This window comes from Physcomitrium patens, chromosome 22 (genome assembly GCF_059467195.1).
Source record: "Physcomitrium patens ecotype Gransden chromosome 22, ASM5946719v1, whole genome shotgun sequence".
NCBI lineage: Eukaryota > Viridiplantae > Streptophyta > Bryopsida > Funariales > Funariaceae > Physcomitrium > Physcomitrium patens.
This window is the reverse complement of record NC_143431.1, coordinates 8,691,311-8,763,399: the sequence shown is the minus strand read 5'-3', so window position 1 is coordinate 8,763,399 and position 72,089 is coordinate 8,691,311. Positions and strand designations below refer to the sequence as shown.

The 72,089-nt window shown below is 31.0% G+C and overlaps 1 protein-coding gene, 1 long non-coding RNA gene and 3 other non-coding genes across 9 annotated transcripts; 1 reads left to right on the top strand and 4 right to left on the bottom strand.

Annotated features, from left to right (window-relative positions):
• Positions 1-32,290: 32,290 nt before the first annotated feature.
• Positions 32,291-39,680, top strand: LOC112275162 (poly [ADP-ribose] polymerase 2). 3 transcript variants are annotated; one of them, XM_024505269.3, is made up of 19 exons: positions 32,291-32,906; positions 33,572-33,667; positions 33,989-34,610; positions 34,885-34,988; positions 35,190-35,271; positions 35,416-35,654; positions 35,775-35,940; positions 36,220-36,275; positions 36,462-36,544; positions 36,721-36,767; positions 36,885-36,934; positions 37,125-37,190; positions 37,346-37,423; positions 37,590-37,700; positions 37,979-38,054; positions 38,331-38,473; positions 38,718-38,791; positions 38,928-39,033; positions 39,264-39,680. In XM_024505269.3, exons 2-19 carry the CDS (start codon positions 33,584-33,586, stop codon positions 39,360-39,362), a joined length of 2,286 nt encoding a protein of 761 aa, XP_024361037.1. In that variant the 5' UTR covers positions 32,291-32,906; positions 33,572-33,583; the 3' UTR covers positions 39,363-39,680. The 3 variants fall into 3 exon arrangements, with proteins under 3 accessions (XP_024361037.1, XP_024361036.1, XP_024361038.1); XM_024505268.3 differs by having other exon boundaries at positions 32,409-32,909; XM_024505270.3 differs by lacking the exon at positions 32,291-32,906 and having other exon boundaries at positions 33,553-33,667.
• A 366-nt stretch (positions 39,681-40,046) lies between these two features.
• LOC149986639 (uncharacterized) lies at positions 40,047-42,896 on the bottom strand. Of its 3 annotated transcripts, XR_016500089.1 has the most exons (3): positions 41,178-42,870; positions 40,736-40,906; positions 40,047-40,565 (listed from the first exon to the last, which is right to left on the bottom strand). It is a non-coding gene; the product is annotated as an uncharacterized LOC149986639 (long non-coding RNA). The 3 variants fall into 3 exon arrangements; XR_016500090.1 differs by lacking the exon at positions 40,047-40,565 and having other exon boundaries at positions 40,583-40,906; positions 41,152-42,896; XR_016500088.1 differs by lacking the exon at positions 40,047-40,565 and having other exon boundaries at positions 40,583-40,906.
• On the bottom strand, positions 40,911-40,993 carry LOC112275420 (small nucleolar RNA U31b). Its single transcript, XR_002967733.1, has one exon. It is a non-coding gene; the product is annotated as a small nucleolar RNA U31b (small nucleolar RNA).
• On the bottom strand, positions 41,973-42,055 carry LOC112275419 (small nucleolar RNA U31b). Its single transcript, XR_002967732.1, has one exon. It is a non-coding gene; the product is annotated as a small nucleolar RNA U31b (small nucleolar RNA).
• LOC112275412 (small nucleolar RNA Z122) lies at positions 42,176-42,276 on the bottom strand. Its single transcript, XR_002967725.1, has one exon. It is a non-coding gene; the product is annotated as a small nucleolar RNA Z122 (small nucleolar RNA).
• Positions 42,897-72,089: the final 29,193 nt, after the last annotated feature.

The following is a 72,089-nucleotide window of genomic DNA, read 5'->3' as shown; positions in this document are numbered from 1 at the left end:
TTCTTCACTCTTGTCAACTCCTTTCTTGCTTCTAGTCCAGGTTCAAGAGTCTTTAGTTTCTTGTCTTGTGGCAATAGCCATTCCAGTTTCCTTTTAATATACCTACTTGTTTATATTTTGACTTATTATATCGAGATAGCCTTTTGGTGTATATTTTTCCTCATCGAGTCTTTGTCCTTGACAGTAATCATGTAAAAAAAACATCTATAACTTGCATTGATTCTAATATTATTTCTGTGGAAATTCCTACTAAACCTACAAGACCATCAATTAATGATGATATGTCCATGCAAATTATATCTTCACCTCATGCAATAGAAAATCTTGATATTAGGAGGAATAAAATTAAGTTGAGTAGAAAATTATCTATTCTATATTATGCTATAAATGTCATTTGGGATAGACCATCTATTATAATAAATGAATAATTTGCATGCATGATTATAGAAGCTTTTTCTTAAAAGAAAGAGGATTGTGAACCTCAAACTATTGTAGAAGCAATATGTTGCTTTGACTTGTTAAAATAGAAAAATACCATTGAGAAGAAGTATATCTCTTTGTGTAAGAAGAAAGTCTTTGGTCTAATTGTGGACACTCTTACATATCACCTTGTAGGATATAAGATGATATTAATATACAAGTAAGATACTAAATGTTAAATAATCCATTATAAAGCTTGTCTTATTGCCCAAAGATTTATTCAATGATTTGGCATTAATTCTGAATCCACATATTTTCTAGTCATCAATTCAATTACATTTTAATATATTATTAAAATAACTGTCTATGCTATTCTTGAAATACATCTCATAGATGTGATAGTTACATATTTATATGGTTTTCTTCATACAGATATTTATATGAAAGTTCCACTTGGTTTGGAAACATAAACTCTAAATGCACTTACTCTATGACGATATTGTGGTATTAAATTACACAAGGTCTTGTATGATCTAAATCAATTTAGATTCATGTGGTATTGATGTCTTTGAGATTATTTAATTACAAATAAGTTTATAAGTGATCTACTAATCCTTTCTTTGTTTATGAAACAAGAAAAAATTAGTTTTGTGATCATTACTATATATATTGATGATCTTAATCTAATGGGTGCTAGATCTTTATGTGTTGCAACTATTAACCTACTTATTCATGAATTTGAGATAAAATTACTAGGAAAAACATCTTTTTACATTGGTCTTCAAATTAAGCATCTCACATATAGTAGCATTTTTTTTCTACCAACTAATATATATTAGATAAATCTTACAAAAATTTAATATGATTGATGCTTATCTATTGTGAATACCAATAGTTAGCCATGGTTATGATGGTGATGGTCTATATCGTCCATGTAAGGAGGAGAAGAAAATATTTGGAGATTAGTATCTATACTTAACAATGGTTGGTGTACTTTTATATTTAGCTACATCTACAAGAGCAGATATTACATTTGTAATTAGTATTCTTACAAAATATAATACATGTCCAACACTATAACATTGGAATGGCATGTAGAATGTATAAATAACTTTTCTGGTTCGTTATCGGTTAAATAGTAGTAATGTTGGGATTTAGATGAATGGTTAGTTCGATTAGTTGTTAATAGTAGGAAGTTAGGAACATATGCGGTTAAGAAGCCAAAGTTTCATAACCTGTGGAATCTGCTGAATGACGATTCATATTTTGGTAGGATAAAGAGGTTGAGGAAGAAGGAATGGGGGCCAGACTGTGATAGTCGTGAGCCAGGGTAAAGCTTGGAGCTACCATTTTGTTTTCTTTGCTTTTATGTTTTTCTTTAGTATTGGATTTAAGAAAAGGATTGCTGAAACTGTGATTGAGATATTAAAAATTATGAATTCGAATTAATTAATTTAGAGAAAGAAAGTGTGATTGTGATAATAGAGATTATTGCATTGTGATAGTAGCACTTGAAGATTGAGTAAAAGTAAAGGAATTGAGAATTGAAGTACTGTGGAAAGAGATTAAGCATCTTGTAGATGTCAGGAATGTCAGTGATATTGAGTAGTTGCAGGGCAGTGAATGATTGTAGAGATTGTGAAGGGATTGAATTGAGATGAGGAAGAGAACTTTAGAAGTTTTAGATAATTAATACATAATCAATTGTGACATAACATATCCAATTCATACAACGAGTCTTTCCCCGAGATCGAACCCACCTATACTGATCAAATATCTTGGTGTTTTGAGTCCGAGTCAAACGACGATTATATGGCATCAAATATTTATTACATTATTTAAAAGGCATTGATGACTTTGGAATATATTACACATGATTTATAGATCAAAAATTGATTGAATATTGTGATGCAAGATATAAATCTAATATTCCAACAATTAAATCTCAAACATACTATATATACTTAAGACATAAAGCTACAATATCATAGAAATCAGTGAAATAAATCATAATTGCAACTTCATCCAACCATGCAAAAATTATTAACTTACATGAAGTATCTCAAGAATGTATTTGGTTGCAATCAATTGATAAATTCATTTAGACATCCTATGGACTTTCATATGATGATTTTCTAACTATTTTGCATAAAGACAACAGTGCTTATACTGCACAAATGTAAGTTGGTTTCATTAAAGATGATAGGACAAGCATATTAATCCAAAATATTTTAGTTATACCTATGACTTGATTATTAATTAAGTACTTAAAATTTTAAAAATTGAATCTACAAGTAACCTTGTTGATCTTGTCACCAAAGCTCTCCTTTTATGTAACCATCGCTCACTTACTTATGGCACTGGCATGAGGCAACTTGCTTTTCTTGAGCAAGAAAGTTAATAAATTCTTTAAATAAAAAAGAAAAATGATGTATTCTTTTTCTTTCATCTATGGTTTTTGTCCTTGAATACAATAAGGTTTTCTCAGATAAGATTTTAATGAGGCTATTGATCATACAAGATTACAAAAAAGTATAGATTATAATTCTATGCAAATTTTATGTTATATAAATATTATGAGGAGGAGTGTTGAGAGCATTAAATGTAGCTAATGCTCTCTATAACATTAATTATAGTTACAATAAATATTGTAGCCATAATATTTAGAATGTAGTGGACAGAAACTACTTATCTTCTCCTCCTCTTTATATATGAGTGAGACTACCACTTTTGTTGTACTATATGTGATTGTTGCCCATGTCTTTACTGCAAGTTATGTAATCTAATTTTGAAACTAATCTAATTTTGAAACTACTCATTGAAACATATTATTGCTGCCGAGTGTTTTTCATTGGAGCTATCAAGTCCTCCAGTATCAGACGATATTATACAAATCTTCCTCCAATAGAAAAATAAGTTTAATACAGAAGATCCAATAATCTCCAACAGATGCAAGGTGTTAGGAGCACCCCCAATATATCCAATATATCGACTTCTTGCAAATCAGAAAATGCAATTATGAAACCTTTAAAGAAAGACAAAGGTTGCAGGAGCATAATCTTGCCGACAGGATGAGTCGCGAGAGGCTCCAGATTAGGAAAATCAAGCTTAGGTTGTGTGTCATGTCCATCGGCGTTGTTGTGTTGGAATATCTTGGAATTTTTGTGCGCAAGAAAGGGGTATCTTGAGCTTGATGGTTTGAGATTGTAGGTTTTGTATCTTTTTGAAAGGTTACCACTTTGGTCTTTTGTGGGAAGTTTCGTAGATTGGTTTTGCTTTCGATGCGTGCAAGTATTGGTTGTGCACAGGGTTGTTGTATTTTGGCCGGGTATGAATTGTGCAGTTGTGAGGAGTATGTCATGCTTAACTGTGCAGTTCATGAAAAGCGGGTTTTGGAATTGCTACAATTGTGACTTCAAGGCGAGGAGTGCCTATAATCGATTGTACAAACTTTCATTACCTTGTACAACAGCCGGTCACTTCAAAACCAAAACCTCACAGCAAAAACAGATACTTGAGGTGCTACTTAAGAACATATTTATACAAAAAACAGCAAGAGGATGGACCACCAAATACTTAGAAGCGCACAACTGACTTTGAAGTTTAGTGTCCTGCAAGTAGACCACAAATATTGAAGGACAAGGAGTGTCGCAAGAGGGGACGAAGTTCAAAGAAAGAATTGTTCGTATTGGCACATCTTCACCTCTTTGGAATCCTCTACTACACGACTAAACTCTCTCATTGTTTTCCTTGAAGAACTGACTCAGATACACTTCCCAAAAGGAAAGTCTTGTGGTGTCGCATGTGAGTGGCGCTGACGCACTCACAAGTAGTATCATGCGATCAAGACACGGCTCTTGAGCACTTACTCTACCAATGCCGACGTAGAAGAATGATAGAGATCAATTGAGAGGTTAGAGCAGTGACATGGCATCACCATGAGCGACGTGCAAGGAGACTGAGGAAAAGGGTACGACTGTCGTCTGTAAAGATCTATACATGCGAACCTAGTTTATGTCCCTACAAATTTAGCAACATTCGTAATCTTTCACTTGTCCCAAAATTCTTTGCCGCACATAGGAAGTCTCAGCACACTGCCCTGCTAAATTTAATAAACCCATGATTTGCAACGTAACATTAAAAAATACCAACATTCAGAGGTAGCATGGGTTGAAACACAAACAAGAGGGGAAAAAAAACAATCAAATCTTACCTTCGCTTTAATTTACGTTCTCACCACTACAAAGCATCTGCAGTTGATTTCGTTGATCAGTAACTGTTGATATGTAGGACTCTGTAGTAAATATAATTCAAGTCATCTGCTGTGATTTTACCTTCCGCCACGATGGTCAATCGCAGTGAATTCACCTGCAAGCTGTAGTCATGAAAAGCATTGAATTGAATAATTTGCCATGAGCTCTGATCTGTTGGACTTGGAGAGAACCATAACCCTGTTAACCAGCGTTCCACTTTGCAAAAATCCAATTTTAGACATGGGGGAAAAGAAAAAGAAAAAGAATAAAAAGAGACTACAATCTTGTAGTCATACCTGAAAGAATCTTTGACGCCTGGGCCCGAATGCTACATTTGTCACTGACTGATATTTGGAAGTTTTGGTATCCATGGAATTGTTGGTGTTTCGGCCATGGTTACATGTTTTCAGTATTTTGGATTGCTCGCTTCTGAAGGAGGCAAAGCTGACTACTCATCACAAGGTGTCTGAAGACGCGGCTAAGAACTCATAATCCAGGATTTTATGGACTGATGCGAGATGCTAGCGGTCCCGCACAGTGAAATTGAGACATCATGGATCTCTTAGCTCGGCAGCTCCACGTGATGCTTGTTGACACGACACAGTATCCAAGAGTTGGAGGTATTGGATTGAAATTTTTTTCATTTTGGAAGTTACGGTGAAGCAAGAGGAGTAACCCCCTCAGAGCAATCTCACCTGACCAAAAGTTTCACAAAAGATAGACAATTGGGTTCAATCGTTGTCGAAGCTGTGCACACTACATGTCATCAACGTGAACGGAAAGAAATTCTACAACTCTGACGTTGTTTGTTCTTATGCGGATCAGTGAATACTTCACACAACTTCATTCTGAAATCATGTTTAGCCATGCTTGTACATGAATCCATTGGTTGTTCGGCAATTGTATGATGTCACCATCATTGTCGACTGCTCAAAATGATTGGACTGCTCAATAGGTCTAAAGCCGCTCTTGTTTTAAATGCCAGATGCTTCCAGATAGAACTGTCTCCCGATTGTGAGTTTCAGGTTGTGTGTGTGTGAGTTAAATGTTGGTACATTCCTGGACGTCTCAGGAACATATATTATAGGCCGTGGAGAGATTTTCACCTGATTTCTGCTCCGATTGGTGAAGGAGAAAGCAAGATGTAATGTGCTGTTCATGGAGAAATGTGCTGTTGGCTAGAAGCAAAGGATTCCACACATCTTGTTTGCACAGTTCATGAGCTGGTTTCCTACAAACCATGTAAGGGCGTAGATTTGTGCAGCCCCACATGCTGCTAACTACGTTTATCAAGTGCCAGCAATACTCTTGCTGCATTTTCAGCAGTTCCAAATATTCAGATTGAAGCATCACCGCCGGTTGTATGAGTTTGTGTCCTCTATCTGTACCGGATCTGGCACGCTCAATCAAGTACAATTGATTACAACCCACATGTCATACGTATTTGAAAAAAGTTCCAAGGATTACAAGTATCGACACAAGTCACTTTAACTTGTCTACAGACAAGAGAAATTCTATTGCAGCAAATGTGTTCACCTGGAATTTTTAGCCAAGATAAGACCTCGATCTAACTTCCCCATAGCCACAACATGCACATCGTCTATGAATTAGTCCTTGAAGCTTCAAATAACCTGCTTGTGGAATGCTGAAATAGAAGCTAACTAGAGCCAACCATGCGTAGGCCCCAAGTCAATAGAAGAGTTCAATCTTCCACCAGTTTCTTACTGATATTTGGTATTTTCATCTATTATCTTTTGAGACTCTTGGGACGAAACACTGTTGTTGTTGTGCATTCGACCCACAGGCCAATGAAGGTAGAACTTTGCAGCTTCACTCTTCTGTGTTGACAACTTTACAGGTTTCTAGCAATGATATGCTATTGCAACTCTGATGTGGACAATGAATGCATTGCACACAGAAATCCAAATGCTTTGCAAAGTTGAGTGGTTGCTGTACAGCTTGGAACATCAATCAATGCCTGATTCTGGTGTGTCGGTGTCTTTTTATTTGAGAGCGGTGGTGGTGCTCTCTTCTGTACTTCTCTATTGCCACCCACTTGCATTAGTTTAGACCACATATTCAGCAGCATTTTAGAATGAAAATAATACATGCATCCGTACATACATGCATACACACATATATATAATCATTATTGTTTTAAAATTTAGTTATAATTGATAATAATAATGTTTTTGTTCGATTTTCGAAATAAACTAATTTTTGTGTTATAAATATTGCATTACAAATACAATGTTATTCATTTTTATCTTTCTTTTATTTTTCTTTTTTAAAAAATTCCAAATCTTTGATTAAAATGAGTACTAATTGTCATTATTTCAAATCATTAATAAGTAAAATAGGAGAATATAATTTTTATTATTCTTAAAATTTATTAGCAACTTCAAAAAAATATAAATTTTATGTTTAAATAGTATATTTTGAGTTAAAAATTTAATGATTATCTCTATATATATAAGAAAAGATGAAATTTAAAGTTGAAGCAAGTAGGAATAAATAAAAATATGTTGAGTAGATAACATCTTCAAGAAATATTCTAAAAACTTCTTAGAAACAAATTGAATCTTATTGTGTGGCCATTCAAAAAAATTCTTAAAAACTTAATAAACCAAAGTAGTCTTTGTAGAAATATTTGTTAACTTAGATAATTGTCTTATGAGTCTTGTGGTCCTCATGGAGTTTTTACATGACCTTTATGTTAACTAGCATATCTATATAATAAAACAACTAAGGTATAAAATAAAACTATAAACAATCTTTTCACTAGCCAAACATAGATGAATATGGATGAATAAGGAAATGGATATATAGCAAAGCCAAAGATTGTGGTGCCCAATAATGTGGGTTTCTACTAGTAGTATATATAGCAAAAAAACCAAGGTCATTTTAATCTTGTCAATGCCATACAAATATTCCAATCTTAATTTAAGACTGTTTAATTTCTTTGCACTTGATGATTGAAATTTGAGTCAATTTTTATATTCTTCTATAATTCTATATATATATATATATATATAAAAGCACATTTAATACTAATATATATTTTAATTATTTAATTATATTTTTGAATACAAAAAATATGTATATATATATATATATATATATAATTTAAAAAATTAGATTACATGCTTAATTAAAAAAGGATATACTACACCGGCTCTAAATAATAAAGATTAGTTACATTTTTTAAAGAATAGTATTAATGGAGGATTTAAAACAAAACTTAAATTATTTTAATTCTTGCTTTATAATAGATTTTTAATAAATAAGTATGTATATACATTTGTTTTAGTCTATGTCAAAAATACTCACTGAATAATTTTTATAATATTCTAATGCATTTGAAAACTCTTAAGAATATTCTAAAATCTTCAATTAATTTTTGTAGATATTGTCTGACTTGTTGTAAATGACATCAGAAGAAGAAGATATTGCATCTTAATTTTTAAGTTTTTGATAGGTTTTAGTGTTACTCAGAGGCTTTGAGGTGTAGCTTTGTTTCACAAAATGAATGATATTATTCCAACGGATATTGATATGTTACACAGCTTATTAATATTTTTAATATTCGAATGGCTTAGAATGTATCTTTCTAAAAGATTTTTTTTATTTTTTATTTTTTCCTTACTGAGATATGAAAATGTTGTTTACAAAATGTTTTTTTTAGATGAAATCATAAGCACTTTCCATGTTTTTTTTTTTTTTTTTTTTTTTTTTGTATTATATTTTTAACTTTATATGCTTTTCAAAATAAATTTAATCACTTAGCTCATACTTTTACTTATTTTCTATTTAGAAATCACAAATATTCCTGAAAAATTGATATCTTTGTTTTGCTTTATGATTCATCCTGAGAGATATTATTGATAAAATTTTTTACAAATAACTCGGTAATGGAAATACTTCAAGTCCTCTAAATAGTGGAAGTTTAAGAATTAAAAAAATCACATTACTCAATATTATTGCTGCAAAATTCCCTTTTTCAAAATCAAGAAAGATAAATAACTAAAATAAAAATATTATCATGATTATAATAATGTGATTGAAGTTATCCATGCTGTGACCTATTTGGTGTTGCAAGACTTGGACCTTAAATAGGTGTTAAATTGAGTTGCTCAAATCTAAAAATAAATAAATATATTCAAGACCAATACAAAGCTTGATTTTTACATAAGTCTACAAAGATAAAAAGAATAAATTAATAAAATAAAATTTTAAAAATAACATATTTAAGTAACTTAAGAAGTTATAAGACATAATGTATGGCTTATCAATATATACATGTATAAAGAGATATATATGTATATATATATATATATATATATATATAGATATAGATATAAAAATGAAAACACAAAATAATATATACACAAAATTATATAATCTATAAAAATATTTATTGCTCTCACTTAAATTTTTCTAGTAAGACTCCAATTGGAATAAAGTATTGAAGACGTAAGGACTAAGAAAAGGCATATTTTTTGAAAATACACTTTATAAACACATCTTTTAAAAAAAAAAAAAAAAAAAAAAAATAGTCAAAATTAAGAAATTTCATTAAATATCAAGTAAAAATCAAGTTATTTACAAATCTCAATAGTAATTATAATATTTTTACTAAAATATACTTTATTTTGTTATCTTTATTTTTTAATAGCTAAATTAATATTTAGTATATTATTATTTATGTAGATAAAAAAATAGTCATTGAATATATATATATATATATATATATATATAAAGAAATGATAAAATGATCCAAATTTTTACTAAAGCAACCTACTCTATCTTAAGCATCATTGCACCCTTGGAGCCTCCATCTCTATTTTCAACCATTCCTTGTTTCTAACCATTGCTAGGAATGAAAGTAGAGGTGGAGGTTGGAAATATTGAGATTAGGAATGATAGTGGAAACAAGAGAATGGCTGGAAACAAGGCATGTGTGAAGGACGTGAATCTCAAAGAATTAAAATGGCAATACATCCTTGTGTCACTTGAAAAGACTAAGAAATTATTCAAATATGGTAATATATTGAACTAGAATAGTTATTATTAAAGTTAAGAAGACTAGAAAGTCTTGAAACAAGAGTAAGGAGTAAGAAGATGTTGACAAGAATAAAGAAAGCTTCTCTCTTTCTTCTACATATTTTCTTAACTAATAACTATGTGACAATATCCTATGAATCTTCCAAAACATGTTGACTTGTAAAATACATATTTTAACTTACAAGACAAGTTTTTTATGTATATTCCACAAAATTAGCTTGTTTTGTAAGCTATCAACATGTGGTTAATTTGTCGACTAATTTTCTATCTTAGCAATCAACTACAAATACATGTAAAGTCAACACAACATCTATAAAGCTTTTTGGAAGCTTCTTTAGAAAATATTATGAAATAAATCTATTTTTACTTAATTCTATTTAATCATATAGAAAAATATTAGAATAAATATATATATCCATGATATTATCTCCTCTTTTAAGAATGAGTTCCACAAGGAGCAATCATCATGTATTGAGAAAATTTAAGATGCAGTGAATTTTGTTTACCACATACTCTGAACTTTGTTCTCTTTGAAGATAGTTGGTAGGTCCTCTCAGCCATTGATAGTATTCTATACCAAGGCAAGAAGAATATCTTGTTATTTGATTTTTATTGGACCTTCAAAACTTCCTTCAAATATAATATTTGAAACACCATAAAGAGTTGTTCTTACCTCTAATAAAATTATCAAACATCAAAAGTTTCTTCCAATGTTGTAATACCAAACATGTTGTATCTTGCCATATATTTGAAGAAGGACATATCATTCTTGAAGATCTTCATCTTGATTATGTTGTCTTGAAAGTTATGATAATTACAATGTCTTATTTGGTAAGCTAATAAGTAAAAGCTTTTGAATTAAATGTGTTGATTTTTGGTTTTTCATCTCTTTAGCATCAAAAATATACATAAGTACTACACAAAGATAGAAGGTAGAATGCTATCTTCTTTGGATCATGTTTCTTTTATAGTGAAGATTTACTTTTCTTTATCTTGATTTTGATGGATGTCATTAATGAAAAGCCTCAACTCTCTTTATTGTATTTGCAAGATTCTTTAGTGGCTCCTATATTCATTCATTAATATCTTATTTGTGCTAATGAACAAAATATTCTAACTTATTTTGGTGTCGCCTTGATCTAAGACTTCTTCTACTTTAAATTCTGATCATATTCCACTTCTATAAGAAGAGGTGGCATTTGTCTTCTTTTCAACATATTCATTGTCTTCTATGGCTCAAAAAGAAATACATCGAATATAAGATGAATCTTCATAGACTCTGATAGATATAATTAATAAGCAACAGAATTGATTTATTTACTAGTAGAAAAAAGTCCAAGCTTATGATAGTCCAACTTGTCATAAGGATGAGTAGTCTTGATATTACGACACAGTAATCATATCTTGTCATCTATGCTGAATTATGATTATTCTTTCTAATAAGCATCTACATTAATCTTTTATTGTTATTGAGTTCCTTTTAATTATGCCTTCATTGTTGCATGTAGCTTTGATAAATGATTTGTGAAATCTTTTGCCATAAGATTGTAACCTTTTAAAAAGTCAAAAATATCAAATTATAGATGATAATCATAATTAGCAAAGAAAGATATTTTTTAAGTAAAAGAATATATTAAATTATTATATGCCAATGGCAAAAAAATTGTCTAATCATCTTGATGATAATTGATGTTACACCTCAAATATTAATCCAAAATTTGATTCATCTGTTCTATTTATCCATCAATTTGAAAATGAAAAGCCAAAAAAAGTTTTATATCTACTTTTAATATCTTGAAAAAGGTTCTCCAAAATTTTAATATTAAATAAATCCTACTATCTAATATAATATCCTTGAATAATCTATGATAGCGATAGATGTTGTCAAGAAAAAACTTAGTCATTTCTGTATATGTGATAGATTTTATACATAGTACAAAAAATGCCATCTTGATAAAAAAAAATCTACTATCAAAAATATAGAATCATACAAATACGAGATTAAAAAATCTATAATAAAATCCATAGAAACAAAAGACTATGGTTTTTTTAAAAATAGATAATGGTTGAAGAAGTCCATAAGGTCGATGATGAGGAATTTTGGATCTTCAATATATATTACATGATTGTACAAGTCTTTAACTGCCTTCCATATTTGAAGCTATCAAAAATCTTTAGATATTAACTTCAAAGTCTTATTGTATCCAAAATGTCTGGCTGCTTAAAAATCATGACAAGCTTAAAGAACACATAATCATGCTTTGCCTTCTAGAATTAATAATTATTTTTTAAAAAATAGTAGTTTATTCTTAAATTCAAACTTAGAAGTATCAATAGATTTGGAAGAATTATTCTTAATATCATAAATAAGAGAATTAAAAGACATACTTGATTGAATTTTCTTGACAAAGATTGAATCAACAATCAATGTTGATTTTATTTCTCGAAGATGAAAATGCTTCAACTTCAAGAGAATCATTCTTTATTGATCAAAAGCTACATCTTCTTCTTTTGGTGTAAGATAAAAATATTTAAAAAGGACATTTGATAAACCTAGTTATTTTTCAAATCTATTAGTGATCTTAAAATCAAATCTTGATAAAGACATATTCCAAAAATGTTGTGATGTAACACAACTAATGAATAAAAGAGAGAGAAAAAATATTATATTATAAAAAATATTATTTTAAAATATTATAGAAAATATCTTAAAAAATAGATTACAGTCAAAAAGATAGTAAAACTAAAGCATACTAGTGTTGCTTTTTTTATGAAATACACTTCTACTTACTTTGTAAATAAATAGATTAGACAATAAAGTAATATAAGCATGTTTAGGAAAGACTTAAAAGTAGATTTAGCAAAATTTATCTAAAGAAGCTAATAATTCATACCTAAAGGGAATCAATTGTAAACGTAGGTCAAAATTAGAAATTAAGGTACAAAATTGTGTACTTATAGTGATTTTAGGATTCTTTGGTAGATTAAAGAGTGAGATTTGAAAGCAAAATTGATAAGGTTTCTATGAGAATTGGTTTTTTAAAATTTGGATTTGTAATGACTTTGTAAGAGTTTTGCAAAGTCAAGATTGTTTTGGATGACTTGAATTTTTATAAAATAAAATAGGATTGATGTTATAAACAATTTCGGAAGTTTTATAGTAGATCCATAGATGTAATTTTGTAGATTGGTGGATATAGATGTGTTTGATGTGTGTTTTGAATTTAAGATCAATTGAATAATTAGATCAAAGTGTGTAAAAGTTTTTGTAGGTTGAAGTCTCAAAAATTGGAATTTAAATATTAGTGAGTATTTTTTAAGATTTTTAGTAATTGATTAATTAAATTGAAGTGAAATCTTTTTATAAAGAGATTGGATTTAATTTTTAATAATTTAAGCTAATTTTGGAAGAAAATCAATAGTTCAAAAAGGAGATATTGATGCTAGAAGTTCAATATTTTGATTGAAGTAGGAAGGAGGCCAACACTTGAGAAAATTTTAGGATTTTTTTTCTATCTCGTAAGTGTAATTATCTTTAAATTTTTTATACTTTTTTTTAACTATGAGGTTGAGAGGTGTATAAATTTTTAAGCAAGATCAATGGTTTAATCAATAAATATTAGAATTATAATTTTCCTTAAGATTGATTTGAATTTGTTTAAGGTTTAGGATTTGTCTAGGATTTGATTTAGTATTTAGGATTTGTCTAAGATTTGATTTAGGATTTAGGATTTATCTAGGGTTTGATTTAAGATTTAGGATTTATCTAGAGTTTGGTTTAAGATTTAGAATTAAGATTTGTTTAAGATTTGGTTTAGGATTTCGGATTTTTTTAGGGCTTAGGATTAGAATTTTTGTAGAATTTGTGTAGGATTTTGGATTTATTTAAGATTTGATTTAGAATTTAGAATTTAATTAGGATTTGACTTAAGATTTAATTAAGATCTATTGGGATTTTAATTGAGATTAAAGTAGGATTTGATTAAGATTTATTTAAGATTTCTTTAATATTTCTTTTTTATATTCCATCATCTATGACTTCTATATGTACGGATTTACTTTTCTTGAATAAAGATATTTTTTATTTCTTCATAAAGTCTTTATCTATAAAAAAAAAAAAAAAAAAAAAAAAAAAAACTAAGGCTCTTGAATCTAATAATACAAAGAATTTGTGATTTTTAGGTTTTAAATATATATCTATTGTAAAACAAGATGAAAGATCTAAAGAAAGTATAAGACCTTTATTAGGTATTGTATATGATTCCAACTGCATGGTCTCTATTGTAGCTAGAGAAATTCATTTTTTGACACATTGTCTTCTTTAGCAATCATACCCTTCATTTTGTCATTGTGTTGCTTCTTTGGATAATGTTGAATAGTGTACTTAGCTTCTCCATAATATAAATATAAATCTTCTTGATGACATGGAATCTTTTCTTGCTCAATGATGGATTTAAAATCTTTTGTATCAATTTGCACTGATTTTAGTTTTGATATATAAGTTTTTGAAAACTTAGGTGCTGCCATCATTACTTTACTTATTCTTCTCTAGCCAAGTCTTTCTTCTTCATGCCTTTTAAATAATCAATTTTTGCATGCAATGGCTTGATCAATAAATTATTCCAAAAAATTTGCTTTTGGCATTGTTAATAATAAATCTTTGATGTTATCCTTCAATCCATATCAAAATTGATTGATGAAGGCTTTGTAATTCCAATCCATATTGCAACCAAGGTTTTGGAATTGAGCAACTTATATGGCAACTCATTGTAATCCTTATTGTACAGATAAGAGCTTGATTTTTGCTACTCTTTTTTTATCACTATATCCAAATGTGACCATTAACACTTCTAAGAATGAATTCAAATCATAAAAGAGTTGTGAATCTTTTTTTATTAATCGTGCAAACCAAAAAAGAGTACTTCCAAATAAAAGTTCACCTATGAACCCTACTTGAATAAATCCATAAGGGTATTAGAAGAGATGCTGTCTTAGATAGAGCTTGACTTGTGGCAAAAATCCTTGAAATTTTGATCTTGTTCCACCAAACTTATTGAGCATACGAATCTATATCCTTATTATATTTAAAGAAGCAAAACTTCCTAGATTTGATTGTGAGGTCGATTTACTTGCTTCTTTCAATTACACAACTTCTTGCCATAGATTTTGAACTTCTTTCATAGGTGTAGGATTAGTGTTCCTATAGTTGGAGTTAGTGATGCATAAAATTTTTTGTCAAAGATATGAACTAAAAAAAGATGCATAAACTTATAAAATCTGTATCAAAAGAAAGGTGATAAAATAAAAATAAAGAAGTATGTATATTAAAAAGAAACTAGAATGGCTATTATTAAAAAATAAAGAAATTAAAGAGTCTTCAATCTAGACTATAAGCAAAAAAAGAATTGATAAAAGTGAAAAAGGCTTCACTCTTTCTTCTATATATACTATATATCTAGGATCTATGTGACAATGTTCTATAGGACCTCTAAAAAAGTGTTGACTTTGTATGACACATATCTTGACTTACAAGATAAGTTTTCTATATGGACAATACATAATTAGCTTGTTCTCTAAGCTACCAACATATGTGGCACATGATTAACTTGTTGACCAAGTTTCTAACTTACCAACACATGTGACATGTAATTAACTTGTTGACCAAGTTTTTAACCTACTAATCAACTATAAATACATATAGAGTCAAAACAGCATCTAAAAAGCCTCCAAGAAGCTTTTCTAGAAGATATTATAAAATTAATTTATTTTTATCTAGTTCTACCTATTCATATTATTTAGGTAATAATTATAGTAGATATATATTCATGACATTATCTTCCTTTCTAAAGACAAGTTCAATGACAAGCGGTAATCATATATTGAAGAAGTCTAAGATGCCGTAAATTATATTTGGCATGTATTCTGATTTTTTTTCCCTTTGAAGGTAGTTGATAGGTCTTCTAAGACATGAATAATGTCATATTCTAAGGAAAAAATACCACCTTATGATTTGATCATTGTTAAAACGTTCATAACTTCCTTCAAACAAAATATTCATAACACCATCAAGAGTCCTGCTTATCTCCAATAAAATCACCAAACATTAAGAGTCTTTTTTCAAGTCGTGATATCAAATATATTGTATCTTGTCATCTATTCAAGAAAGAATATGTCATTCTTTGAAGGTCTTCATGCCTATTATATTATCTTAAAGGTTGTGATAATTATAATATCTCATCCGATAAGTCAACAAATAATGATTCTTAAGTTAAATCTACTAATTATTGGTTTCCTATCTCTTTAATACCATAATTATATAAAAATTGAAAATAAGGATAAAAGATAGAATATAATCTTTTTTGAATTGTGTTTCTTTTATAGGAAAGGTTTTTTATGCTTCATCTTAGTTTTGATAGATGTTGTTGATGAAAAGCCTCCACCATCTTTATTACATTTGTAAGATTTTTTGTTGGCTCCCATGTGCATTTATTAATATTATATCTCTGCCAATAGACAAGATATTCTAACTTATTTTGGCTTTGCTTTGAGTCTAGAACTTCTTCTACTTCAAACTCTTCATTATTATCTATTTCTATAGAAAGAGGTAGGACTTGTCTTCTCCTTGGTATGTTCATGGTCTTGTATGGTTCAAGAAGAGACATATGAAATATAAGATAGATCTTCATTGACTCTGATAGATTTAATTAATAAGCAACTAGATTGATTTGTTCACAAATAAAAAAAGGTTCAAGCTTGTAGTAGTCCAATTAATTACAAGGACAAATAGTCTTGATATTACAACAAAGTAATTATATCTTGTCATCTATATTGAATTGTGGTTGTTTCTTTTGATAAGCATCCACATTGAACTTTTCTTCTTCTTGATTTTGTTTTTTTATTGTGCCTTCATTATTGCATATAACTTTAATAAATAATTTGTCAAATATTTTACCATAAGATTTTCAACTTTTGAAAAGTCAAAAATATCAAGTCATAGATGATAACCCTAATTAGCAAAAAAAAAGGTCTTTATTATATAGAAGAATGCATCATATTATTATAAGCAAATTTTGTCAATGGCAAGAAAATTATTCAATTGTCTTGTTGATAATTGATGATATACCTTAAGTATTGTTCCAAAACTTGATTTACACACTTTATCTATCTATCAGTTTAAAGATGAAAGGCCAAAAAAAGCTTTATTTTCACCTTTAAAATCTTAAAAAAGCTTCTCCAAAATCTTAATATAAATTGAGTCCTCCTATCTCATATAATATCTTTCTTCAATCCATGATACCAATAAATATTGTCAATAAAAAGCTTGGTAATTTTTTTACCTGTGATTGATTTTGTACACAATATAAAATGTGTTATTTTGGTAAAACGATCTACTATCACAAATATAAAATTACAAAAATTTGAGATTAGAAGATCCATAATAAAATCCATAGAAACAGAAGTCCATAGTTGTTCTAAAATATTTAATGGCTGAAGAAGTCCATAAGGTCAATAATAAGGAGTTTTTGCACTTGAATAAATGTCACATTATTTGTAGCCATCAAAAATCATTAGATATTAGCTCCAAAGTCTTGTTGTATCCAAAATATCTTACAGTTGGAAAGTTGTGATGTGCTTAAAGTACACATAAATATACTTCTCCTTCTAGAACATATAGGCATCCTTTGAAATAAAGTAGGTTGTTCTTGAATTCAAACTTGAAAGTATCACAAGACTTAGAAGAAGTATTCTTAATATCATAAAGAAGAAGATTATAAGACATACTTAATTGAATTTCCTTGAAAAAAGTTGAATCAATAGTTAATGTTGATTTCCTTGCTTGAAAATGAAATTATTCTTGTTTTAGTGAAATTATCCTTTATTAATAAAAAATTGTGTCTCTTTCTTTTGGTGCAAAATAAGAATATCTAAAAAGGACATTGAACAAACTTTGTTGTTTTCTTCGTTGATAAGTAATATTGAACTTGAATCTTGACAAAAGCATATTCCAATAAGCCTAACAACAATTCAAAACATGTATTGATATGAAATACTTCAGGTTCTTGTAATTTCTATATATAGTGAATAGACTGAAAGTATCTTCTAGATAATAATGCCATTCTTGAAAAGAATCTATAATTGCAAGAAGTTCTTTATCATGGATCTCATAATTAAACTTAACTATTAAAAACTTCTTGGAATAGAAAGCTATTGGGTGATACTTATCATCTTCTCCTATTTATCACAAAATAATACATATAGCAAAATTTTATGTGATTGTTTCTATAAAAAATACCTTAGAAAATTGGTTTCTACATATGATCATTGATAACATATCCATGCCAATGGACCAAATATTCAAGCCTTTCATGTCTTATCCTTGAATTCTAATACCTCTTCTACCTCAAATTCAATATGAGTATTGATTTCAACCATAGTAGGTGGAGGTTGTCTTCGACTTCGTATGTTTGATTCTTTAAACCTTTTCAAAAGTAAAACATGAAAGATTGGATGAATTTTTATGGATGAAGGTAACTCCAATCGATAAGTTATATTATTAATTTCTTTCTAAATCACAAATGGTTCCAACCTTTGATAGTCTAACTTATCACATGGCTTGTTGGTTTTTATATTCTATCAAAGAAGCCACACTTTGTTACCAACTTGGAATGGATGATGTTCCTTCCTCAATTCATCTACCAGTAACTTATAATGTTGTTGAGTCCTTTCTAAGTGAGTCTTCATAGTTGTTTGAAGTTCAACCATCTTTAAAGTAAACTCCTCTATTGCTTGATTTCCTAATTTTGAAGGCTCTATCATATCCAACTTTAGATGATGATCGTAATTTGAGTAGAATGGTGTTTGCTATGTAGACGCTGTCAAGGACATGAATCTTGAAAAAAGAGAATCCACAATACACTCTTCTATCATTCAAGAGAATTAGAAAGTCACTCAAAAGGTGATGTAAGATTAACTAGAATGGCTATTGCCAAAAACAAGAAGACTAAGAAGTCTTGAAACAAGACATAGACTAGAAAGGCATTGACAAGCATGAAGAAGGCTTCACCCTTGCCTCTATATATACTATCTAATTAAGAACTACGTGGAGATGTCCTATAGGACCTCCAACATGTATTGACTTTATTAGCCACATGTCTTATTTTACAAGGCAAGTTATCTATGTATGCACTACATAATTGGCTTATTCTACAAGTTATACACAAAGATAACTTGTTCTATAAGCTATCAATATATGGTTAGCTTTTTGGCAAAGTTTCTAACCTACAAACACATCTAAAGACAAAACCACATCTATGAAGCTTCTAAAAAGCTACTCTAAAAGACTTTATGAAATTATTATATATTTACCTATTTCTATTTAATTATAAAAGTAACTATTGAGGTAAATATATATGTCCATGACATAATTCCCCCTTTTAGGAACGAGATCCATGAGAAGCGGTCTTCATATGTTGAAGAAGTTCAAGATGCGACAAATTATATTTGCTACATACTCTAAACTTTGCTCTCTTCGAAGTTGGTTCATAGGTCCTTTCAACCATCCATAGTATCCTATACTAGGGTAAGAAGACCACTCTCTTATTTGGTCATTGTTGAGGCCTTCATAACTTCCTTCAAATAAAACATTTGGAATAGCGTCAGGAGATGTTCTTACCTCTAAGAAAATCACTAAACATTGGGAGTCTCTTCTAAGGTCTTGATACCAAATACATTGTATCTCTCCATCTATTCAAGGAAGAACATGTTCTTGAGGATCTTCATCTCGATTCCAACATTTTGAAGGTTGTGACAATTATAATGTCTCATCCAATAAGTCCGCAAATGAAAGCTCTTGAGTTGAATCTACTAGTTGTTGGTGCTCCATCTCATCACAAATACACAGAAGCTACAATGAAAGATAGAAGGTAGAATGTTATTTTTCTTTGATCTTATTTCTTTTATAGTAAAGGTTTGCTATTCTTCATCTTGGTTTAGATGGATGTCATTGATGAAAGACTTCAACTTTTTTTGCTACATTTGCAAGATTCTTTGATGACTCCCATATGCGTTCACTAATATCATATCCACGCTAATGAATAAGATATTCTAACCTATTTCGGCGCCACCTTAAGTCTAAGACTTCTTCCACCTCAAACTCTTGGTTGCTATCTACTTCTATAGGAGGAGGTGGCATTTGTCTTCTTCCCAAGATATTCACTGTCTTATACGGCTCTAGAAGAGACACGTGAAATATAGGGTGGATCTTCATAGACTCTGGTAGATGTAAGCGATAGGCAACACAATTGATTTGTTCACAAATAGGAAAAGGTCTCAGCCTATGATAATCTAATTTATCACAAGGACGAGTAGTTTTGAGATTATGACAAAGTAACTATATCTTGTCACCCATATTATATTGTGGTTGCTCCTTGCAATAGTCACCTGCATTGATCTTTTGTCATTCTTGAGCTTCTTTTAATTGTATCTTCATTATTGTATGTAGCTCTGACAAGCGATTTGCTAAATCTTCTGCCACAGGATTATCAACTTTTGAAAAGTCAAAAGTATCAAGATGTAGATGATAACCATAATTAGCAAAGAAAGGTGTTTGTTGAATGGAAGAATGTACGAAATTATTATATGCAAAATTTGCCAATGGTAAAAGAGTTGTCTAATCATCTTAATGATAATTGATAATATGTCTCAAATACTGCTTCAAAACTTAATTTACTTGTTTTGTTTGTCCATTAGTTTAAGGATGAAAAGCTAAAGAAAGCTTTATATCTACCTTTAGAATCTTAAATAGGGTTCTCCAAAATCTTGATAAAAATTGAGTTCTCCTATCTGACATAATATCTTTTGGTAATCCATGATAGCAATAGATATTGTTAATGAAAAGCTTAGTTGTTTCTTCACATGTGATAGATTTTGTATCATTTTGGTTAAACAATCTAATATCATGAATATAGATTCATAAGAATGTGAGATTGAAAGATCCGTGATGAAATCCATAGAAACATATTGTACAAAATCTTTGACTGTCTTCCACATTTGCGGCCACCAAAAATCCCTAGATAATAGTACTAAATTTTTATTGTATCCAAAATGTCGTATTGCTGGAAAGTCATGATGAGCTTGAAGAATATGTAATTCAGTGTAACCTTCTGGATCATATTGATATCCTTCAAAATATAATAGATTATTCTTGAATTCAAACTTGGAAGTATCATGAGGCTTAGAGGAAGTATCCTTGATATCTTGAATAAGAGGATAAGAGGACATGCTTGATTGAATTTGCTTCACAAATGTTGAATCAATAGTCAATGTTGATTTTATAGCTCGAAGATGAAAATACTCAGGCTTCAAGATAATTGATCTTTGTTAATCAAAAGATGCATCTCCTTCTTTTGGTGCAAGATAAGAACGTCTAGAAAGAGCATTCAATAGACTTTGTTGTTTTCATGGTCAATAAGTAATCTTGAAATTGAATCTAGATAAAGATATGCTCCAATGGGCTTGACGACAATTCAAGATACGTGCTAACATGAAATACTTGAAGTTCTTATGGTCTGCATATATAGAAACTAGACTTGAGGTGCCTTCTAGATAATGGCGCCATTCTTGAAATGAATCCACGATTGCAAGGAGCTCTTTGTCATGGATCTCATAATTAATCTCATCTCTTGAAAATTTCCTCAAATGGAAAGCTATTGGATGTAATTTGTCATCTGTTTCCATTTGTGACAACACAGCATCTATAGCACAATCAAACGCGTCTGTTTCCATAAAAAATGCCTTGGAGAAGTAAGTGCAATATAAGATTGGTGCAGAAATGAACTCCTTCTTAAAAGTATCAAATAATGCTTTTGCTTCTTTATTTCACTCAAGTTAGTCTTTAAAAGTCAAATGTGTAAGTAGAGTTGCAACTTGAAAAAAAATTCTTGATGAAGATTCAATAATAATTAGCAAAACACAAAAAAATATTGTACATCTCGTATTGTTCGTGGAATCTTTTAATCTATGATAGTTTGAACCTTCTTGGGATCCATCATAAGGCCTTCGTTGGAAATGATGTACTCTAAAAAGTCAACTTGAGTAGTATGGAATATATACTTTTCCAACTTAGCATATAATCCTGCATCTCTAAGTTTCTATAATTTGTGATGAACATGAAGCTCATGTTCTTCTATATTCTTAGAGTAGATTAGAATGTCGTCTAAATAACAAACAATGAAATCATCTAAAAATTCACAAAAAACATCATTCATAAGATGTTAAAAAGCTGTAGGTACATTCGTGAGTCCAAAAGGCATGACATTATATTCAAAATGTCCGTACTTAGTTTGAAAAGTAGTCTTCTATTCATCTCCTTCTTTGATATGAACTAAGCTATATGCTCCTCATAGATTTGTTGTGGTAGAGATCTTTGCTTAATTGAGTTGGTCAAGAAGTCTTGAAATTAAAGGCAAAGGATACCTATTTTTGATGGTGAACTTGTTGAGTCCTTGATAATCTATAAACATTTACAGAGATCTGTCTTTTTTCTTCACAAATAAGATAGGAGTCTCGGTTGGAGATTTAGAATAGCGTATGAAGTTCTTTGCAAAATTTTCATCAATATACTTCTTTAAGGCAACCAACTCATTCTACAATAAGCTATAGATTGGTCCAAAAAGTGGTTGAGCTCCTTCTTGCAGATCAATTGAGCAATCATAAGGTCGATGTTTAAGAAAAATATCTGCATTCTCTTTTTCACAAACGTCTTAGAATTCTTGATATTGATTAGGAATACTACTCAAAATTATTTCACCATTAGAAATGGGCATAGCATATATAGCAAAAGACGATCCTTTTTTTGCAGCATGCATGAAAGCTTTTCCACCTATTAATAAAGGTTTGGACATACTAGACTTATGTACTTCTACTTTGCTAAGACGATCTTGAATTATACTATCAGAAAAGTCAAGGTTACAAGAAATCTAATCTATTTGAGGATTATATTTTTTTAACCATGATAATCCTAAAATAATCGGATTAGAGGGAGATTTTATTACATTAAATATTATTACGTTGTTATGATCTTTAATTGCTATATCTTAAGGAATATTTTCATGGATAATATTTTCACAAGACAATAAACGACCATGTATGACTTCTACATGTACGGATTTAACTTTCTTCACTAAAGGTATTTTTTTATTTTTGGCAAAATCTTCGTCTGTATAACATGCTAAGGCTCTTGAATCTAACAATGCAAAGACTTTGTGATTATTAGGTCCTAAATACACTTCTATTATAAAATAAGGTGAGGGATCTGAAGAGAGGATAGGACCTTTACTAGGTGTTGCATATGATTCTAGCCGCACAGTTCCTATTGTAGTTGGAGAAACTTGTTTTCCAACACATTATCTTCTTTGGTAATTATACTCATCATTTTATAATTGTGCTGCTTCTTTGGATAATATTGAGTAGTGTGCTTAGCTTCTCCACAATATAAATATAACCTCTCTTGGCGACGTTGAGTCTTTTCTTACTTCGTGAGAGGTTTAAAACATATCATATCAATTTGCATTGGTTTTGGCTTTGACAAATACGTTTCAAAAAACTTGAGAGCTGCCACTATTACTTGATTTGTTTCTCTCCAATCAAATCTTTATTCTTGATGTCTTTCAAATAAACAATTATTACATTGCAATGGTTTGAGTAATAAATTATTCCAAAGATTTTATTTTCGGCATTATTTATAAGAAATCTTTGACGCTATCCTTCAATCCATATTGAAATTGGTTGATAAGTGCTTTATCATTCCAATCCTTATCACAAGCAAGATTTTGGAATTTGGTAGCATATGTAGTGGCTGATCGTGATCCTTTTTGTAAGGATAAAAACTTGGTCTGTACTACTTGTTTTCGATCACTTTCTCCAAATATGACCATAAACATTTCTAGGAATGAATTCAAATCATAAAGGAGTCGTGAATCTTTTTTCATTAAAAGTGCAAACCAAAAGAAAGCACTTCCTAATAGTAGTGTATCTATGAATCCGACTTGAGTAAATCCATCAGGATATTGGAAAAGGTGCAACCTTAGATAGAGCTTGACTTGTTGCAAAAATCCTCGAAATTTTGATCTCGTTCCATTAAACTTCTCAAGCATATTAATCCTTGTCCTTGTCATACTTGTAGAAGCAAAACTCTCTAGATTTGGTTGTGACGTTGATCTACTTACTTCTTTCAACTACACAACTTCTTGCTGTAGACTCTGAACTTCTTTCGTAGGCGTAGGCATAGTACTTCCATGATTCATGTTAGAAATACGTGAGATTTCTACTCTTAGGGTGATGACAAGCTCATGAAGATGTACCATAGTTGTAAATCTATTTTCACTTTCATTGAGAGTAGCATCCATAGTCTTTTCTTCCATAGACAACTCAAACGAATTCAAAAGTTAAATTAGAAGAGGATAATCCGCAACCTCTAAAAATAAATCCCATAAAGAAAGATAATCCACTCACTTTAAGGAAAAGATCAGTGTTAAAAAATAAGATTTTTTATTTAAAGGTAAGTAGTCGACAACCTTCAAAATACAACAATACAAGTGGATTAATCCACTCACTTCTAAAACAAGACTGAAACAATATGTTAGCACTCTTGTCAAACTATCAAGGACATGAATCTTGAAGCAAGAGAATTGTTAATATACTCTTTTATCACTGAAGAGAACTAATAAGTCACTCAAAAGGTGATGTAATATTAACTAGAATGGCTATTGCCAAAAACAAGAAGACTAAAAAGTCTTGAAACAAGACTAAGACTAGAAAGGCGTTGACAAGAGTGAAAAAGGCTTCACTCTTGCCTCCATATATACTATCTAACTAAGAACTACGTGGCAATATCCTATAGGATCTCCAACATGTATTGACTTTGTTAGCCACATGTCTTATCTTGCAAAGCAAATTATCAATGTATGTGCCATGTAGTTGGCTTATTCCACAAGCTACTACATGAAGACAACTTGTTCCACAAGCTACCAATATATGATTAGCTTTTTGGCAAAGTTTCTAACCTACAAATACATCTAAAATCAAAACCACGTCTATGAAGCTTCTAGGAAGCTACTCTAAAAGACTTTATGAAATTATTCTATATTTACCTTCTTCCACTTAATCATATAAGTAACTATTGAGATAAATATGTATGTCTCTGATAGATGCATGGATTGTATTATTATACGCAAACTTTGCCAATGATAAGTAAAAAGTCTAATTGTCTTATTGATAGTTGATGGTACATCTCAAATATTACTCAAGAATTTGATTGATCTGCTCCGTTTGGCCATCAGTTTGAGGGTGGAAAGAAAGGCATAAGAAAGGTTGATATCAACTTTAAGAATTTTGAAGAATGCCTTCCGAACTCTTGATATAAATTGTGGCCCACAATCTAATTTCATATCATTTGACAACTTGTGGTAACAATAAACATTGTCAATAGAGAGTCTTCTCGTCTCTTCACAAGTAATTGACTTCTTGCAAGGTATAAAATGTGCCATCTTGGTCAATCAATCAACTACTATAAAAATAGTATCAAATGAGTTTGATGGTGGAAGATCTATAATGAAATCCATAGAAATAGATGACCATGGTTATCTTAGAATAGGAAGGGATTGAATAAGTCCATATGACTAATGTTGAGGGTTCTTTGACCTTGAATAAGTATCACATAATAGTACAAATTTCTTAACGTCCTTCCATATTTTAAGCCACCAAAAATCTCCACACAAAAGTTTGAAGGTCTTATTGAATCCAAAATATCCTGCTATAAGGAAGTCATGGTATATTTGAAGAATACGCATGCAAGTTGGCCCTTGAGGAATGAACAAACGTTCTTCAAAGAACAAGAGGTTTTCTTCATACTTGAATTTAGAAGACTCTTCAGGAAGGTTGTTGGCAAGACTCTTGATATTAAGAATAAGAGGGTCTGTATTTGAAGCTTTATGAACTTGATCAAGAAATGATAAATCCATAGGCATTGATACATTGGTTGCTCAAAGATGGAATTGCTTAGGTTTTAACAAGGTTTTCCATTATTGATTATATGTTGCCTCATCTTTTTTTGGTTTAAAGTAGGAACATCTTGATAATACATTTGATAATCTTTATTGGCTCTTGGATCGATATATGATGCAAAAGTCAAATTGTGATAAAGATATACTCCAACGTGTTTGATGATGGTTCAAGACTCGAGCTGACATGAAGTATTCAAGATTCTTGTGATCTATATATATATAGTCATCTAGTGAGAGGGGCCTTCAAGAAAGTGGTGCCATTCTTAGAAAGAAGCTACGATAGCAAGCAATTCTTTATCATGGATTTTGTAGTTAATTTTTGTTGCTGAGAATTTTTTAGAATGGAATGCAATGGAATGAAGTTTATCATCTTCTCTGTATTACAACAAGACTACTCCCAATGCAAAGTCTAAGGCATTGGTCTCCATAAAATAGGGCTTGTTGAAATTTTGATGTATTAAAATTGGAGCTATTGTGAAAGCATCTTTTAAGCTTTGAAAAGCTTTCTCTACTTTGGGATCTTAGTCAAGCTTGTCCTTGCATGTCAATTGCATAAGTGGAGTAGCAATCTTAAAGTAATTCTTAACAAAAAATCCTGTAGAAGTTTACAAATCTATGAAAACATTGGACATCATGTACAAGTTTTGGCCTTATTTAATTGATGGAATTCATTAAGTGTTGGAATATGGTTGGTGCATTGGTAAGTTTAAATGGCATGACATTATATTCAAAATATCTATACCTAATGTGAAATGTTGTCCTACATTCATCTCCCTCTTTAATACGTACTAAGTTATAAGCAAGTTATAAAGTTATAACCTCATAGATCAATCTTTGTAAAGATCTTTGTTTGGCTAAGTTGATTAAGAAGTTGGGATATCAATAGCAATGGATATTGATTTTTTATAGTGATTTTATTAAGACTGTAATAATTGACACACATTTGTAAAGATCCATCTTTTTTCTTCACAAATAATATCGAAGCACCAGTTGGCGACTTGGAATGTTGAATAAAATTTTTAGCCAGATTTTTGTCAATATACTCCTTTAAAGTCATAAGCTTATTCTATGATAAATTATAGATGGATCCAAATGGTGGTTGAGTACCTTCTTAAAGGTCAATTGCACAATCATAAGGGCGATGCTTTGGTAGGATGTCCACATTTTTTTTTTTTCAAATACATCTGTAAAATCCTTATACATCTTTGGAATTGTTGTTGTAGCAACCACGAGTTCCGATTGTGGATTTGCATAGACATCAAACATTGTATCTTGTTTGGCTGCCCTCATAAATACTCTAGCTCCAATAAATAAATGTTATTTAAGTTTTGGTTTATTCGGTGTTAGAAGCTTTTTCATAGATGTAGAGATTCTATGATCTATTAGAAAAAATTCTAACTTTTGGGATATTCAATCTATCCATGGATTGTATTTTTCAAGCCATGAGAGTCCTAAAATGACTAGACTTAATAATGATCTAATGACGTTGAATACTACTTGGTTGCTATGGTTATCAAAGATTATTTCTAATGGGATCATTTCATGAGTGACATCTTTAGAAGATAAAGGTCGACCATCTATTACTTCTATATATACAACTTTGGATTTTTTGACCTTAAAAATTTTGTATGATCTAAAAAATTCTTTGTCAATAAAACATGCATATGCTCCCGAGTCAAGTAATATATGACACTCTAGTTTTGTGACTCCTAATCCTATAGACATACTAAAACAATGGGAAGGGCTAGCAAAGAGTACATGATCTTTTTTGATTTGTAATAGTGAAGAATCCAGTTGCACAGTCCCTATTGTGGCTGGATGACCTCGTTTTCTTGCAATGCTTTTAATGATGTGGCTGCACTCCTCATTTGATATGTATGCCAACATTTCTCTAAACAATTATTAACCTTATGGCCAAATTTTTTGCAATATAAGCATAGGGCAAGTTCCTTTCAACGTTTTTTTATCTTGCTTAGAAAGAAGTTTGAAGTGAACTGTATCAATCTGCATGTCTTTTGCTTCTAAATGCTCATTAAAATTGGATGGTGAAGAAGCTGTAGAATAATTGGTGTATACATGTGGCATAGTTGAAGAACATTTAACTTGTCATCGTTGAAATAAAAGGTTATTATACTTTATAGCTTGATTAATGGCTTCATTGAGTATTAGAGGATCTAGCATAGACAACAATAAGTCCTTGACATCATCTCTTAATCTCCAATGAAATTGGCTCATCAATGCATCTTTGCTCTAATTTATATCACATGCTAATTATCAAAAATCTGAGGCATACGTTGATAAATAATATATTGCTTGTCGAAGGCTTTGAACTTTATTTGTTGAAGAATGAATCTTATCATATTTACCAAATGCTATCAAAAATACTTAAAAATTGTGCAATATAAGAGAATTATTTTCAAATAATAGAGCAAATCAAGATAAAACTTGACCTAATAGGAAGGTTCCAACCAAACCAATAGAAGATGCTTCAGTGGAATATCGTTGAGATTGAAGCAAGGTGATTAGTCGTACTTAATTTATAAATCCATGAAATTTTGAACGGGTGCCATCAAACTTTTCTAAAAGGCTGATCTTTGGTTCTTTTACTATTATTATTATCTGATCATTGTCTTGAGTAGATACACCTTCCATATTTGAAGTAGACATAGTTGTTTGAGAATTTGGAACCTCTATTGTGATTTGATGTGGTAGTTGAGACGCTTTGGCTCTTTGACCATTATGTATGGTCATATATAATTCTTCATTCTACTTTCACAAAGTCTTTGTCCTGATCCTCAATGCTTCAAAAATATTAATAATAGAATCTAACTTAATCTCTTTAGAGTATGTCATATTGACTTTTCTACCTTCTATCATAGAAAATTAGAGAAACACACGCCTTCAAAGAAAAAAAATCTGATCTATAGTGTAAAAAAAAGAAACCAAAAGAATATTAAAAAAAAGAACAATATTAGTATAAGGGAGGGTAATCTGCAACCTCTAGAATACTATAGTACTTTCAATAAGAGAGGTAATCCACTCTTTATCAAGAAAGACAAAGCTTCTAATATTGTCTTATGGTAGTCTTGACATACTGTTAGTGACCATATATAAGACAAGGATTCAATATCAAGAATTGGAGTTAGCTTGAGATTAGAACAACAATTGGATACAATGCAAGAAGGTCTTGACTAAACCACAAAAAGTGAGTTGTCGAGAATGAGGATCTCCTCAACTTCTATATCTATATATACTAGATCCTAGGAAGCTTCTTGAGAACTTTCTATGAAGCTTAGAAATAAAATAAGCCTAAGATCCTTCTTTGGCAATTTCCTAAATCATCCAAAGCCTCTTAAAATCTTCTAGGATTTCCTATGACCTTCTAGAACTTTCTTAGAATCTACTAGAACCTTTTGGAACCTTTTAGAACCTTCTAGAACCTTCTAGAACCTTCTAGAACCTTCTAGAGCTTTCTTAGATCTTATTAGAATCTTTTAGAATCTTCTAGAACCTTCTTTAGTTGTATGTCTATAACACTTATGAAGAAAAAGGGATAATCTATTCTTAATCAAGAGAAGCCAAAGCTCTAATATTATAAGTGTACTATTATCAATTTGTTAAGAATAAGAATTGAAAGAAAATACATAAACTTATGAAATTTGTGTAAAAAAAAAAAAAAGTGATAAAATAAAATTAAAGAAGTATGTATATTACAAAGAAATTGGAATGGCTATTGCCAAAAGACAAAAAAATAGAAATTCTTTAATTTAGACTAGAAACAAAAAAGAAATTGATAAGAGTGAAGAAGGCTTCACTCTTGCCTATATATATTATATATCTTGGATCTATGTAGCAATGTTCTATAAGACCTCCAAAAACATGTTGACTTTATATGACATGTATCTTGACTTGCAAAGCAATTTTTCCATATTGATGCCACATAGTTAGCTTATTTCCTAAGCTACCAACACATATAACAAGTGGTTAACTTATTGACCAAGTTTGTAACCTATCAATCAACTACAAATACATATATAGTCAAAACAGCATCTATGAAGCTTCTAAGAAGTTTTTCTAAAAAATGTTATGAAATAAATTTACTTTTATTTACTTCTATTTAATCATATAGATAAATATTAGAATAAATATGTATATCCATAACAACATGTTAGTCAATTAAGTAAAAAAATTGATTATTTTATTATATATATATATATATATATTAATCCTATAAAAAAAGATATGAAAATAAGTATAAGGTAGAAAAAAGTTCCATTAAATTGACTCACTTAAAAACTAAGCTTTCTATTAAGATATTATATTATTGGTAGTAATTTGATGAATTAAAAGATATTTATAGGGCTTAATATTGAACCACATATATTCTTGAGAATTCAACTCTAAAGAATTAAATGCCATTATTACATATTTAATTCAATCTAAATAAATTTATCACTTATAGTATAAGTTGTAATTTTGATAAGATTACTAAAGTAGTGTGTGATTTGGCAATTGAAATATTAATGTCAATTTTAGTATATTAGTCATTTCAATATTAATCCATTTTTTATGCAATATTTGTCTTATTATTATTTTTTATTTTTTAAAATAAATTACATCTAAATTATTGAACTATCACTATAATTTCCTATTTGAACTTTTTTATCTTTAAAATAATACAGAACTTGCATAATTTTAAAAACTCTTTCTGTATGACATATCAAAAATTTAATACAAACATCTATAAATCATAAAATCAAGGTTAAAAATATTATAAGTAATATATTTAATTTAAATAAGACTATCATCAACTTCAAAATTTAACTTTAAATTACATTGAAACTTGATTTTGTTACAAAATTTACAACTTACACTATTATTATGCTTCATACCTTTTGCTTTCAATTTTTACAAAGAAAAGGTTTATAAATGAAATTCTAAAACCTCCTTTTAAGTTGAAAAGTTATAGATTATAATTACAAAATTCATTTTGAATTCCTAAAAATGATATCACTTCACATGAATTTTTTAGAAAAAAATCATTAACTACATATTAAATAACAAATAGGTATGCAACATGTTTTCATAAATTAAGTTTCAAAGAATTTCTCTCTCCATAGCAACAAAAGTTCTAAGCTCCAAGTTCCAACATATTTCACAAATAATTTTGGTAGCAATCAAAGACATAATATTTTTAAAATATATTATTAAATCCAAAAAAAATAAAATAAAATAAAACTTATTGAATAAGTTAAAAAAAATTCAAAAAAACTTAAAACAATCAACAATAATAATTTATATATATATATATATATATATATATATATATATTCTAAATAAAAAAATAAGAAGATTGTGAAATATTTTTATTACACCAAAATAATATAAATATTTATAATATTCTCAATACCAAAGCCATTATGTACTAATAAAACAAAAGAAAAATTTAAGTTACAAAGAAACAAGAATAGTCACCACAAGGGTCAAGTGACCTAAACTTGTGTGTTGTTGATATAGAGGGTCCCATTGATGGCAAGCAAAATTAAACACAAAGGAGAAGAGAGATAACATAGAGTAGAATATAGAATATAGTATAGAATACAGTAGAGTAGAGAATAGAAAGTGCAACAATAGATCCACAATGACATTGTGCTAGATGAGAGGATTGTAATTCCTCCTTGCGTAGAGTTAGAATTGAACAAAGGCAAGAAAGTGTACACTATGCAAATAAATAAATAACTAGTGGAAATCCACATCATTGGTACGTACCTAGAATAAAGCAAAGGTAGCATGGATCATGAATTCAATACCCAACTATGTGTTGATGGAGCCTCTCTACACACTTAGTTACACAATCTTGATTAATACATGTCCTAGAGGGTCTTTCTTGGATAAAGATGACATCTAAGGTTACAAATCACACAAAGACAAACTCTTAAGAGAACAAATCTATTGTGAGGAAAATGATGACTTTCTCAATGAACAAAGAACAAAGTTAGCACAAAGAACAAAGCTAGCATTCAAAAATTTGGTAAAGTTGTGATTAGGTGTTAGGCATATACCATTGTTCCAAGTAATGAGAGGTGGAACAATTGTTCTGTCAAGGCCACATAACTCAACTTTTGCTTCACTTTTGATGATGAAAACAATGAGATATGCAACTATTCACAGATCAAATTTGTCTCATCTTGTTTATCCTCTGACATGTTTTACATAAGAGATGTGGAGAAAAAGAAGGGTTACATATGAAGGAGGAAGGGAGGAGGGCTGTGTGTCTTGATTGATTGATTCCAGGCCCTCCTTCGGGACTCCCACTCCCAGCTCCCAGCTCCCGCTCCTGTTGCTTGCTTGCATGCTTCAGGGAGCACGCGGCGGTGTGTGTGTGCGCGCGCAATTTTAGACCCCACCTCCAGGAGTGAGTATTTCGGGAGACAGATGGGATTTAATATCACCATATACTGCGGCACATATCTATCTCAACATCTATCAATCCAGGAAAATGCGTTGTCTCGAAACAACCTCGCCGCGTCCGCTGGGGTCGACTGCGACAACGCCAAAGTCAAAGCCATAATAGGGCGACACCGCGTGTTTATTTTGGATGCATCATCTCCCTGGCTTGGCCTTGGGATTGTTTTTACCTTGATCGGGCAGCAGCTTCAGCGTCAAGCTTCATGCTGCAAATTGTCTGACGGACGCTTTAGCATAGCCTGGAACTTGAGTGCTGCTTTCCTCAATCAATCTTCATGGTGACGGTTTGAGCCAAGTGTGACCCACATTCAGGTGCTTGGCTTTTAATGCGAGCAGTCATGGCATAAGCTTTGAGGTGTTCGGGAGAGAGAGAGCAAGAGAGAGGTGTGAGAGAGGAGGGTAGTACACAGCGACCCACTTGACTGTCTCTTCAAGTATTCTTTTCCACCTTACCCTCGAAAATCCGGTTTGTGGGGTTTTTTATTTTTTATTTTATTTTAATGTTAATATACGACTTGAATACTCTGAATTTGCTTGTTTGAAAGCAAGTGAAATTCTGAAGAGTGTGCAAGCGTGAGAAGTGAAGGATACTGGCAGTACAGATCGATACCCAGCGATATTTGCCCATCTCCGGTTCCAGGTGGTATGGTTTTTTTGCCCCTTGTGCTGATGCATGATCGATGCGCATGAAAATTCATGTACTGGTTGGTTTCTTTCTTTTTTCGCAAGCCTGTATTGGAAAGATTTGTGAATGTAGCTGAAAGTGTCAAGATTGGTGCATTCTCCTTTCTTTATGTTGGTTCGGTAACTTGGGTTGGCGCGTTTTGTCCGCCGTAGGTTACGATCGAGTTTAGACTCATTAGAATGAACCTATGATGGTGAACGGTGAACACTCTGTTTCTTTGTTCTGGAGAGAAACTCGTGGGTTTCTGGTCTCAATCTACACGCATTTGCATCTTTTAAAGAGTAATAATGAGGGGATGATAAATGAAGGAGCACCAACCCAATTGGCTTAAATAGAAAATGCAAGTAACGTCTGTTTTCAAGTCGTTTATCGATCATTTGCATTCTGCCGATGCTTAAACGTTCTTACACTAGCGGATGTAGATTTCCTCTGAAAATCCCGAAAGATGGATAGAATGTTTGTAGCACCATCAAAGATTCAGAAGCTCATCCTGAACGTCGTGAATCCGACAACAGGTACCTTGAAAAAGAGGTTTGTTGGAAAATAATCCAGCGTCGTTTTGAATGTCAGATGCTTTCCAGTAAACTCCATATTTCTTATGGCTTGAATCTTTGAAACAGATTCAAACAGTCATGTCTGGAAAATTGACTGTGAGTAAGCTTCGTGATGAGCTCGAGAAGCGAGGCTTGGACTCGACCGGGTTGAAGCCCGCTCTGGTAAACTATGTTTTCGAAGTTCATTCTCAGCTTTTACATGAAGCTCAACACAAGGAGTAATACCTTTTGTTTTTTATAATTAGAATTAACTTAAATTAATAAACACTATTATCTTTATATTTACAGCAAACGTTCCAACATTATATTTCAGAAACTACATTGTAATTTTTTTTTAAATCGTACACATTATCGTAGCGATTCTTCTTAGAGATTGTACACATTTGTCTAGCTAGTAGACAGTATGCAGTACAAAAAATCGAGAATCGGTGTTAAGAGGGAAACAGACATTTCAAGGTCTTAGTCAGATGTATGTATTGGTAGGTTTCTCGATTGGATGATGCAATTGCGGAGGAAGCAGCTGAAGCATCTAAAAAAGGGAATAATCTGAAGGATGACGAGAAACAAGATGGTAAGAAGCGACCTTCACGTGCTCTTCCTGATAAGGAAGAAACCAAGGATGCTAAACGTGTTAAGGTGGAAGATGTAAGTGAATTGACTGTAACAGAACTGAAAGAGGCTCTTTCCAGCAGAGGCTTGTCCATTTCTGGTAAGAAGCATGAGTTAGCTGAGCGGTTGACTGAGACTGTCGAAGCCGAGGCTAAAGTTGCTTCTGAGGATGGCAAAATGGTGGTTGACAAGAATTCTGGAGGGGACCAAGTCAAAGTGGAAGACGTAAGTAACATGAGTGTCAAAGAAATCAAAGAAGAGCTCTCCGCCAGACTCTTATCTGTAAAAGGTGCTAAGGCTGAGCTTGTTCAACGGCTGACCGATGCTTTAGAAGCGGATAAAAATGCTATCAAGGAGGAAGATATCAGTGGTATGAGTTTAAAAGAACTCAGAGAAGCTCTCACCACCAGATGCTTGTCTGCAATTGGGAAAAAAAGTGAGCTGGTCGAGCGGCTTACCGAAGCTGTGAAAGCTAAGGATGCTCCAGCTAACAAGGGTGAGAGGTTCTTGCTGAATAGCTGTTGCTCTTTAGAGTTGGAATTTATGTGTCTTATGATGGGAATTTAATAACTCCATCTTTTTTCGGCTTCCGGTTGAACTCATAAGACCAGTTCCCATCTCTACATGTACGAAGTCGATACCCTCAATATCTGATTTTTAGAGTTTTATTTTGGATGACAAGATATCCACTAACCATTGACATCTGTGCAAGGGATCTGACCGCCTTAAACTCATTGTATTTATCTTCTGATGCATCCACATGTTTGCAGATGCAACAGTTGTGGTTGTGAAGAAAGGGCGTGCTGTACTTGATCAGTATATTGATGATAAAATCAAAGCGAATCATCATGTTTATGAGGGCAAGATGAACGGGGTAAGCTGTTTCTCTTTATTGCCTCTTTATGTGCAGTATTGTGTTGAAGGAAGAGAAACGGGTAGATACATTGGACCAGATATGTTACAGGATTATGCAGTTTGTTTGAGAGGATTTGGCTTTAGGACACTCTATTAGCCTTTTTCTAGTTTATGATTCAAACAATTATAGTAGCGATGACCAATCATTATGTGAGTGCAGAAAATGGAAGTTTTTGATGCTATGCTTAATCAAACCAATCTGGGGGATAACAACAACAAATTCTATGTGCTTCAGCTTCTTGGTAAGCACTGGGCGTTTCTGTCCTGAATTATTTGTAGTATGTAATCTATGTACTGATAATTAACTATGGAGGCAATTGTGCCGACCAACTGTTTGAAATATTGCTTGTGAATGCTGTGTTGTATTTACGAATACTGTGTTACAGAGGCGGATTCTGGAAAGAACTACTACGTCTTTAACCGGTGGGGGAGAGTTGGCGTGAAAGGACAGCAAAAACTCTTTGGCCCGTGGCCAGATGCTCTTCCAGCTATTGGTGAGTTCAAACTTAAATTTTATGATAAGACCAGGAATCATTGGGAGGAACGCCACAATTTCCAAACCCATGCAAATAAGTATACTTGGATTGAGATGGACTACGAGGATGACTCTGACAAAAAGTCTGCGGTATGTAATCAAACATTGACTAATACTATTGATTCAGTGGTGAATTTTAGTTAATTTTATTTCTGAACTGAGCACTTTTTCGACTTCATAAAGTATTCTCATGTTTTCATTCCTGAACAGGAGGATGACAAACAAGGGAAATCTGCTTCTAAGAAATCTGAGACTGATAAATCTGAGACGAAAAAGCCAGATCCAAACAAACCAAGCAAGCTCAATCCTCGATTGAAAGAGTTTATTGAACTCATTTGCAATGTGAACATGATGAAGCAGATGATGATGGAAATCGGTGAGTGTTTCCACTTCGTTAGTTACCAATGTAATCCTGCGAATCGTCTTGGAAGGAAAGCACATTTTCCTTTTTATGTCCTGCTCGAACGTTAGAATACCGTACTTTTCCATCTAACTAGTGGACTTTGCTCTTTTGAAGTTGCTTCTATTAATGAACATATTCCTGAAAAATGTAAGAAATATATACATTCCGAGTTCGCATGATAATGATGAATTCATGTTTTAGCGAATAGAGGATAGGGTACTGAATCCTAATGAGGTCTGTCTTCTTGCTCAGGTTATGATGCACGGAAGATGCCACTTGGAAAGTTAAGCAAGTCTACAATTTTGAAGGTGAGCTATTCGTTCAGCTCATTGTACAAACTAGAGTGTCATGAAGATCAGTAATAGCGCTAAGTTGTCGCGTTGAATCTGGTGTCACAAAACATTTTTGGTTACCATCTTTTCTAAGAGAAGATGTGTTAGTTCGTTTTAAATTCTCAATTTTGAGACGACATTCATTACTGTGTTGTTGATCAGGGATATGAAGTTCTGAAGAGATTAGCTGCTGCTTTGGATGATAAATCATCCTCTGCAAGGCGGAGTATTCAAGAATTAACCAGGTTCTCATTCACTTGTCTTGTGATACAAAGCACCATGTCCTCTTGTGTGTTACATGACATTGGTTAGATCTTACGAGTATTTTTCACAAGTTTTCGTTGTCATGAATCCACACTTTCAGCAATTGTGTTGCAGAGCGTATATGCTGTTCCTGATTACATTCTCTATGATGTGGCAGTGAGTTTTATACAGTGATTCCTCATGACTTCGGCTTTAAGCATATGCGTAAGTACTCAACCTACACTTCAACACAGATATACAAGCTAAAAGCAATTGCTCATTCTTGCTTTCACAGAAGGTCTTTTGACAAAAAAATTCACCTGGTTGTTATGTGGTCACCAGAAAATTTTATTATCGACACTCCGCAGAAGCTTAAACACAAGCTTGAGATGGTACCATTGTCCTATACGCTCTCATCCATTGCAGATGGTTGCATGATATTCTCCAGCCTGAAATATAGCTTAATTCAATATTTTACAAGTATTGGTTCTAGGTGTGGTTGCACTTTCGGCTATGGATATTATGGATGATCGTCACGGCTTTAAGAAGTGCGTTGCACCCGATCCGTGCATTGGATTGTAGGTGGAAGCATTGGGTGAAATTGAGGTGGCCACAAAGCTTTTGAGTAACGACAATGACGAGGACGACGTGTGTACACAACTCATGTTTTTTCTTGAATAATCCTTCGTACATGGTGTTATATTAATTTCTAAGATCTTTAATCTTGTCTGCCGGAAATATCTCAATGAAGTTGTGCTTCTTTTACGTGAAGTCTAACCTTGGTGTGATTATGTCGAAATCAGGACCCGGCGTACACTCATTACAAGCGCCTAAATTGTGAGATGGAGCCCTTGGACACGACGTCTGACGAATATGCATTGGTAACTTGATAGAAACTTTTGCGCTCTTGTTCTGGTTTTGTGGTTAGAACTTGGGTGTTGCAAGAACTCTTGGAGAGCTTTAATGGCTTTGAGGATTACTTCGAGTCTGTGCTCAATCACAGTTTGGAGTGTTCGCTTTGATTCTGATATGCGCTTCTTCGTGCAGGTTAAGCAGTACATGGAGAAGACGCATGGGCAAACGCATTATGGTTACAAGCTGGAGCTCTTGAACGTTTTTAAATTGCAGAGAGAGGGCGAGAATGACCGCTTCCAGAATGTACGTTATCTTATTTATGGATAGCTTCAGGTTTTCTTTCTGTTTAGTCTCTAACCTATGAACTTCCTTGGCGTTATGATTGTGAAAATTTTCATTACAATTTTTACCGATAAGGTTCTGTTCTCACCAAATTTAATTTCCAGAAAGTATATTCAATTTAACGTTGTTCTGGATGGAGATTTCAACCATTATGGTTGTTGTTCAAAATCATTACTCTTTTTCAGCACGTTAATGTAAGGTTTTCTTGTCTCACTGTGCTTTCTATTTATTTCGACCAGTTCGAGAAGGATCCAAATCGCATGTTGCTATGGCATGGGTCACGACTGAGTAACTGGACGGGCATTCTGTCACAAGGTTTGTTCTCGTTATTTATTTGCACTTTTCACTCGCAAGGGCCTTAGTTCAGATCCTCTTTAACACGGGTGCCATGTATCCATATTGAATGTCTGAACCATGCAAGTTTTTGAAGCTTTTGGTTTGCATTCGGAGTGATTCAATGGGTAAATCACTTCACTTCTTAGATAGGTCAGTCATTCTCTGATGGAACTTCAAAAACAAGGCAAGTGTGAATCGTTTAGAGATGTTGTGATTGTGTGGTATGTTCACAATTTCTTTATACTTCATCTGCAGGACTGCGGATAGCGCCTCCAGAAGCCCCTGTCACTGGGTACATGTTCGGCAAAGGAGTTTATTTTGCTGACATGGTCTCTAAAAGTGCTAACTATTGTTGCACTCATGCGAATGATCCAATTGGTGTGCTCCTCCTGTCGGAGGTACGAAGTCTAAATCATCATTACACATATACATTTCTGTATGTTGGCAGGGGTGATAGCTATTCAGTACTGTTACAAACTCAATGTGGCATTCTTGGTGATAGAAGCCTATTTCATATTCTCAAATATTGGAAACCTCCAGGCCTGGTACACTCGAGACATGGATGAAGGTTGTCCTGCTGCTTGTTTTTCAATTCAATTATAATGGTAACGGATATCATGTACTGTACAACTTCTTTCATAGGTGGCTTTAGGCGGCATGAACGAGCTTCTCCGTTCAGATTATCATGCGAACAAATTGCCAGCTGGAAAGCTCAGGTATTTTTTTTGTGTGCATCACTCTTTTGTATTAGCCGCGAGGATCCCTCATCCCTAACTTTGTGTAGTCCTGATTGCATTTACGCCTGTTTATTTTCAATTGTGTACTCAATTTTCTCACCTTCGGTATTTGCAGTACTAAGGGCGTTGGCAGAACGTTTCCTGATCCGAAAGAATATAAGACCCTCGAAAATGGAGTGGTTGTGCCTGTGGGACAACCCATTTCGAGTCCTCTGTCGATGGTATGATCCCATCCTTCTCATTTATCTTACCAAGCGAGTTTTAGAACCCGTTGTTTTGCCCTTTCATACTACTCACTATGTAAGTTACAAACGCACTCCGAATTTCTTAGGAATTGAATGTGGATGTGATAATCTAGATTTGCAACTGTTACGGCACCTTGCACTTACTAGGAATAAGCCATCTCCGCACCTCTAAACTAATCATGTGGGTTTCTTCTTTAACCTTTCAGGGATGCTTAGAATACAATGAGTACATCGTGTACGACGTGTCCCAGATTCGTATGCGCTACCTTTTACAAGTGAAGTTTAATTATAGATATGGTCACTGATAGAAGACAAGGATGATAGCGGTTATGTAGTCATTGCAGTTTAACAGCTAAGGTTATTAAATTCTTACCTGTTTTGTATTTTTTGGACATGTAAGAAAATGCCCCTGTTTCGGGTAGAAATGGTCAAAGAGAACCAGGTTTTCACTCTCATGTTCGATTATTGTTATCAAGCATATAAGTGCATCCTGGTACAATATTCGTGAGCTACAGGTTAGTGTTTTTGCAGGTTATAGAATTAAGTCTTCAAGTCACTGTACATTTAAGAGAATATTTTAATGCGATATTTATAAGAACCCGTCATACGTTTGAAATGTCTTAGTGAATTTATACTAAACATGGGAATGAATTATTCTTTTGAAAATTTCAAACATTTCAGTTTGCAAGATACAGTATGATGAAATTATGTTGAATGAGCTTTCAAAGCCATACATGTAATGCAACACAATATATGTAATTAAATTTTCTGTGTTCAATTTTTTATCACACATATATATATGTATATATATATATATATATATATTCTCAGATCAATTCTTCGAATAATGTGTGTTACGCATTAGCATCCGTAGACATATATAAATTACATCGTAGATTTGTTAATTGCGTATTCGGTGCCCAATGAAATTTCGTGTTAAGAAACCGATTTCTAAATGTACGAGAATCATCTGGTGCAATATCTAATAATCGGGAAAGATTGTTCATTCTTCTATCTTCCTGGACCTCCTGGAGTAAATTGATCTGTCTTGCTTCTATGGTTGCATGACTAGGCCAAAATCCTCAGATGCCCAAATTTGTGGTAATTGATGTATCATTGCAGTCATAATTGAGTAGTTGAAGTATGCCCTTCAATTTCAAGCGGAATGTCAACATTTCGACTGTTCACATTACTTCACATACAGGGTGCACTGAGATTATGAGCTTCTCTGGCACGTTTGTACTTTGATACGTGATGGGCAGCAAAATGGCTTCGCAATTCGCATTCGTTGAATGATTTAGGAGGTCACAATCTTCATTTTTTGTAATATAAGTTGCAGAGTAAAGTTTTAGCCAGTCCACTTGGATTGCAGGAACGTACAATCAGTAGTTGTTCAAATTTCAAGGTCCCCATTGTTTGAACTTATTCGGATACATGGATCTTTGTGGATGTCACTATATTTTTAGGTTCTTTTCAAATCCTTAGACCTACGTCGTAACTCATTGTTGCTGTACAAATTGCGGTATTCAGACAGGTGTATTTCATTAATATTGCATTGCACTCCCACTAGATTTTGAACATAAAATCCTTTACACAGAGGAGATTACAACAAGGTTTACCCCATCACTTCAGAAATTAGATCTAGATCTGAGCAAATGTGTTACGGTAGCTAACTTACACAGAAGAGATCGCAATTCGCGTCATCTACCACCCTCAGATACCGAAAAACAGCAATTTTTCCGGAGAACCTCTGTCGAAAGATGGTGATTGTTTGAACATCACAGTAATCAGGTGTTTTCGGATTTTCATTGCATCACTGGTTCTCAAAACGGCCTCCCAAGTACTGGCACTGCAAATCAGAGAATTAAAGAGTCAATCCTCATTTAGCTGTGGTGCTCGTATAGGACTGGGGCGACAATTCTCCCTCATCACATTCGACAATGCGAGACGCATGAGTAATCCCGACTTATCTGCACGTTCTACCCCTCACGGCAAGTGTACAAAAAGTGAGATGTTTCATTGTAACTATAACAATGCAACAGTTACACTGATAGATACTACGGGAACAGAGCATCAGAGGTGGATCAGACTGACGTGCAAATCATGATTCGCTAACCCACATGATGTATCACGGAGGATACGTTCGGGAGGGGCGAATATCTGTCATCACTTCCATTCCGAGAACAGCTGAATTGCCATATCTGACTTTTGTCATGCCTATTAATGGCTGTTTTAGTGATACTTGAAAACGTGCGGAGAGGTGTTGAGAGCGGTAACCCGGATGCACATCTGTTTATAATCATATGCATGTGTCGAAATGAATGTCTTATAACATCCTCCATGCAAGCTCATGGCAATGGGGTATTCATCTCTACGATTCTTGAAAGCTAATAAGATCTGTTCAGGAATGTTAATGTTGCCGATGGACTCAGGACAGATCGCTGTTCATGGCAACTAGAAACGTTTATCCGCATGTTTTAGTCAAGTTTGCGGATAACTACAGTTGAATGATGGTGATTGTTTGAACCTCACGGAAATCAGATGTTTCGGATTTTTACTGCAACAGTGATTCTCAAAATAGTCGTCAAAATATCAACGCTTCGAATCAAAGAAGTAGAGAATCAATCCTCATGGAGCTTTAATGATCGGATAGGGTTCCTCCTCAGAAATCTACATCTCCCTGAATTAATGGTTGGCGTATATCTCAATGGTTCTGAAAAGTAATGTACATCTATACAGAAAGATCTGAGTTGACCGATGCTCGTGCCAACTACCAGCTCTGTTGCGGCTGTAAGCCACGTTTACGGAGAACCTCAGTCGAAAGATGGTGATTGTTTGGACATCACGGAAATCAGATGTTTTCGGATTTTATTGCATCACTGGTTCTCGAAACATTCGCTAAGGATCATCACTTCGAATCAGAGAAATAAAGAGTCAATCCTCAGGGAGCTTTAAAGCTCGCATAGGACTGGGGCGACAATTCTTCCTCATCACATTCGACAATGCGATACCTGTGAGACAAAATAACCCCTCACGGCATGCGTTCAGCAGGAAAGAAATTTAGTAGCTTCCATCGGGCTATCACTATTCAGTGATGAACTACATCACAGCGCGACAAAGAAGGATCAGACTGACGTGCAACTCATGTTTCGCAAACCCACATGATGTATCACAGAGGATACATTCGGGAATGGCGAATACTTGTCATCATTTCCCATTCAATACAAGTCGCTTCCAGGAGAATAATGATACCCCAACATAGTTACCCAGCTACCTAGACTAAAAACGTTATGAACAACCAGGACCACGACAACTCCTCAACACAGGAGAAGAATCAGTACAACAAAAGCCTGAGCAACAATAGCCTGAGCAACAAGTGCACGCGAGTCAAGGCCTGGAGCAAACACAGAACCCTCGACTTCACAGGCACACACGGAAGAAGGTTCTCCGGAAAGGTAAGTAGGGGTTGAGGGGAAGCCAGCAATAAGTAGGGGCACAGCGAGCGCCGTGTGAAGAAATTAAAGGTGCATCCGTTGGTGAAACGGAGAATATTTAGGGTTTGTGCGAACGAGGAGACCTAATCGGATGCAAGAGGGTTAAGGTTTCCGTGTAGTGAATTCAACAATGTATTCGGATTTGTAGAACCCTACGAGAAATTATTCCTGCTGTTTGTACAGGTGTGAATGTTGTGAACGTTAATGCTTAGCTTGTGCCAACCTTGTGTTCTTCTTCAATATCTGGGTTTTAGAACTTAAATATGCATTATGAAACAGCGAAAAAAAAAAAAAAAAAAAAAGAAAAAAGAAAGGTTGTATTCTAATTCTTCCTGAACTGCATTTAAAAAGAAACTTAACAATAAGACTGCACATAACAGGTGTCTCAAGCATTGGGACCAAAAAGAAGATGAACTAAATTATAGAGCTAAATTAACGTGAGCAACTTTCATGAAGTAACACTTGTTTCAGCTTATTTTATAAGTAATGATGAAAATTGGATTCTATCATTTTTTTTCCTCTCTTGATCCTTGTGTTCTTTTAAGTCCATGTGTATTTGAATAAATTCAGCATACAGTATTTTACTATTTTAGTGCTTTTTTTTCAATGTTTATTTATTTATTTTTGCAAGTACAATTTTAAGCATTCAGAAAGTTAATCGTAATTCTTGGTATTTGACAATGTTTCCAACATTAAAAATATATTTCAAGTCTTTATATTTTGGAGTTAAAAAAAAAAAATACTTTGATAAAAAAAAATCCAGTATTTTTTTAGGTCGTGAGTGTTCTATCATTAATTTATTTTTAAGAGATTACATTTTAGTTTTGAAATATTTTAACAATCCACTTTATGCTGTTTATCTTAGACTATCATATTCTTTGTCTAATTTCTTGTAGCAAAAAATAATAAAAGTCTAAAAAATTATCTGAAATAACTTCTTTAAAATATATTTTCATGTGTGTCTTGATTTTAATGTAAATATAGATTAAGCCATTGCTAAAGTTGGTTCTCATTGTATTGATTATGATTAAGTAAAAAAAGAAGAAGAACTTACAATCTTGATCAAAATATGTGTGTGTATATGTTAATATATATATATATATATATATATATATATCTTTACACATACACATACATAATGTATTGAGACGTTCTGATACAAGCCCCGATACTTCATGTTTTTTAATATAAAAAAATAATTTTACAGTGAACATCCTAATGATTATTGCAATTTTAAAATATAGAGAAAAATTAAAAGATTCTTCTTATCACTTTTTCATCACCATGTCTTGAAAAAATAGATTGTTTACATAACCTTATTTTATATATATATATATATGTATTTTTTTTGAGACATTTATGTTTCTGTTGCATATTAAGTAATAATATCATATTTAGTACAACAAAGAGAAATCAATTCAGTTCTTGCTCCAGCTATTCTTTTGATTTGAATCTTTCTACTTCTGTTTACTTTTCTTCACTGTTGGCAATATATTCTTGTCTATGTTTGTTCTACGTATTTGTTTTATTCAGACAGGTGGGATGCTCATTTTTAATTTATTTTATTTATTTATTTGAATATTTTGACAGGATCTTTCTTGGATGGTGGCACATTCTGTGCTAGTGTACCTCAAACATGATGCTCATAGCCGCTAACATAGGATCAATTAGAATCCAACTTTATGGAGTTTAGTTTTTTAATTTAAATTTTGTTTTCTCTTCTGTATTTATGGATTACTACACTAATGCTAACATGAAGTTAATGGCTGATTCATTCTTTCAAAGACATTCATGATATACAGTCATATGATGTTTATATGCTGGTGGTTCCACTCGGCTAAGATTGGTGAGTCTCCATGTGGTCAAAATTAGAAATATGATTAATCCAAAGTATGTTTTCTTAAAGCTTCTAACAAACCAACATGGTTAAACTAATTGCACAATTTTAGTTGCTGGGGTTTTGGAATCCTTAGTTTACAACAATGAGTGGTGGTTATTACAATAGTTTGCAACCACTTAGTGACCTTCCTTGATCCAACTCTACATGTCTGAATCAGCTTATGAAGAAGGCCAAACAGTTGATATGTGGTAGTATCTCTAGATTTATGGATCAGATTATGCAAATGAAATGTTTGTGCCAAAACTGTAAATATGTTGGCAATGCTAGACTAGATGTTTTGTGCACCTCCACTTGTATTGTGAACTGCTATTTCTCGCAATTTGGTTTTAAATATTTCAGATGAGAATCAACATATTAACACAAGAGATAAAATGTTTGTTATTTTGCATCATATACTTCGATACTAAATCCCTAAATGACAATTAAAAGCTTGAGTAGCACTATGTGCATATATACAATAAGATGCATGCACATGAATCAAACTATTTGACATATATATATATATATATATATATTCTCAGTAAATTGAACCATTATATATGAAAAACTATGCATTGTTAAATGAAAGGCTCAAGCTATATGCACATTTCGAGTTCTTACATGCACACCTTAAATTCTTATACATACATCCAAAAATAAATAAATAGAAGTCTCTAATTGACTAGTTATTATTATGTTGAGTGTCACAATTGCTATTACTAGGATTAGAGAGGTGGTAGTCTTGTTGATTAACCAATGGATATGATCAAGGTATATGATCAAGAAGAAATAACTTCAACTTTATCTCATCGTGACACTTGATCCTTTTTGCCACTTGTTGTCGTGTCTTCGTTTGGCTATTATATAAAAATAATATACATAAATATTTAATATATAATTTACTATATAATGTGATAAGAGCATGTCACGGACATACTCATAATTACATATACAAATATGTAGAAGTAATTAAAAGTAAGTAAAAATAAGTTAATTCTATAGTATTTGATATAGAAGCTTCTTAGAAGCTTCATAGATGCTGCTTTGACTTCATAGATGTCTTTAATTGACTTTTTGGATTAGAAACGTGGTCAACAAGTTGGCCATGTGCCACACATGTTGTTAGCTTGAAGACCAAACTAATTATGTGGCCCACACGTAGAAAAACTTGCCTAGTAAGTCAAGGCATGTGTCCTACAAAGTTAACACATATTGGAGGTTCTATAGAATGTCGCTCATAGCTTCTAGTTAGATAGTATATATAGAGACAAGAGTGAAGCTTTCTTCACTCTTGTCAACTCCTTTCTTGCTTCAAGTCTAGTTTCAAGGGTCTCTAGTTTTCTTTTCTTTTAGCAATAGCCATTTCAGTTTCTCTTTCAATATACATACTTGTTTATTTATATTTTGTTACCTTTCTTTGAGTGAAGGCTTACTTGTCCGAATTACTTTTTCATCGAGTTCTTGTCCTTGACAAATTGAGAAGAGTACACATACAATATCAGAGTTTTGTCTAATCTTGATTAAGAGTGGATTACCTCCTTTTCTTGATAAGATATAAGCATATTAGAAATTACGGATTACCCTCTTCTGAACTGATATTGTCCTTAATATTTTCTTTTTTCTCAAGTCCTCTCTTCTATTTGTCTTGAGCGATATTAGACATCTTCTCTTTTCTAAGTGTTATCATGGCAGAACTTCTTGAAATCAAGAGTGCAATGGCACAAATGCATGAACAATTGAGAGAGTTAATGCTTGCGATGCATCAATTCAATTTACCACCACAAGGAGCAACAAGATTGGCAGGAAGTGAAGATATAGAAATGGTTGGAGCTGCTTCAATATCTACACTAAATCATGTCCTTTCTCCTATAGTGGAACACCCTTTCAGTGTTAGAGAACCAAGTATTGCCCTACTTAAGAAATTTGATGGCACCAGATCCAAGTCTCGAAGATTTATCAATCAAACAAAACTTATGATTGAACTTCAACCACAAAGCTATCCAACTCTAAGATCGCAAGTTAGATTTATTAGTACGCTTCTTTCAGGTTTAGCACTATCATGGTTTTCATCTTTTCTTGAACGACAAGATTCAATATTGGATAATCTAGAGGCTTTTCTAGTGGATTTTTGATCCATGTATGGAGAACATGATGCAATTCATGTTGCAACCAATAAGATTCATATTTTACGACAAGTCAATCGATCAGTAATGTTATATGCTTCACAATTTTGACAACTTGCAACTGATATCAAGTGGGATGATGTTGCACTTATTAGCCAATTTTTTTATGAATTATAATATGAGGTAAAAAAATTAATACTCAACTTATCTGATCCTCAAACATTGAGTCAAGCAATTAACTTTGTTGTAAAGAGCGACAATCACTCTTTTGAATTTCGATCTGAGAACCGTACAAGTGGACTTCAACGTTACTATAATTCAATGGCAACACCAACACCTCTTCAACACATACATTCAGAAGTACAGGATATGCAAATTGATGTAGTACGTTTCAAACCTCATATTGAGCAAGAAAAGACTCGTCGTCATCAAGAAGGATTATGTTTATATTGTGGAGAACCAAAAGACACTGCTCAATATTATCCAAAGAAACAACGCAACCACAAAATGAGGAGTATGGCTGTCAAAGAAGACAATATGTCAGAAAACGAGTTTGTCTAGCTATAATAGGGACAGTGCGGCTAGAACCTTGCACAACATCTAGTAGAGGTCCTATTCTCTCCTCAGAGCCCTCTCCTTGTTTTACATTAAATATTATTTTAGGACCTAAACATTACAAAGCTTTTGCCTTCTTAGATTCAAGAGCCTCAACGTGTTTCTTAGATGAAGAATTTACCAAAAGACATAGCATATCTTTAACAAAGAAAACTAAACCTGTTCATGTAAAAGTCATAAATGGTCGTCCATTATCTTCTAGAGATATTACTCATAAAACCCTTCCTATAGAAGTAATAATCAATGGTCATAATAGTTTTGTAGTATTTAATATCATTAGATCTCCCTCTAATCCAGTCATTTTAGGTTTATCGTGGTTAGAAAAATACAACCGTCAAATAGATTGGATTTCTCGAATTCTTACTTTCTCTAAAAGTATAACTAAAAGTATAATAGTATAGTTAATCAAGTATTTATAGGTACAAAAGCTTTCTTGCATGCTGCTATAAAAGAATCACTATATATTATTTATGCCACACCTATTTCTACTGGTGGAAAGACTTCAAGTGGCATTCCAAGCCAATATCAAAAATTTCAAGATGTATTTCAAAAAAAGAATGCAGATACACTCTCGAAACATCGTCCCTATGATTGCTCAATTGATCTTAAATAAGGAGCATAACCACCATTCAGACCAATCTACAGTTTATCACAAAATGAGTTGATTGAACTCAAGGAGTATATTGAAGAAAATCTAGCCAAAAATTTCATGCACCATTCTAAATCTCCGGCAGGAGCTCCAATTCTATTTGTGAAGAAAAAAGATGGATCATTGTGGATATGTGTTGATTATCGAGGACTCAATAAGATTACCATCAAGAATAGGTATCCACTAAATCAAGATTCGAGTTCATTATCACTTATCGATCAAGAAAACAACAAGGTTTGTCCGATGGCTTGTCTAGACGTTCTTATCTTGCACCAAAAGAAGGAGATGCAACTTTTGAGCAACAAAGAATGGTTCTCTTGAAGCCAGAGAAATTTCATCTTCGAGCAATAAAATCAACATTGACTGTTGATTTAAGTTTTATCAAGCAAGTCCAATTAAGTATGTCTTCAAACTCTCTTGTTCATGATATCAAGAATAATTCTTATAAATCTAATGATCTTTCTAAATTCGAGTTCAAGAATAATCTACTCTATTTCAAAGGACACCTATATGTTCCAGAAGGAGAAGCATGTTTATGTGTTCTTCAAGCTCGTCACGACTTTCCAGTAGCAGGACATTTTGGATACAATAAGACTTTGGAGTTGATATCTAGGGATTTTTGGTGGCCTCAAATGTGGAAGGCAGTCAAAGATTTTGTATAATCATGTGATGTTTGCTCAAGATCAAAAATTCCTCATCATCAACCTTTTGGATTTCTTCAGCCATTACCCATTCTAGAACAACTATGGTTTTCTGCTTCTATGGACTTCATCATGGATCTTCCAATCTCAGGTTTTTATGACTCTATATTCGTGATAGTAGATCGTTTTACCAAGATGGCACATTTTGTATCATATACAAAATCTATCACAGGTGAAGAAATAGCTAAGCTCTTTCTTGATAATATCTATCGCTATCATGGATTATCCAAGGATATTATATCAGATAGGGGAACTCAATTTGTATCAAGATTTTGGCGGACTCTTTTCGAGATTCTAAAAGTGGATTTAAAACTATCTTCGGCATTCCATCCTCAAACTGATAGAAAACGGAGCGTGTTAATCAAGTTTTGGAGTAATATTTAAGATGTACCATCAACTACCAATAAGATGATTGGACAACTCTTTTGCCATTAGCAGAGTTTGCTTACAATAATACAATACATTCTTTTATAAAACAAACACCTTTCTTTGCTAATTACGGTTATCATCTACAACTTGATACTTTTGACTTTTCAAAAGTTGATAATCCTGCTATGAAAGATTTGGCGATTTATTTGTCAGAGCTACATGCAACGATGAACGCGCAGTTAAAAGAGACTCAAGAACAACAAAAGGACAATGTTGATGTCTATTGAAAGGAACAACCACCATTCCACTTAGGTGATAAGGTATGGCTACTTCGTCGTAATATCAAGACCACTCGTCCTTGTGACAAGTTGGACTATCGAAGGCTGAGACCATTTTTTATTTCTGCACAAATCAATCTAGTTGCATATCGTTTACATCTACCGGAGTCAATGAAAATCTATCTAATATTCCACGTACCTCTTCTTGAAGTAGATAGTGGACATACCAAGAAGACAACAAGCTCCACCTCCTCCTATAGAAGTGGACAATAATGAAGAGTTTGAAGTAGAAGAAGTCTTAGATTCAAGGCGGCGCTGATATAAATTGGAATATCTTGTCCATTGGCACGGATATGATATTAGTAAATGCATATGAGAGCCAGTAAAGAATCTTATAAATGTAGCAAAGGCGGTGGAGGCTTTTCATCGACGACATCCATTAAAATCAAGATAAAAACTATCTTTATAAAAGAAACAACATCTAGGTAAGATAACATTCTACTTTCAATCCTTATTTGTAACTTCTTTGTAGTTGTGACGCTCAGAAGATGGAGAAACAACAACCAGTGGATTTGACTCAAGAGCCTTTATTTGCTGACCTACCGGACGAGACATTATGATTATCACAACCTTCAAGATAACACAATCAAGATGAAGATCTTTAAGAACAACATGTTCTTCCTCGAATAGATGGCGAGATACAACGTGTTTGATATCACGACTTGGGAAGGGACTCCTGATGTTTAGTGATTTTGCTAGAGGTAGGAACAACTCCTAATAGTGTTCTAAATGTTGTATTCGAAGGAAGTTATGAAGGCCTCAACAATGATCAAATAATTGGGTGGTCTTTTCGCCCTGATATGGGACACTACTGATGGTTGAGAGGCCCTATCAATCATCTTCGAAGAGAACAAAGATCAAAGTATGTGGCGAATATAATTCGTCGCATCATAGATTTCCTCAACATATGATGACCGCTCCTCGTAGAATTCGTCCCTAGAAGGAAGGGTAATGTCACGGACATACTCATAATTACATATACAAATATGTAGAAGTAATTAAAAGTAAGTAAAAGTAAGTTAATTCTATAGTATTTGATATGGAAGCTTCTTAGAAGCTTCATAGATGCTGCTTTGACTTCATAGATGTCTTTAATTAATTTTTTGGATTAGAAACGTGGTCAACAAGTTGGCCATGTGCCACACATGTTGTTAGCTTAAAGACCAAACTAACTATATGGCCCACACATAGAAAAACTTGCCTTGTAAGTCAAGGCATGTGTCCTACAAAGTCAACACATATTGGAGGTCCTATAGAACGTCGCTCATAGCTCCTAGTTAGATAGTATATATAGAGACAAGAGTGAAGCCTTCTTCACTCTTGTCAACTCTTTTCTTGCTTCAAGTCTAATTTCAAGGGTCTCTAGTTTTCTTGTCTTTTGGCAATAGTCATTTCAGTTTCTCTTTCAATATACATAATTATTTATTTATATTTTTTTACCTTTCTTTGAGTGAAGGCTCACTTCTTTGAATTATTTTTTCATCGAGTTCTTGTCCTTGACAGACCACATTACTAGATTTTAGTTAGTTACAAAATATGGTTAGATTACTACTTTGAATTGGTTGTTTAAAAGGGCTATTATTGAGGTTGATTTTATGTTGATAATAGTTTTTATATATTTAGAATCACCTTTATTAGACATTTGTGACTCTTGAAATCTTATTTTGTTTCTTTTTTTTGATGTTTAGGGCATATATTATATAAATCTTATAAAATAAAAATTTGAAGAGGGATTTTGGTATCAAAAAGAATAATTAAGACATTCATATAGATGAATAAAGATGGATGATGAAAATCTCCATTGCTATTGGCCAAAAGGCATGCCGAATGGGCTTCAAGGAGGCTGCCCAAAGCCTTATAAGGGATTACAATTATTCTTTTGAGATAATTCGAATTTGAAAGGCTAAGATAAGAAATTTTAGGATTTTGGCTATGGTTTAGGTGTGAATGTTGAGTGATTTGGAGTTTTTATGAAAGAGGTATAGGCGCTCAAAGTTATGGTGATGGTTTTGTATCTACTGTCAATCTTTTGGACATAATGCATGCGTATGGAAAGTAATGAAAGTTCAATGACTTGAGTTGGAGATAGCACTTTTTTGGCTATACTTTTTGTAGATTGCTTGATGAATTTTAAGCTAGGATGAAGGAGTTATAGGAAGTTGAAGTCAGTGCTTATAATTTAATTGCAATATGTGACCTGATTTACTAGTGGTTTTGTTTTAAGCTGTATCTTGAGTAATTTGATAAGATTTTGGCTGGAACATTCTAAGAATATGTATTATTATATTAATAAAATTTAAATATAAATTTAATAGCATTTGAAGTTTGGATTCTTGAGATATAAAGAAAATGGTACTCTGGAGCTTGTAAATTAGGATTTAAAGCACCTGCTAGGATTTTTAAGATGCCAAATGATTTATAGTAGATTTATAATTTATTTTTTTTGTCCTAAAGCTGAAGATTAAAGTATATATTATCTAAAAATTTAAGATAAATTGAATGGTTGGATTAAGAAATATGAATTTCAAAAGTTTGGAGAAAACAAATCCTTTATAAAAGAAAAATGTTTTGAAAGAATTTTGCTAAAATTTGGATATTTTATGCAAAGTAAAGAGGTTTTTAGGACCAAGACTTCATATATATATATATATATATATTAAAAATAGAAATATAGAGCTTTGGCAAAATTATGATATAAAGATGAATATTTGTAAGAGGATTATGAATTTATTTTGAGCTTATAGGAAAACAAACTTATTGGCAAATAGTTAGTTATAATTTGGTATAACAAAGGATGTTAAGGCATTTTTAGATGCTTTAGAAAGCCTTCTATATAAAAAAATTTAAATAAAAAAGATCTTATCAATAAAATATCTTTTGATACTATTATATTTCTTATTATTGGCCTTTATAATATGAATACATCACTTATTCAAACTTATCTAATAAGTTATAGCTAAAATCTCTACAACTAAGTATTTAATGTATTTCTATCTAGAAAACCACACTATATGATAACGTAGGTGATTAGAAAACATAGTAGAGACATTATAATTGTCATCTAAAATTTAAACGTCAAGGTCTAATTGGTTGCCAAAATAAAATATGTATTCAAGAGATAATATGAATTTAATGAGTGCAATGTGGAATGCAAAGTTTTAACTATAATGCTCTAAAATCCACCTTGATAAATTTTTAACACAAAAGAAAAGATATATGCTAGAATATGAAATAACAAAATTTTAGTTGAAAAAGATGGTAGTCAAAGCACACATTTAAGAATTTTATTTATTTATTTATTTATTTCTTTATTTATTTTTTAATTTTATCAATAGCTATAAATATTACCTATGATAGAAGTACCTTGATTTGGAGTTTTTTTTTTGAATCTCAAGAGATTGGGTAGCTTCAACTTCCCGATATCACTTATCAAACTAAAAGTATTAAAAATCTTATGTATTAGTTTAATATAGTTGCATTAGATTTTGATACTTTTCTTTGTACTTGCATCTAAAAACTAACACCTATTATTATGGAAATACATATTAACTCTAATATATATATATCTATGTGATTAAATAGAAGTAGATAAAAATAGGTTTATTTTATAATATTTTTTAAAAAAACTTCTTAGAAAATTCAAAGATGTTGCTTTGATTTTACACATGTTTATAATTAATTAATAGGTTAGAAACTTCGTCAATAAATTAACTATGTATTAATAACTTACAAAAAAAGGTAATAATATGGCCAATATATAAAAAACTTACCTTATAAATTAAGATACATATCTTGCAAAGTCAACATGTTTTAAAAGTCCTATAGGATACCACCACATAGTTCCTAATTAAGAGTATATATGGAGGCAAGAATAAAGTCTTCTTTACTATTGTCAGTGCCTTTTTAGTCCTAAGTCTTGTTTTAAGACTTTCTACTCTTCTTGTCTTTAGCAATAGCCATTCTAGTTTAATATTATATCATCTTTGAATGACTATATAGTTCTTTTGAGTGATATAAGAGTATATTGAGGTTTTCTTACTTTGAGCTTTATATCCTTAAAAATTAAATAAGAATGCTAACTCACTAATCTTCTCTTGTTTTAGAAATGAGTGGATTATTACACTTCTATTGTTGTATTTTGAAGGTTGCAAATTAGCCACATTTAAACAAATTTTTTTATTTGTCTAACACTAACATCTTCCTTAAAGAGATCAAATTATCTTTCTTTTTAGAAGCTTTATTTGATATTTGAGGTTATAGATTATCCTCTCCTTATTTCACTTGTAAATATGTTAAGTTGTGTGAAAAAGAAGGAAACATCATAGATGCTACATTAACTGGAACTGAGAATAAATTTACAACTATTGCTCAGCTTTAAGAACATTTCAATACTCTTAGGATAGAAATTTCACACATCATAAGTATCAACCATGGCAATATTAATTTTACACCTATAAAAGAAGTTCAAAATCTTCATCAAGAAGTTAGACAATTGTCATGAACATGTACATTTACCTCAATAGTTACTTATATGATTGAATAGAAGTAGGTAAATATAGAACAATTTCATAAAGTCTTCTAGAGAAGCTTCTTAGAAAATTTATACATGCCATTTTGACTTCAGATGTGTTTGTAGATTAGAAGCTTTGCCAAAAAGCTACCATGTATTAGTAGCTTCTAGAACAAGTTATCTCCGTGTAGTAGCTTGTGGAACAAGCCAACTACATGGTGCACACATAGGTAACTTGCCTTGCAAGATGAAACATGTGGCAAGCAAAGTCAACACATGTTAAAGATCTTATAGAACATTACCACATAGCTCTTAATTAGATACTATATATAGATGTAAGAATGGAGCCTTCTTCACTCTTGTCAATGCCTTTCTAGTCTTAGTCTTATTTCAAGACTTTCTAGTTTTCTTGTTTTTGGCAATAGCTATTTTAGTTAATATTACATCACCTTTTGAGTGACTTTCTAGTTCTCTTCAGTGATAGAAGAGTGTATTGAGGATTCTCTTTTTTCAAGATTCATATCCTTGATAGTTTGACAAGAGTGCTAACATATTATTTTTATCTTATTTTAGAAGTGAGTGGATTACCTCACTTCTATTGTTGTGTTCTAAAGATTGCAAATTATCCACCTTTAAACAAAAAATCTTGTTTTCTAATACTGATCTTTTTCTAAAAGAGAGTGGATTTTTCCTCTATTATGGATTTATTTTTAGAGGTTGTAGATTACCTTCCTTTAATTTAACTTTTGAATTTGTTTGAATTATCTATGGAAGAAAAGATTATGGATGCTACTCTCAACAAAAGTGAAAATAGATTTGCAACTATGGCAAATCTTCATGAGCTTGTTAACTCTCTAAGAATCGAAATCTCAAGTATTTCGAAGGTGAATCATAGAAGTACTATGCCTACACATATGAAAGAAGTTTAGAGTCTGTGGCAAGAAGTTGTGTAGTTGAAAGAAGCAAATAGATCAACGTCACAACCAAATCTAGGGAGTTTTTCTTCTACAAGTATGACATAGACAAGGATTAGTATGCTTGAGAATTTTGATGAAACAAGATCAAAATTTCAAAGATTTTTGCAACAAGTCAAGCTCTATCTAAGGTTGTACCCTTTCCAATATCTTGATGGATTTACTCAAGTCAGATTTATAGGCACACTACTATCAAGAAGTGCTCTCTCTTGATTTGCACCTTTAATGAAAAAAGATTCACGACTCTTTTATAATTTGAATTCAATCCTAGAATTATTTACAGCCACATTTAAAAAAAGTGATCGAGAACGAGTAGCAGAGATTGAACTTTTATCCTTACAGCAAGCATCACGATCAATCACTATATATGTCACTAAATTCTAAAACCTCACATCGACCTCAATTGGAACGACAAAGCACTTATCAACCAACTTTGATATTTGTTGAAAGATAGCATCAAAGATTTGTTATTAATAATGGCGAAAGTAGAATCTTAAAATAATTTATTACTCAAGCAATTATATGTAATAATTATTTATTTGAAAGCTGTGAAGAACAAAGATTTGGTTGGAGAGGAAAAAGTCAAGTAATGGCAGTAACTCCTAAGATTTTTGAAACGTATTTATCAAAGCCACAACCAATGCAAATTGATATGATATATTTTAAATCTCTCATGAAGTAGAAAAAGACTCAACGTCGCTGAGAGGGATTGTATTTATATTGTGGAGAAGCTAAGCATACTGCTCAATATTATCCAAAGAAGCAACACAATTACAAAATGAGGAGCACAATTACTAAAGAAGATAATGTGTTGGAAAACGAATTTTTCCAACTACAATAGAGACCGTGCGGTTCAAATCATGTGCAACACCTAATAAAGGTCATATCTTCTCCTCAGATCCCTCACCTTGTTTTATAATAGAAGTATATTTAGGACCTAATAATCACAAAGTCTTTGCCTTGTTAGACTCAGGAGCCTCAGCATGTTTTTTAGATGAAGATTTTGCTAAAAATCAAAAAATACCTTCAGTAAAGAAAGTTAAATCTGTACATATAGAAGTCATAGATGATAATTTATTATCTTTAAGGAATGTTATCTATGAAACTATTCTTTTAGATGTAGCAATTAAAGATCATAACAATGTAGTAGTATTTAATGTAATAAAACTTCTCTCTAATCCAATTATTTTAGGATTATCATAGTTAGAAAAATACAACCTTTAAATAGATTGGGTTTCTCGTAACCTTTACTTTTCTAATAATATAATCCAAGATCGTATTAGCAAAGTAGAAGTATATAAGTCCACTACATCTAAACCTTTACTAGTGGGTACAAAAGCTTTCATGCATGCTGCAAAAGAAGGATCATCTTTTGTTATATATGCTACACTTATTTTTAATGATAAAACAACGTCGAGTGGTATTTCTAATCAATATCAAGAATTCCAAGTCGTTTATGAAAAGAAAAATATAGATTTTCTCCCTGAACATCCACCTTATGATTGTTCAATTGATCTGCAAGAAGGAGCTCAACCACCATTTAGACCAATCTATAGCTTATCGCAAAATGAGTTGCCTGCCTTAAAAGAGTACATTGATGAAAATTTGGCAAAGAACTTCATATGCTATTCTAAATTTCCAACAGGGACTCCTATCTTATTTATAAAGAAGAAAGATGGATCTCTGCAAATGTGTGTGGATTATCGAGGACTCAACAAGATTACCATCAAAAATAGGTATCCTTTGCCTTTCATTTCAGGACTTCTTGACCAACTCAATCAAGCAAAGATCTATACCAAAATAGATCTATGAGGAGCATACAATATACTTCGTATCAAAGAAGGAGATGAATGAACAACTACTTTTCAAACTAGGTACACATATTTTGAATATAATGTCATGCCTTATGGACTCATGAATGCACCGGCCACTTTTTAACATCTTATGAATGATGTTTTTTGTGAGTTTTAAGATGATTTTATTGTTTTTTATTTTCACGATATTCTAATCTACTCTAAGAATATAGAAGAACATGAGCTTCACATTCATCGCGTGTTACAGAAACTTAAAGATGCAGGATTATATTCCAAGTTAGAAAAGTGTGTATTCCACACTAATCAAGTTGACTTTTTAGGGTACATCATTTCCAATGAAGGCCTTATGATGGATCCCAAGAAGATTCAAAGTATCATAGATTGAAAGATTCTAAGAATAGTATGAGATGTGTAATTCTTTTTAAGCTTTGCTAATTACTATCAAATCTTCATCAAGAATTTTTCTCAAGTTACAACTGTACTTAAACGTTTGACTTGTAAAGACAAACTTCAGTGGAATAAAGAAGCAAAAGAATCATTTGATGTTTTAAAGAAAGAGTTTATTTTTTATACCAATCTTATATTACATTGACTTCTCTAAGATATTTTTTATGGAAACAGACGTGTTTCATTTTACTATAAGTACCGTATTATCACAAATGGGAACAAATGACAAACTCCACATAATAGCTAAGATTTGAGAAAATTTTCAATAGCGAAGATTAACCATGAAACCCATGATAAAGAGCTCCTTGCAATCATGGATTCATTTCAAGAATGGTGTCATTATCTAGAAGGCACTTCAAGTCTAGTTACCATATATATAGTCCATAAGAACCTTGAGTACTTCATGTCAGTTGGTATCTTGAATTGTTGTCATGTCCATTGGACCATGTTGTTATCAAGATTCAATTTCAAGATCACTTATGGACCTTGAAAACAACAAGGTCTATCAAACGCTCTTTCTAAACGTTCTTATCTTATACCAAAAGAAGGAGATGCATCTTTTGATTAACAAAGTTCAATTCTCTTGAAGCCCAAGTATTTTCATCTTCAAGCTATAAAATCAACATTGACTATTGATTCAACATTTGTGAAGCAAATTCAATCAAGCATGTCCTTTGATCTTCTTATTCAAGATATCAAGAATACTTTGTCTAAGTTCTATGATTCTTCTTAGTATGAATTCAAGAATAATTTATTATATTTTAAAGGATGCCTACATATTATAGAAGGTGAAGCTCGATTACATGTTCTTCAAGCTTGTCATGACTTTTCAGCATTAGAATATTTTGGATACAATAAAACTTCGAAATTAATATCTAGGGATTTTTGGTGGCTATAAATATGGAAGGCAGTCAAAGTTTTTGTACAATCTTTTGATATTTGTTCAAGATCAAAAACTCCTTGTCATCGACCTTATGGACTTCTTCAACTGTTACCCATTCCAGAACAACCATGGTCTTTTATTTCTATAGATTTCATCACGAATCTTTCAATCTCAGGTTCTTATGACTCTATATTTTTTATAGTAGATCATTTTACCAAGATGGCACATTTTGTATCATGTAAAAAATCTATCACATGTGAAGAAACAACTAAGTTTTTCATTGACAATATCTATTGCTATCATGGATTGCCAAAAGATATTATATTAGATAAGGGTATTCAATTTGTATCAAGATTTTGAAGAACTCTATTCAAGATTCTAAACGTTGATATAAAGATTTCTTCAACTTTTCATCCTCAAACTAATGGACAAATGAAACGAGTAAATCAAGTTTTGGAGCAATGTTTGAGATGTACCATCAACTTTCACCAAGATGATTGGACAATAATTTCATCCTTGGCAGAGTTTGTATATAATAATTTGGTACATTCTTCCATTCAAAAAATCCCTTTCTTTACTAATTATGGTTTATATCCATGTCATGATATTTTTGACTTTTCAAAAGTTGATAATCCTACAATAGAAGATTTAGCAAATCGCATGTTAGAGCTACATATAGCAATAAAGATACAATTAAAGAAAGCTCAAGAATGACAAAAGACCAATGCGGATGCCTATCGCAAGGAGCAACCACAATATAGTATGGGTGACAAGGTATGGTTACTTCATTATAATATTAAGAATATTTATTTTTGTTATAAATTAAATTATAATAGGCTGGAACCTTTTTTCATTTGTAAACAAATCAATCATGTTGCCTATCGATTACATCTATTGGATTCTATAAAGATCCACCTTGTATTTCACATGTCTCTTCTGGAGCCGTATAAGACAGTGAATATCTTGGGAAGAAGACAAATGCCACCTTCTCCTATAGAAGTGGATAATAACCAAGAGTTTGATGTAGTAGAAGTCTTAGACTCATGTTGGCACCAAAATAGGTTGGAATATCTTGTTCATTGGTGTGGATAGGATATTAGTGAATGCACACAGAAGCCATGAAAGAATCTTGCAAATATAGCAAAGAAAGTTGAAGTCTTTCATCAACGACATCCATCAAAACCAAGATGATGAATAATAAATCTTTGCTATAAAAGAAACAAGATCAAAGAAAAATAACATTCTATCTTCTATCATTCATTATAGCTTTTGTATATTTGAGATGAGATGGAGAACCAATAACTAGCAGATTCAACTCAAGAGCTTTTATTTGCAGACTTATCAGACGAAACATTGCAATTGTCACAACCTTCAAGATGACAAAATCGAGATGAAGATCCTCAAGAACGACATATCTTTCCTTGAATAGATAGTGAGATACAACGTATTTAGTATCATGACCTTAGAAGAGACTCCCAATGTTTAGTAATTTTATTAGAGGTAGAAACAATTCTTGAAGGTGTTTCAAATGTTTTTTTTGAAGGAAGTTACGAAGGTCTCAACAATGACCAAATAACACAGGTATCTTTTCGCCTTGATATGGGACACTATAGATGGTTGAAAGGACCTATCAACCATCCTCGAAGAGAGCAAAGATCGGAGTATGTAACAAATATAATTTGCCGCATTTTTGACCTCTTGAATATTTGAAGACTCCTCCTCATAGAACTTGTCCCTAGGAGGGGAAGTTATGTCACAATATTGTAATACATGAAGTCTTGCTTGAGAATGCTCTGGGTACCTGGCTGTGGAAGGTAGAATGGAAATTACAACAACAAAATCTTAATTCTAATAGAACACTAACAATGCTAAACAAGCTTTAATCAAATTCAAAAAAACCTCAAAGGATTTCCAAAGAAACAATAAGAAATCTTAAAGAAATATTAGAATTTTTACAAACATATCTCAAATACATCTCAATTCAATTTTAATTTAATCCTAGTTGAAATCTTACTTCATTTAAACTTTAGGCCAAAAATTAACTAAATCTTAAATCCTAAAAAAACTCAAATAAAATCCTAAATCCTAAATCAAATCGTAATCAAATCCTAACCAAACCTTAAATCTTAAACCAAATCCTAAATCCTAAATCCTAAACCAAACTCTAATCCTTAATTAAATCCTAATTAAACCTAAAATCTTAAATAAAATCCTAACCAAACTCTAATCTTTAATTAAATCCTAATTAAATCCTAAATCCTAAATAAAATCCTAACCAAATCCTAAAAAAATCCTACATCCTAAACCAAATCCTAAATTTAACTTCAACCAAACTCTAAAAAAAACCCTCATAAAATCCTAATAATTTCTACAACAGATTTAAACCTCAATAACTAATTAATGAACTTTTGATCTTAACTCATATTTTACACACTTCTTAAAAACTATGTTCAAAGTAAGTACAAAATATTTAAAAATGATCAAAATTACCAAATAGATGATAACCTCAAAAACGTGCTCGGATATTAGTCAGCCTCCTTCTCCAACCTTGATGTCAATCTTTTAGAGTCAATATCTTCCTTTTTTACTATTGGATTGATCTCAAAATTTTCATACATATAGAAAAATAAGTCTTTTATCTTCACTTACAAATTCCACTCCAATCCAACAAATAGATTGCAAGAAATCTTTAAAGCCCTCACTAGACCTAAAATTCTACTTTCTGAGACCTTGACCCATTTAAACCTCAATAACCCTGAATTCATCCGTTAGATCAAGTTACGATTTACAACACATATTAATGACAACTATAACCATTAATTTATAAAATTTCATCCATAGATCTGTTACAAAATTCTTGAAATCACTAGAAACAATAATCCTATTTTATTTCATAAATCCCAAGTCATCCAAAAATAATCTTGATTTTGTAAAGCTCTTATAAAGTCATTACAACTCCAAATCATCCAAAACTAACTCATATAGAAACTTTATCTAGTTTGCTTTCAAATCCTACTCTCCAATCTGCAAAAGAATTTTCAAGTTGTCGTAGGTACTCAGTTTCGTGCCTCAGGGCTTGATATCAACCTAGGTTGATAATCGGCCCTCCTCAAGTATCAATATTTTGTTTTTTTAGGTAATTTTTGCTAAAAGTTATTCTTAACTTTCTCCTAAAGATGTCTATATTATTTATTTTTCCAATCTACCTTATTTTGTCTTATTTTTGGTCCTAAAAAGTAAGTAGAAGCTACTTTACTAAAAAGATAGTATTACTATTAAAAGTTTTACTACCTTTCTATCTTTTATCCATATTTTTCTACTTTATCTTTTAATTTGGCTCTTCTATAATAAATTCTATATTATCATCTTTTACCATATAGTCGTGTTATAACACGACAATGGATATATACATTTACCTCAATAGTTACTTATATGATTAAGTAGAAGTAGGTAAATATAGAATAATTTCATAAAGTCTTTTAGAAAAGCTTCCTAGAAGCTTCATAGAGATCGTTTTGACTTTATATGTATTTATAGGTTAGAAGCTTTGCCAAATAGCTACCATGTATTAGTAGCTTCTAGAACAAGTTATTTCCATATAGTAGCTTATGGAACAAGCCAACTACATGGTGCACACATAGATAACTTGCCTTGTAAGATAAAACATGTGGCTAGCAAAGTCAACACATGTTTGAGGTCCTATAGGACATTGCCACGTAGCTCTTAGTTAGATAGTATATATAGATGCAAGAATGAAGCCTTTTTCATTCTTGTCAATGTCTTTCTAGTCTTAGTCTTGTTTCAAGACTTTCTAGTCTTCTTGTTTTTGGCAATAGCCATTCTAGTTAATATTACATCACCTTTTGAGTGACTTTTTAGTTCTCTTCACCGATAGAAGAGTGTATTGAGGATTCTCTTTCTTCGAGATTCATATCCTTGACATTAATTGAAAGAAGAAAGTAAATCAACCTTATAACTAAATATTAGAAGTTTTATTTTTATAAATACAATAAGGACATAGATTAATATACTCAAGAAGTTTGATGGAACAAGATCAAAATTTTGAAGTTTTTTGCAATAAGTCAAGTTCTATCTAATACCCTAATGGATTTATTTAAGTTGGATTCATACATGCATTTCTATCTAGAAGTACTTTTTTTTCATTTGTATCTTTGATGAAAAAAGATAAATGATTCTTTTATAATTTAAATATATTCTTACAAGTATTTATAGTCACATTTCAAAAAAGTGATTGAAAAAGAATGGCAGAGATCAAGCTCTTATCTTTACGATAAGAATCATGTTCAATCACCATATATATTGTTGAATTTCAAAACCTCACTTACGACATGGATTGAAATAACAAAGGCCTCATCAATCAATTTTGATATGGGTTGAAAGTTAATAATAAAGATTTATTATCAACAATACTAAAAGTAAAATCTTTAGAATAATTTATTGTTCAAGATATTGCATTTGATAATCAATTATTTAAAAGGCACTTAGAACAAAGACTTGACCAGAGAGGAACATGCCAAGTAATGATGGCAGCTTTGATGTTTTCTGAAATTTTTTTTATTGAGGCCAAAACTAATGCAAATTAATATGATATATTTTAAATCCTTCATTGAGTAAGAAAAGATTTGATGTCATCAAGAGGATTTGTGCTTATATTATGGAGAAGCTAAGCACACTATTCAACATTATTTAAAGAAGCAACACAATCACAAAATGAAGAGCATGATTGCTAAAAAAGACAATGTGTCAAAAAATGAAATTTTCTTGTTACAATAGGAATTGTGTGGCTAGAATTATAAACAATATCTAATAAAGGTATTATATTCTCTTCAAATTCTTCACCTTTTTTATAATCGATGTATATTTAAGACTTAAAAATCACAAAGTCTTTACATTATTAGATTCAAAAGCTTTAGCTTCTTTTATAGACAATTCTTTGTCAAGAAAAAAGAGATATCTTTGGTCAAAAAAACTAATACCATACATATATAAGATATAGATGGTTGTTTGTTATCTTTTAAAAATTTTATTTATGAGATTTTTTTTAAATGTAGCAATTATATATTATAATAGTATAATAATATTTAATATGATAAGATCTCCCTCTAATCTAATTATTTTAGAATTATTGGAATTAAAAAAATATAATCCTCAAATAGATTGGATTTCTTGTATTCTTAATTTTTTTCTAGTTTAATCCAAAATCTTAATAATAAAATAGAAATAAATAAGCCTAGTTCAATCAAACCCTTATTACTAGATAAAAGAGCTTTCATACATGCGGCAAAAGAAGGGCCATCTTTTGCTCTATATGCCATACTTATTTTTGATAGTAAAAAGACATCAAGTAGTATTCCTAGCTAATATGAAGATTTTCAGGATGATTTTGAAAAGAAGAATGCAGATATTCTTTTAAAGCATTGATCCTACGATTGTATAATTGATCTACAAGAAGAAAATCAACTATCATTTGGATCAATCCACAACTTATTATAAAATGAATTGGTTATACTAAAAGAATATAATAACAAGAATTTGGCTAAGAATTTCATATGCCATTTGAAATCTTTGATAGGAGCTCTTATCTTATTTCTAAAGAAAAAATATGAATCTTTGTAGATGTACGTAGATTATGAAGGACTTAACAAGATTACCATCAAAAATAGATATTTTTTAATTTTTATTTTAAGATTTTTTGATCAATTCAATTAAGCAAAGATCTACACAAAAATAGATCTATAAAGAACATGTAATTAAGTCCACATTAAAGAAAGAGATGAATAGAAGACTAATTTTTAAATTAAGTATGGATATTTTGAATATAATATTATGCCTTTTAGACTCACAAATGAAGCAATTACTTTTCAATGTCTCATAAATGATGTCATTTATGAATTTTTTGATGATTTTATTATCTATTATTTAGACAACATTCTAATCCACTCTAAAAATATAAAAAAACATAAATTTCATAGTTTTCATGTATTACAAAAACTTAGAGATGTTAAATTGTATGCCAAGATAAAAATAAAAAAAAAAAAAAAAAAAAAAAAAAATGTGTATTCCATAGTACTTAAGTTGATTTCTTATGATACATCATTTCCAAAAAAATGATTAATAATAGATCCTAAGAAGATATAGACTATTATGGATTCAAAGGTTCCAAAAATAGTTAAAAATATGCAATATTTTTTAGAATTTTTTAATTATCATCAAATCTTCATCAAAAAATTTACTCAAATTGTAGCTTACTTTATATGTTTGACATATAAAGAGAAACTTAAATAAAATAAAGAAGCAAAAATAACTTTTGAAGCTTTAAAAAAAATATTTATTTCTACATCAATTTTGTATTGTATCAATTTTTTTAAAAGTGTTCTTTATAGAAACAAATGCATCAAACTTTATTATAGGTGTTTTTTTATTACAAATAGGAGCAGATGGTAAGCTAGTTGCTTTTCATTCTAGGAAATTTTTAGTAGTTGATATTTATTACAAGATCCACAATAAAAGGCTTCTTATAATTTTGGATTGATTTAAAAAATAACATCATTATTTAAAAGATACATTTAATCTAGTTATTATATATAAGGATCACCAAAACCTTATGTACTTTAAATTAATATGTATTTTGAGTCATTGCCAAACTCATTGAAGTATATCTTTATGAAGATTTGATTTCAAGATCACCTTTAGACTCAAAGAAAAATAAAGTTTATTAGATGCTCTTTCTAGACATTCTTATCTTGCACCAAAAAAAAGAGATGTAGCTTTTGATCAATGAGAAACAATTTTATTGAAGCTAGAACATTTTCATCTTTGAGCAATAAAATCAACATTAACTATTGATTCAACCTTTGTTTAGTAAATTCAATCAAGTATATTTTTTGATTTTTTTATTCATAATATCAAGAATAATTCTTCTAAGTCTCATGATAATCCTAAAGTTGAGTTTAAAAATAATCTTTTTTAGATTTAGAGATAATTATACATTCTAGAAGGCAAAGAAAAATTACATGTTCTTTAAGTTTGTTATAATTTTCTATCAACTGAATAATTTGAATACAATAAGATTTTAAAACTAATATCTAAATATTTTTAGTGGCTTAAAATTTAGAAAGAAATCAAAGACTTTGTATAATCATATGATATTTATTCAAAATCTAAAATTCCTTGTTATCAAACTTATAGACTTCTGCAATTATTACCTATTTCAAAACAACCATGGATTTTTGTTCCTATAGATTTTATCATGAATCTTCCAATCTCAAGTTTGTATGATTTTATATTTGTGATAGTAGATCATTTTACTAAGATGGAACATTTTGTACCTTATACAAAATCTATCACATATTCAAAAATAACTAAATTTTTCCTTAACAACATCTATCGCTATCATGGATTGCCTAAGAATATTATATTGGATAGGTGGACTCAATTAATATCAAGATTTTGAAGAATCTTTTTCAAAATATTAAAGGTGGATATAAAGCTTTTTTCAGCTTTTTATCTTAAAATTGATGGACAAACAAAATAGATGAATCAAGTTCTGGATTAGTATTTGAAGAATATCATCAATTATCATCAACATGATTTGACAATTCTTTTGCCATTGGTAGATTTGAATATAATAATTCAATACATTCTTCTATTCAATAAACACCTTTTTTATTAATTATGGTTATCATTTATTATTTGATACTTTTGACTTTTTAAAAGTTGATAATCTTGCTGCAAAAGATATAACAAATCATTTCTAATAATGAATGTATAGTTAAAAGAAGCTTAAGAATGAAAAAAGATTAATGCAGATGCCTATCACAGGAAACTACCACAATTCAATATGGATTACAAAGTATGGCTACTTCTTTACAATATCAAGACTATTTGTCCTTGTGATAAGTTGGACTATCATAGGTTTGGATCTTTTCCTATTAATAAACAAGTCGATTATTTTGATTATGAATTACATCTACCAAAGTCTATGAAGACTCATCTTATATTCTATGTGTCTCTTCTTAAGTCATATAAGATAATGAATATCTTGGAAAGAAGCCAAATACCACCTTATCTTATAAAAGTGGAAAAAAATGAAGAATTCAAAGTGAAAGAAGTCTTAAATTCAAGGTGGCATCAAAATAGATTAGAATATCTTAATCATTGGTATGGATATGATATTAATAAATGTACATAAAAGCGAGCAAAGAATCTTAAAAATACAACAAAGAAAGTTAAAGATTTTCATCTATAATACCTATTAAAACCAAGATAAAGAATACCAAATATTTCTTATAAAAAAAACAAGATCTAGAGAAGGTAATATTCTATCTTCTACTCTTATTTGTAACTTTTGTAAATTTGTATTACTAAAGTAATGAAAAATCAACAATTAGCAGATTCAACTGAAGAACTATCACTTGCCAACTTACCAAATGATACACTATAATCATTACAACCTTGAAGACGATGTAATCAATATGACGATCTTCAAGAATAATACATTTTTTTTCAAATAGTTGGCAAGATATAATATGTTTGATATCACAATATTAGAAGTGACTCCAGATGTTTGGTAATTTTATTAGAGATATAAATGCCTTTTGAAAGAATTTCAAATATTTTATTTGAAGGGAGTTATGAAGGCCTCAATAACAATCAAATAACAAGGTGGTCTTTCCGCCCTAATATGAGATACTATAGATGGCTAAGAAGACCTATCAACCATCTTCAAAGAGAACAAAGATCAAAGTATGTAGCAAACACAATTTACTACGTCTTAGATTTTCTCAACATATGATGATTGCTTGTCATAGAACTTATTTTTAGAAGAAGAGATAATATCATGGACATACATATTTATTCTAATATTTATCTATACATTTAAATAGAAGTAATTAAAGCAAATTTATTTCATAATATTTTTTAAAGATACTTTCTAGAAGCTTCATAGATACTTTTTTAACTTTATTTGTATTTATAATTGATTGATAAGTTAGAAACTTGATCAATAAATTAACTACATGTTGATAGTTTGCAAAACAAGCTAATTATGTAGTGCACATATAAAAAAACTTAATTTATAAGTTAAGATATGTTTTTTACAAAATCAACATTTTTTGGGAGTCTTATAGGATACTGCTAAATAACTTCTAATTAAGAATATATATAGAGGCAAGAGGGAATCTTGTTTTACTCTTGTCAATATCTTTTTAATTCTTAGTTTTGTCTCAAGACCTTCTAGTCTTCTTGTCTTTTGCAATAGCTATTTTAGTTTAATATTATATTATCTTTAAAAGATTTTTTAGACTTTTTAAGTATCATAAGAATGTATTGACATTTTAATTCTTTAAGGTTTATGTTCTTGATAGAAGTTGGCACTAGATGTGATGGTAAGTAGTAGTTAGTACAAAAGTTTCTTCAATAGAATTATTTTGAATATCAATATTAATCATTGTTCGACAATGTAGATTTTAGCTTGTGTATAGATATGAGCTTTGTGTTGGACTTAGTGTTGGATATTTAAGCGCAATGGTTAATAATGTATGGAGAAAATTAAGCGGTCTTCAATCTTGATCTCTAAAAGTTAAAAAATCTGAAAGTCTAAAAAAAGATACATGGTTCAATGTTTTAAAAAAATAATTATTAGATTTCTTGTAAAATAATTCAAAAAAAAATTACTTAAAATAAAAAAATTATTAGTGATTTATTGATGGTGAATGCGGCTATGTTGATGGCTTTGGCTGAAAAAAGAATTGGTATACCAACTTGGATTTCCATGCTATTCATAATATTGAGTAATTTTTAGTTGGTGCACTTAACAACACTATTTTACTCTAAAAATTCTACATTTCTAAGTTCTTGACTCATCCTTGTGACTTCATATATATTGGTGAATTGATAGAAGAAGAATTTTCCATCTTGGTTGCTTTTAATGCACTAATTTTTTTATTCAATTAAAACTCAATTATACTTTTGAATCCTTGAAATTGTCTAAATCTATGTGATTTACATTACAAAAAGTATATGTAGATATATGTGCTAAGATTTTCTATAATAAAAAATATGTAATAAGATATTCTAATAGAAAATACTAAAAATAGGGTGTATAAGTTAAGATATAGTAATACTAATATATTTATTTTTTGTGATGTATTGTTTTGAAAAAATCCTTGTATTGATTGTTTTCTTTTCTTTCTTTCTTTTTGATATACTATACATACTTTAAAATGAATTTACATATAAAATAGGCATGTTATCATGTTTTTTGGTGTAAGATTGTAAAATTATGGATAGTTGATTTACTTAAGTCAATGATGATAGAGACTACTAAGCATAATTTAATTTTAGTCATATTAATTATAATATCTAGTAGATGGAATGAAAGCTAGTAGATTCTATGATCTTTGTTCTAATAGCTTTTTATAATAATCTATTTTTGGCTCTTATTATATAAAATATATCTTTTGTAATCAAAGCATGTCATAATATTGTAATCAATAAATGAATTTATTGATAATAGGTTTGTTTTTAAACCATGGACATAAAAAAGACCATAATTTTTTTTTTACTAGATAGAAGCTTAAAGTGATTATTTTTCTTTCCAATGATCAAATGATTTTAATCAACAATCATTTTTATATTTTTGCTGAAGTTTTTTAAGCTATAATTTTTTTGTAAATCACCACTTATATGTTGAATGGCTTTGCTTCCAAGTTATCAATTCATATCAAGGATTTGAGTGTTGAATAATTAAATAGAGGCTTCAAAAATTTGATTGTTCATCTCATCAATTGTGATTGCAGCATCAATGATATAATCATATAAGTCTATTCAGTCATGTGTTTATTGTACAAGATTGATTGATGAAAATCAAATGCCAAGTTTCAACATATAATTGGATTCTAATTTATGTATATCTACCAATGACTTGAGAAACAAATATTTGAAATATCTAAGCTTCTTACAAAAGTGGTATTAAATATCATGAATATATATATATATATATATATATATATATATTATTATTATTTAGATAATATGAATAGGTAGAAGTAAATAAAAGTAGATCAATTTCATAGTACCTTCTAGAAAAGCTTCTCAAAAGCTTCCTAGATGTTGTTTTGACTTTACATAAGTTTGTAGTTGATTAGTAGTTTAGAAACTTGATCAATAAGCTAACCTTATGCTACATGTGTTAGTAGCTTACGAAATAAGTTAATTATATGGCATCCATATAAAATACTTACATTGCAAGTTAAGATATGTATCATGCAAAGTCAATACGTTTTTAGAGGTCCTATAGAACATTGCCACAAGGATCTTAAATAGATAGTATATATAGAGGTAAGAGTAAAGCCTACTTCATTCTTGTCAACTCTTTTCTTGCTTCTAGTCTAATTTCAAGTATCTCTAGTCTCCTTGTCTTTTGGCAATAGCTACTCTATATTAATTTTAATATACATACTTTTCTATTTTTATTTTATAATATTTTTTTAGCATAATATCATTTGATTATTTTCTTTCATCAAGTTCATCTTCTTAACAAATTGAAAAGAGTACACTTACAATATCAAAGCTTTGTCTTTTTTTGATTAAGAATAAATTACATCTTTCTCTCAATAAGACTTAAGTATATAGGAATTATGGATTATCTTCTTTTGAACTGATATTGTCATTATTATTTTTTTCTTTGTTTTCAAGTCTTTTCTTCTATTTGCCTTTAGCAATATCAAACATCTTCTCTTCTTTAAATGTTATCATGGCATAGCTTCTCAAAATGAAGAATGCAATGACATAAATGCAAGTGTAATTAAAAGAGTTAATGCTTGCAATGGATCAACTCAATTTACTACTACAAAAAGTAAGAAGAATGGCAAAGAGCAAAGATATAGATAATTGGAGCTGCATTTACATCTACACCAAATCATATCAATTCTCCTATCATGGAATATCCTTCTAGTGTTAGAAAACCAAGGATTGTACAATCCAAGAGATTTGATGGCACAAGATTTAAGTTTCAAAGATTTATCAATCAAGTACAACTTGTGATTAAATTTCAATTTCAAAGCTATCCAATTCTAAAATCGCATGTTAGATTCATTGTTACACTTCTTTTAGGTTCAATATTATCATGATTTTTATATTTTTTAAATAACAAGATCCAATATTGGATAATTAAAAGATATTTTTGGCAAAGTTTTGATTTATATATGGAAAACATGATACAATTTGTGTTGCAATCAATAAAATGTATATTTTTTTTAAAATACAATCAATTATTAATGATATATGCTTTATAATTTTAAAAACTTATAATTAATATCAAGTCAGATAATGATACTTTTATTAGCCAATTTTTCTATAGATTATAATATGAAGTGAAAAAATTATTGCTCAACTTACTTGATCCTCAAATATTAAGTCAAACAATTGACTTTGCCATGAGATGTGACAATTGATTTTTTGAATTTTGATCGAAGAGTTGCACAAGTATACTTTAACATTACTATAATTCAATGATAATTCCAATGTCTTCTCAATATATACATTTGAAAGTAGAGGATATGCAAATTGATGTGGTATGTTTCAAATTACTTATTGACCAAGAAAAGATTTATCATTGTCAAGAAAGATTGTGCTTATGTTATGGAAAACCTAACCTCATTAGTCAACTTTGTTCAAAAAAGCGATGCAATTACAAAATAAGAAGTACATTTATCAAAAAAGATAGTATGTTAGAAAAAGATTTGTTCTGCTACAATATGGACCATGTGGCTTGAATCTTGCACAATACCTAATAAAGATCTTACTTTCTCCTTAGAATACTATCTTTAATTTATAATAAATATTATTTTAGGACCTAAACATTGCAAAGCCTTTGCCTTATTAGATTCAGGAGCTTTAGTATGCTTTTTAGATGAAGAATTTTCTAAAAGACATAACATAAATTTAGTAAAGAAAACTAAACTTATTCACGTAGAAGTCACAGATGGTCGTCTATTATCTTTAAAAAAAAATTATTCATAAAATTCTTCTTAAAGAAGTAATAACTAATGGTTATAGTAGCTTTATAATATTTAATATTATTAGATATCTTTTTAATCCAATATTTTTAAATTTATCATAGCTAAAAAAATATAATCCAAAAATAGATTGAATTTCTTATAGTCTTGACTTTTTTGAAAGTGTAAGTAAGAGTATAGTTGATTAAGTAGAAAGTCATAAGTCTATTGCAATTAAATTTGTATTTGTAGCTACAAGAGCTTTCTTGTATGATATAAAAGAAGAATTATCTTATGTTATTTATGTTGCACTTAATTCTAATGGTAGAAAAACTTCAAGTTACATTTTAAGTCAATATTAAGATTTTTAAGATGTATTTGAGAAGAATGTAAATACTCTATCAAAATATTGTCTCTATGACTACCCAATTGACTTTCAAGAAGGAGCTCAACCAATTTTTAGACCAATTTATAATTTATCACAAAATAAGTTGGCTAAACTCAAGGAATATATTAAAAAAAAATCTAGTTAAGAACTTTATATGCCATTCCAAATTTCCAACAAGAGCTCTAATTTTATTTATAAAGAGAAATAATAGATTATTACGAATGTGTGTCGATTATCAAGGATTCAAAAAAATCACCATCAAGAATAAGTATCTACTATCTTTGATATCTAAACTTCTTGATCAATTGAATCAAGCTAAGATTTATACAAAAATAGATCTATAAAGAGCATACAATCTGATACACATCAAAGAAGGAGATGTATGGAAGACTACATTTTAAATAAAGTATGGATATTTTGAATACAACGTTATGCCTTTTGGATTTACAAATGCACTAATAGCTTTCCAACATCTAATAAATGATGTTTTTTGAGATTTTTTAGATGACTTTGTTATCTATTACCTAGAAGATATCTTAATCTATTCTAAGCATATAAAAGAACATAAACTTCATCTTTATTGTGTGTTACAAAAACTAAGAAATGCAAGACTTTATGCTAAGTTAAAAAAAAATGTATATTCTACACTACTCATGTCAACTTCTTAGGATATATCATTTCAAATGATGGACTTATAATAGATCTTAAAAAAATTCAAAGTATTATAGATTAAAAGATCTCAAAAATAATAAGAAATATTCAATATTTTTTGAGATTTGTCAACTACTACCAAACCTTCATCAAGAACTTCTTTCAAGTTGCAATTCCA

What these genes read in the sequence shown, in the direction of transcription:
- LOC112275162 (XM_024505269.3), top strand. Translation starts at nt 33,584, where the DNA reads ATGTCTGGAAAATTGACTGTGAGTAAGCTTCGTGATGAGCTCGAGAAG. An exon ending in AGTATTCAAGAATTAACCAG is followed by an intron (nt 36,545 to 36,720) that starts GTTCTCATTCAC and finishes ATGATGTGGCAG; the next exon opens with TGAGTTTTATACAGTGATTC. An exon ending in ACGACAATGACGAGGACGAC is followed by an intron (nt 37,191 to 37,345) that starts GTGTGTACACAA and finishes TGTCGAAATCAG; the next exon opens with GACCCGGCGTACACTCATTA.